Source organism: Ischnura elegans, unplaced genomic scaffold (assembly GCF_921293095.1).
Source record: "Ischnura elegans unplaced genomic scaffold, ioIscEleg1.1, whole genome shotgun sequence".
NCBI classification, from domain to species: domain Eukaryota; kingdom Metazoa; phylum Arthropoda; class Insecta; order Odonata; family Coenagrionidae; genus Ischnura; species Ischnura elegans.
In genome coordinates this window covers 1-50,863 of record NW_025791691.1, presented here as the reverse complement: position 1 = coordinate 50,863, position 50,863 = coordinate 1, and the positions used below count along the sequence as shown (strand labels likewise).

Here is a 50,863-nt window from a genome sequence, read left to right as displayed (position 1 = left end):
CACACCGAAGGAGCAAACTTTCTGAAGCAAGTGTCGCACTCTCCAACTTTCTCGTCTAACGTCTAACGCATCTCACTGTCGTGTGCCCTTGGCCTGTGTTTAGCAAGCGAGCGCGTGTCTGATTGGTGGCTAGAATGAGTGCTGCCTGCTTGGTGTGGAATCACCACGTGCCACACACCCCGGTGGTGGTTTGGATATAGCCAGGACAAGACATAATTTCATAATGTTTGCGCTACTGTATGAGTGGTAGACGTGTTACGGTTTAAATTTGTTATTTGGTGCGGCTTATTGGTATTATCAGAGTTTCTGGAGACAGTGGAGTAGCCGTGAGTATTTTTTAGAAAAATTTCGTTCTTGATGAGGGGTTCAAATCCAGGGTGAAAATTTTGTGAAAAACAGGGCTTAAAGTAAAGGGTTAAAAACTAATTTGATCGCTTTTCATAATCGAAAAAACTTCAATTTTCAAAGAAATCTTTTGCAAATTCATGATTTTTCAATAAGTATTTTGTTTTTTTATGAAGGAAAGAAATGGTGTTTTTATGTTTCGGAGCGGGGGGTATCCTGATCCCCCGGACCTCCCCCTTTTCATACAAGCCACACTTATTACCGTCAACGCAAAGATATGCGCTAAAAATACATTGTTTACATAAACTTACTGATTGGGTGAGTCACTGACCTCACTGGTACCGCAATATCAAAAGCAACTTTGACGTCATGGAATCTTGAGTTTGTGTCGGTGGGTCTTGGTACTAAATTGTCTAGGTAGTGACGGCCATGTCCAAACTGTCCGTATGGAGTTGCATATTTTCAAAAATATATTACCTCAACCAGCTGCATGAGAAGTGATAATAGGGTAATTCTTTTATTCTTGTTTTCCCTGTGAATAACATATGAATTTAGGACTGCGGAATTCAAGTCTCCTAAATAATTTCATACACCACTTATAATGACGTTTTATTTCCATTAGGTACGAATGCAACAAAAGTTCCATGAGAGCCGCCATACCGATAAATATATTATAACCTAACAAGCAACCAGACTTCCGAGTCTCTTTTTTGACTTTCAATACTATTCTCATTTCGTAGGATCCCCAATTATAAATAAAAATAACCACACACAGGAAGTACACCCGACGAGAATTTCAACACTGTACCTGAAAGCACTTTTGTTGTTGAGTTAGACTCCTTAATCACAGCATGATGCGGAATGAGATATTTTCCAGATCCCCATAGGGAACTTGACATTTGCCCCATTTTGAGATTTATTTATTATCTACAAGATTTATTATACTCAGCTTGTAAATGGCCATCATGAGCTAATTTCCGCTCGATGTTAGAATACCTCTTTAATGCCTGGGTCCGAGAGTGACCGAGAGAACCGTGATGGAACTCTTCCTTGAATAAAATGGGTACAACATATCTCCCATTTTCTTCTCTGTGATGAAGTGATTTGAACTGCGATCCCGCCTAATCGTTGTCTCTTGAGAGCAGGTGAATTGTTCGGAATCTCTTCGACCTTCCAGAAATGCTCTAACAAATAACCCAAATCACGTTCCTCGTTCGTGATAATACATGAGGAAATGTTTGCGCACATATTCAAAGAATTATAGGCAGATTTTACAGGTCCTATTAAGATATAACAAAAATTCGAGGGCCACGCAGTAGGATTGCCCTCGCAGCGAATCGAGGGTCCGTCAACCATAATTTGTGAGTATAATTCTGCGCCAATTAAAATATCAATATCCCCAGGCTTATGGAAATCTGGATCCGCCTTCATCAAATAGCGGGAACTGTCACGTATACCATCTGGAATTAGAGGTTGCTTTGAGGTAATTTTTTAATTACTATAGCGTTTGTGACTAACTCCTCGCCTCATTGATGAGGCCGAACGACCAAAGACGTAATTCCCTTAGTGGTGGTGACGGGATTTTCAGCAAGGCCTTTGCATGCGATCATGGATTGCTTTCGCGGGAGACCCAGCCTTTGTTGACAAGCCGTGGTAATGAAACTAGCTTATGGGCGCGGATCAATCGGAGCTCGCCAGATGCCGACTCCACAGCAACAATGGATGTTCTCAATAACATAATTGAGTTTTGAGAAATAATGTGATTCGTTGGACAGGCTAATTCGTTTGGAATGCTGCTTTCACTGCTATGCGATGTAATTTCACTCATGTCGTTGGTGTTATATTTTCCCCTCCTTTACGATCGTTTCTTGCCGTGCTTGCGCCATACTAGGTTATTCGCGAATTGGATTCCGAAACTTTGGTTTTGCACAGCAATTTATGATGCCCCTTAGCACAGTTACGGCAAGACATACGTGATTGGCAAGCACTTGCTTTGTTTTCCACCTAAAAAATTGAAACAAATGCTATTAGACTTGACGTAGAGTCTCCTTTCATCCACCGACATCGAAATAAATGTTTTGCATAAATATAAACGAAGTTGTTCCTTGCATAGAGGACATGCGAGCAACTTTATATTTTCACTGGCTGCCAAGACCAAAGTTCTTGGGCTAGTAAGACTCCTCTTTGCTTGAGCCAACCTAGGATTTGAAGAAACATTTGACCTCGATCCTACTGATTGGAGTAATTTGATGTGATTTTGGCCAAATTTCATTAGATCCTCAATAAGTGGAAACTCCATTTCATGGTGCTCCATCTCAAATTGTTTCCGCGAATTTTTATCTAGCTTTCTTACTGCCAGAACAAATAAGAACAAATCAGCTAAATTTTGGATAGGTATTCATTGCCTTCAAAGCAGTAACGTTTTCAGACAAATTTACAATTAATGACTGGAAACATTCAACCTGGTCATTGGTCAAATTAGGGATATTTATTATTGTTTCTAGATAATTTAAAGCTAATATTCGCTTATTGTTGTGCCAAAGTTTTCCACGCGATCGGGTAATTTTCGGAGACTTGTGAAATACCCGTTACTATTTTCCGCGCATTTCCCTTAACACTACTTATCAAGCAATGGAACTTCTTGATATCGGTCAATTGAGTGCTATCGTGTATTAAGCTACGGTAAACATCATGAAATTGTTTGAAATTAGCCAATCTCCCCTTCAAACGTAGGAATATTCATCTTTGGTAATCTGGCCGTTTGAGAAACATTAGACGGCTCCGTGTTCGCATTACTAATTTCCGTTGGTGGCAACCGATTTGCAACCGCCCTGATCTCGTAATAGAGTTCTTCAACGCGATTGGTAATCCTGAATTCCTCACCGAATTCCGTAATACTCAACTAGGTTTTCTCGAATTTCATCGCAAGGTGTCAAAAAAGAGCTATATTTTTCTTTGAGATATTCGCACCTTGCTTTAAACATCGGTATATCAATCGCGTGTCCTAGTGTGAGGGCATAAAGTCTTCCAATCAAATGAATTAACATGTCCCTACGAACTTTCTTAAGCTTCAGGAAGCGTTGACCACGCGTTTCATCCATAAATTCACCTGCTGTTCCCTTCCCCTTTGTCATTATCCCACAATTATGAAATTGATATAGCACTTTTGGAGAACAGATCCAACCATGAGATATGCCAGATTCGTATCAGGCCCGAAGGACCAACAAATAGTTGGGGCAATATATTTGCACCTTTGAAAATTAATACTTCGCCCCAAAATGGGAGTGCCCGATGAAAAAGGAATCTATATAAACATTAGAAGAATAGGAGAGAGAGAGAACGCCCACATGTCCAACCTGCCTTCAGCTGCGCAGCCGTCTCTCCTCTCACCCCCGATGCTTTGGCTCGGAGCCCCTGGTCTCTTTACACAAAGTACAAACTGAAACTCACCACTCCGGCCACATAAATACACTAAAAACCGTGAGTCGGTTGGCCTGCCTCGCTCCTCTAAACCATGGGAGCGATTATGCCATTTGTAGAGTGGTAGGCGGACACCTAGCGGCCTCTCTCTCTCTCTCTCAAACATTACCAAACACGGGTTTAACTCCAGAAATTTTACTGGTTCTGACTTAAGGGTGTTCTATACCTCCGCGAAAAACGGCTCTGCAGGCTTCAGGTTGCTCGCCATTTGCTCGCTTATTATACACTCTGGAGAAAAATTGTTTTGGAAATGGTTTAAGCTAAGATTATTGTTCTCGGCGAGCGAATAAAAATTATTTGTAAAGCATTTGTTAATTAGCTATTGGCGCTCAAAAACACCATAAAACGCCTGTTTTCTCGATGTAATTCTGCCACGTAGAAAACGCGATTTGAATTTTTTTTTCGGGAAATGAGAACATTCGTCCTTCTTCTTGGAAATAAAATACGTTTCATCAATGTAATCTTTGTAATAACCACGCTGTAGCTGAATTTCCCGAGCGTGTTTTCTCAACGTCAAGCGCTTACGATCTTTTCTTCCATGGCGCTGCTGTATGATCCCCCACTCTCGGAGAAAGAGCTTCTCACCCCACAGCAGTCTCTCTTACTACCTCCCCTCCATCGTCTCTTGTGTCCCCTACATCTGTTTTTATTCCTCTATGCTTTCCTCGACCTAAGAAGCCCGTCTGACCCGTGGTCGGGCCCCAGACGGGCAACAGTTTTTTTTTCGTTATTATCCGAAGCCCTGTGTTCTTGTGTTGCGAGCGGCATGTTTGAAACGGGGCTAGCGCGAGTTTTCAAGTTTTCTGTTCTTATGCATGGAAAGTGAAAGGAAATCAAAGAGGAAGCATATCTTTTGTGGGAAGGTGGAAAAGAAGTACTAGAAATAATGGTGAATATATAAATCCTTTTTAAGTGTGCTACATTATTAACAGTTAGTATATCTTTAGACACGTATTTTCATCCACGTAAAATCTGTAAAAACGTGATGCAGCTAAGAAATAGACTATCAAATTATTTTAACGATTTTAGTCTTTACAAACCTGCAACAATAGATGTTATTTACACTGCAGAAGGAGAAACTGCTTTAAAGTAAGTACCTCTCGATAATGTATTGGCTATGACTATCATATATTAATTTTTTGTAACCAAGCATTGAAAATAAGATGAATATAGAGAATATACTGCACATTATCAATTAGATTTTAGGTTACACCATTGCCTTTTAAGTTCTTGCTGACGCTAACCAAGAATAAATATTTCACCGAGTAGGTAATATAACGTGCATATCTTCATTTCGTGTCTAAATATTTTCAAAAGTAACCGTTATGTCATCAAAACACGATATGAAAAGCATCACGTTGGTTTATTTGTCTCGCATTTCCGACATGTATGTTTCTCGATAACTTGCAACCGAGGGAGAAAACTTCGAAAAGTTATTTTCTTATAAAAATATTCTTATTTATTAAAATTACTACTATTAATCATTACGTGAGTCACGCAAAAGAAAGAATTTGAACTTGAACCACCGTATCACTAAGCAGGGGTTGATGTTTGGTCGATGTAATACAGCGATGACGTCTAGATGACCGAATTTAATCGTTAACTATCTCCTATTTGCGTAAATATGCTTGTTGTAAGCAAAAAATAGATACACGAGATCCAATGAACCTGCGAACCAGTTTTACAAGTATAAGACAAGAATTTTACTTGTGCAGCAGGAGTGACGAGAAAACAAACAATACACGCGGATAAAACTCGAATGTGGGATATTTATTCCGCTCGAGTGAAGTTATGCAAACTAACTTCGCGTTATATCTCTCACCAACAACCTGTTTCACGTGCTGCTTACACTCTTCTGAGCGATTGATTCTCTCAATTAATGGTTCTCACTACAGGTTGTAATGAACCGAAACTCTGATGATGAATGCAACTTTTCTCAGAAGTGGGCGGCAACTTCCGCGATTTTTCAATGCTAATTTTAGTGAGAATGACTGAACGAGGTAGTTAGTAATTTTTACCCATCCATCCACCGAATTATTAACTAAAATTACGATTTCGTGCCAGAGTTAACGACCACATTGCGATATAAATATGTGAGACTTCATGTAAAATACTAGTGCGTAGGATCAGGTAGACTCATTATATTTAACTGTTGAAATTAATCGGCATAATAATACGTCTAGAAATTTATGACAACTAAATGTAATTTCATTAAAAGTTCTTCAGTTTAGAATGACACTAACATCACCGCAGAGCGGTTGTAGTCATTGGGAAGAAACTAAAATTTCTCAGGAGCATTACCCGATCAATTTTTCTCTACCCCTCAGTACACTGTATGACCCTTCCGGGATGGAATCCTACATTGAAGTCAGGTCTTGTACTTGATATGTTTCCCATTTTTTAATTGCGAAGGGAATTTTAGTTGTTATACCCCACTATTATTAAATATGAATGAGAATACATATATACCAAGACTGTTATTTGCCACGAAAAAAAAAACATTTCGCTTATGTTAGCCGCGATTTAAACCCAGATCCTCCCGATTGCCGGTCAGTAACATTACCAAGTAATTATTTTCTAGGCGAATCTTAGACACAAGTTAAAAGAGTCATTGAAGAGTCAGTAAATTTCATATTCAAGGAAAAAGGTTGCTTCGTGGTTTAAGTGGTAGCATATTTGACCGGCCATCGGGGATATCCGGGTTCGAATCCCAGGTTAGTCAAATGATTTTTTCATGTCGATTATCATACTTATTTAACTATGCACTAGTGTATTTAACTATGCACTCGTGCGCGTGACTGCGTACAAATTTGCTTGTTCGATTCAGTACTTTGTATGAGTGAGAGCACAAAACCTTTTGCATGCGACGAAGGAATATCCTCTTTTACGAATAACTCTAACCACTACACGGTAGATAATTTTTAGTTGCCGTTCCATGCTTAACAACTTTATTTGGTAGAATGATTAATGATTTTCAAAACGCTCTACATAAAAACATATACTTAATTCAACTTACAAATAAAATCCGAAGATTCAAACGTGATGGAGCGGAATTTTTCCATATTGAAAGAAACACTTGCAATTTTCCACGATTATAAGAAAAGTTAATGTGACCTAGATTTCAATGCTATAACACCATCTTCAACGTACAAATTGTGTGTAATTCATTCAATGTATCTTCTTGGGACTAAGCTATGTCTGATTACTAACTAATGGATTCGACTTTGCCAACATTTGGCCCGCTTTAATTTCGTAGGGGATAAATTATTTCTAATGCCTTTACTAATTTACTTTGAAAAACTGCGAGAAATATTCCTCCTTCCGTTAATTGTGTAAAAGATAAGGAGCATACGATCGAAATTCATCGAAAAAGGTTCCGCGCTAAATAAAAGGATAATTATGGTAAAGCTAGAGACTAAGCCGGTAGATAGTAGTGGTACATGTTAACATACCTACGACGGACTACTAGGATGAAGAAGTTTAAGGCGTCTATGAAGATATCACAGCAGTAATCAAACAGGTAAGAGGTGAAGAAAACCTTATAATTTTAGGTGATTGTAAGGAGAAGGCTTTGGGTGTCAATATTAACGGATAGAAAATAGTATGCTAGGATTCGTTGACAACATAGCAGTCATAGCCGAGACAGAGAAGAATTTTAAGAAGACTTTGACAAATATATAAAGGAATATGGCCAGATATCAGTTGAAAATCAACAAAAGAAAGACTAAGATATTAGTATGGAGCAAAAGAGAGGAGGCTAGGACAAACATTAAGCTAAGAAATCAAAAGTTAGAAGAGGTGAAAGCGTTTTCTTACCAGGGAAGCTGAATTACCAACTATGGACGAAGCAAGAAAGAAATAGTCAGTAGAATAGCGCTGGCGAAGAGGGCTTACTACAAAAAGATGAATCTTCTTACATCTGAGAATAAAAGCATAGAAGTAAGGAAACAATTCATCATATGCTACATATGGAGTATGATTCTCAAAGGAAGTGAAGCTTAGACGTTGATAGCAGCAGAGAAGTCAAATAGTGGAAGCATTCAAAATGTGTTGCTGCCGAAGAATGATGAATATAAAATTGATCGAACGTGTAAATAATGAATGAGTGCAAAGAAAGTGGGATAAAAAATAAGTCTTCTAAAAACCTTAAGCAGAAGAAGTTTACTTACTTGTCCACATTATGAGACATGATGGCCCGATCAAAAAAATCATAGAAGGACAGGTGGAAGGGAAGAATGGCAAGGGACGCTCCCGAATGAGTTACATTGGACAGGTTTTAAAGGATGCAAAAGGGAAGACATATGTCGCTTTAAAGAGGCTAGCGGATAGGAGGGAAGAATGGAGAGCTGCGACAAATCAATCTTAGGATTGTTGACTAATAATTATGATTTCATACCTATAATCCCTTGGTACCTAGAAGAGAAGAAATATTCAGAAGCATACTAGTCCAACAAAGTTTACTATTGCCCAAACGTAGCAGGATGAATTTTGTCAACACATCGGCATTAATATCTACTATTGGAGTAAGAGAGAGATTCTTCTGTAGGACAATATTGGATGTAATTTTTTTTATTTTAAACTGCATTTTGATAGCATTAAAATTAAAATTCTCTCTCATTTCACAGGCCCGTATTGTCGGCTTTCGAACTCAGAAGGTCTTGTTTATTGAAGTGAGGAACAGATACTGCTGTATTTGTGCGAGAAGTAGGGATACAAAATTGGAGGTGAAAGAGCAATGCTACAAAAATTGGAGCGAATCCTCGACAGCAATGGAAGCTGACATATTAGTCGAAGGGTTCAAAACAGGTATAAAGATGCGCGAATTAAAATATCATTGAATAATTGGTACGATAATATAAGGCACGGAATAATTCAGTGTTATTGCTCTGGAAGATACTATATTACTGTAATTTCATTCGTAGGTGATGGCGAGGGCAGCGTTACGAAGAAATTGATTGAAGTACCACCCTACGGTATCAACTGCCCAGTATAGTATAGTATAGAGTGCATAAATCATTTATTGAGCAACTACTGCAACAGGTGGAGGGAAATCGCAAAGAAATTAAACATAATACGGGAAGGGTACCAGTCGCTTTGCGTCAGAAAAGGGAGACAATATCCTCGAGCCCTGATACCATTCCTGCTGATTCTAATATAAAATGACCACATGAATCCGAATATGACATCCGTTTTCTTCCATCACCCACCATTTTTGGGGGGAAGGCTCCCCTTCAAGTTTCATCAATTTTGCAATAATTTGGAGAAATGAAAAGGATTATTTTAGAATTTATATTTTTTATTTGGCTTTTGAGAGTAGAAAAGTTCTAAAACGCGATGATTAATGGTAAGGATTTACATTTAGGGGGATTAGTTTCTGTTAATGAGTAAAAAAAAAACACTTTGAAAATCATCAACCTTTCCTTTTTTCGCTTTTTTTGACTTATTTTCTTCATATTTCAGCTCCCATTTCATCTTACTCTACCCAAAATATCCCAAAATGATGGAAAAGTATATAAACAGCTTGTATCAGCAATGATAAAAATATTTATGAACACGACATGGTAAAAATAATAAAAATGTGTGCCAATATTTCAGAAGGTACGCTACCACGCTTGCGCCCTCAATGTCACATGCGCATCAACAAAGAGAAAAATAACAAATGTGAAGAACGATAAATAACATAAGTAATTTGGTATTTGATTTCCTTTTATACACTGAGGTAGAAGTTTCTCTTACATAAACCAGCAGTAGGCCTAATGTACATACCAACATGCCCGCATTCAACTTCTCTTAAAATCTCCTCTCCTATGGTGATATCTTCATGGAACCGTTCCCAATGTTAACTTTAAATTGCTCCAAAATATTGGTAGGTGTGAATGTAGGAAATGCATTTTTAGTGATATGTTACTCTCCATGGCCTAATACGCTGGCAGCAATTCCTCGACATGGGCGACATAATCATCACTTCTTTGTCACCCAAACATTTCTAAAACTTTTCAGAATCCAAGCCAAGCTCGACTTTCTTCATGATTCAGGTGTTTCATAAACGTTGAATCTTGGAAAAGTTTCCAATGATTGGGGCCCACGAATTTCTTCCTTGGTTTTAGCCTCACTAAGACAAGGAATTTTAGTTAAAAATTCAAATTCAGCTACTGTCTTGTCGATTGCTTTCACAAAATATTTCATCTGTCCTAGTTTGATGTGCAATGGTGGCAAGTGAATATTTTCTGTCGAAACCAGAGAAACACGAGCAACATTTTTACAACCATGGGTGAGACTTTCTCGCAGAGGCCATTTCCGTAAGATGCAATGTTTTTCTCGGGCGCGGCTGTTGTATTCACTAAGGGAGCAGCAGTATTTCGTGAAGCCTGGTTGCAGTCCCGTGAGTAGAGCGACAACTTTCAGATTAGCGCAAACTTACAAATTATAATCACGATAATTAGTATTTTCAAGGATTCGGCTGATATTTCCGGACGTATCCTTCATAAAAGCAGAGTATGCAGATAGGACAGAAGGTAACTCATTCCCATTGGCCAACAGGACCACTTCAAAGCTTGTCTTTGATGAATCCATAAACAGTCTCCATTTTTCTGGGTCACATGGCATCATCATTTCTATCAACAATGCATTTAATTACAGTAAAAAAACCAAGCCTTCATCTAACGTAAAAAGTAATTTCAGTGTTGGCGCTCTTGTCCTACAGGAAAAGATTTTTATGCCCCTTCGTTAGAGATTGGCATCCATATAGGCGCAACTTCGTGCCACATGTTACATTAGTTTGACCAAGTATTTTACTGTTTTGCACTATTTAAATTACTTGGAAAAAAATATCCTTGTCCAGAACACCGAAAGAGTTGACTCTGCGATCACAAGAGGTATACCGAGGGAAGATGATGCCAACTTCAATATGCATAATTGATTTGAGAGGCTGATACTTTGTGGAATTCCATGATTAAGGAGAAAGAATACTTTTTTAATCCAATGAAAATATAAAATCTCAGTTTTATATTCTGCGTGGAACTAGAAAGTATTACATTTCTTTTTTTTAGCTGCGAAATCAAGAGAATTGCCGTCCAAGCCTGAGCGGGAGAGGCACTGCGAGGGCCAGTGTAGTAAAGTGAATCTTCCGAGCTATTGCTACATATTTTAATTATTGTTGCTATGCTATACAGCAAAATATTTTTATTAATACTGCTGTTCCTTGCTGTTATGTGTTATTATCTTTCGGGGGGATGATGTGAAATAGAAGCTGGAAATGTTTTAAAATACTTGAAAATTTGCGAAAAAATGGCAAAACTGGTCATTTTAATGCGTTATTACACAATTTACGGAGATTAATTCCCTTCAAATCTACATCTTTACCATTAATATTATTTTTTCAGAATTTTGCACCCCTCAAAACCCATAGAAAAAATTTAAATGCTAAAATAATCCTTTCAATTTCTCCAAATGACCGAAAAGTGATGAAAATTGGAGGGGGGGAGCTCCCCCGAAAATGGTGGGTGATGGAGTAAAACAGAGTTCATATTCGGATTTAGGAGGTCATTTTACACGTGAATTCGAAGGAATTATAATTTGAGCAAAGCTGATCATTTGAATCCACACCCCCTTGATAGTATTGTAAAATGATATAATGTCAGGAAGCATTTTGTTACCACTTGAGGCAGTAATACTTGCGTCATGGATAATGGCAGAAGTAAGTATTGCATGGATTTTATTGAAACGTAGGTATTACAACGCGGAAATGTCGGGAGTAAAGCCAAAAAGGGAAGGATGTAAGACATGGACATACCCAGGGTCATAACTAGGGAGGGTGGGCAAGCCATAGTCTTTAGTAGAAGGGGGCGCAAGACAAGTTGTGACATTTTAGCATGGAAAAGGTGAATGAGACAAATATTTTAAGAAAATTATAACAGCGCATTATTAGTTTATGATATCATTTCCTAGAAAAAATATTTTTATTTTAGTTACACATATTATACCTACTAATGCATATCATTTTTCGTGGGTTTAAAGAAAATTTGTTGAATACTTTCGTTTCAATTCAGTACTGATTTTGCTTAAAGACTTTTGCGATTTTTGCTTCTGGAGAGGGGGCAGCTGCCCGCCCCCCCTTGCCTCTCGCCTATGATGTAAGGTTCTATTTTTTCTTGGGGGAAATTCAGGAGGAACGTCTGCTTTGTTCTTAATTATCGTCCTTACTGTAGCCAATCTTTTTTTGATTAAGTTCTTCTGTTAAAGGCAGGCTGGTACACCATTTGTCACTGGTAATATTTCTTCCTCTGCATTCAATGTGCTCTGCTATGCGTTAGACAATTTCATGAGGTGAATTGGATTCTTTGAAAGGGCATCTGGCTACGTGCCCATATAAATTTCAATTTTTAGGTAAAATTTCCTAGCATCCACCACAGCAATGACTTCAATACCATATTTCTTTGGCTTTTGGATAGATTCTGCGTTACAGGGCATCGGCCTCGAATTGGTATAAGTTGATCAAGGATCGTGATGTACTCTGATTGTGTATTAGTAAATTCAAGTTTTTTGGATATTTTATTAATGAACTCAGTAACTGCGGGTTACTAGTCACTTTTCTTACTTTCTAGTCTAGTGCTAAGGTCATAAAAACTAATGCACCGTAGAAAAAAAAAATAGCCCAGTGTACGGGAAAATTTCTTATAGACTTCTTTGCTCCAAATCTCCCTAATATCAACATTGGAAATTTTATACGCACCTAAGAGAAAAAGGAGACTAATAAGAGCTAGTTATTCATCTTCACTCAACTGCCTAGTATCACGATCTCTTGTATAATTTCCAGAAACATAATTAAAGTAGAGATTTGTGATTTTCACAATTATATCTAATACTTCTGCGCAAAAAGAGGCGAAATGCTGATTATTCATCACACACACTTTTTGCACATGGGTGTATTCCAGGAAGATGAGTAATCGGCGATTTCATCAAGCCAAATGCGAGCGAATGAATTTTAATCGTCTTCACGATGGATCGGAAGCGAGAATAAATTGTCATACTTTCGATCGCATCGGGTCAAAACTTCGGTTGCAGCAAAACTAGGGAACACTTTGAATATTAAACGTTACTTAGAGTTAGAATTACAAGAAATTAGAGACCAGATAAACTCTAGTTCGAACGGCATCATTTAAAAAAAAAACATCGAAGAAAAAGTAAATATGACTCGATGCGATCTATTCAGGGTTATTGGCCTTATTAAAGCTGTATGTGATGTCTGATGCAATATGGAATTTATGATGTTCTTACCATATAAATCAATAAATATTAAAGATGATAGAACATCAATTTTCGTTCATTCATTATTTGTCATATGTCTCATTAGTGTTCTCCCTGCAGCGCTATGATTACTGAATAAACATGTTTCGGAAAGTAACTGTATTGAATATACGTTTTCAAATGGACGTGGGTGATTACAATTTCATTCATACTGAGGAATAACGTAAAAATGTAAAGTTGTACTTTTAAAAAAATTTCACGAAGTACGGGCATTTTGGTTAGCGTAGTTGACTTTTACGATGCTTTGAATAGCGCTTAAAAATTTTGTAATATGAACGTTGACCAGCTCTCCCCTTCGAGGAGAGTGCATAAGGAGAGAACAATGCAAGTAATCGCCTTTCTTAATAGAAGCCGGCCGTACTTCCCAGCCTCTTCGAGAGCGTGCGTATTTGGATTCTTCCAAGAAACGGCAACCGAGTGGCTGAGGTGGGACAAATGCCGCCAGAGAGCAAAAATCAACCTCCGAATCCTGACCACTCTCAATATCGCCCTCCGCAGTGAAACTTGATACAGCGTCGGGTGTTTTTTTCGTTCGGAGCGAAGCTCGACCCCTCCTCCTTTCCTTTTTTTTCCTTCGATCAGCGACAACTCCCCTCCACCCAAGGAGGCTTCCCATTCCACTGGCCGTAGCGGCCGACTTCGCAACTAAAATCCGGCGACGGTTGAATTTGGATTTTTGAATTAGGATAGAACACCCATAAGTTTAGTTTCGCTTGCCATGCCTGCCCAGGGCGGTGATTCTCGTTCTCCCTTCGCTCGGGTCCTCGCTTCGCTACGGCAACTCGAAGCGTAGCGAAAATTTTCTCCGCGATTATTCTCGTTCTTTTCGCTCCTCCTATCGCTACAGTTCGGGTAACTTCGTTCTCTTAGCGAAATACTGTGACGTAGGTAATAAAGAATACCCGTAAGTCGATAATTCTCATACCAACAATTGAACGCGAAAAGTGAAACAAACGAAAGTCGGAATTGGAAAATCGAGTGTGGAGTATGGTGAAAGGTTTGTTTACGTTTGTTATGAAGTGATGGTTAGCCTTAAAAATGAAGATGAAGCCAATATTTTCGGTTTTAATCGTTGACGATTAATATGGTCAATCATCTGTGTGTCGTTAAATAAAAGTACTCGCGTCGATTTGTGAATATTTAGTAAGTAAAAGTGTTAATTTTATGAGTGCTGCGATACGAGTAAGCCATAAATTACACGGAGATAATGAATGACTATTTGTGGATCGGATGAAATTGGAGTTCCTTTGCAAGAAATAGTGGTAAATTAACCCTGTTTGTGCTTATTACACGGGAACGAAGATTCTCATTTGTATTGTGAAACCAATTGAAATGGCTTTCTATTGAGTAGACCACCAGAGCGATTTTAGGAACATTTTGTGGCTACAATGTAATCAATGACGATAAATTTTAATCATACTTTTGCAGTAAGATATATCTTCTTAGCGTTAGTTTGGCCCCTACGCTATCATATCATCATCTCTGCGTTCCTTACGGAATTAAGAACACCTTGCAAGTTGTGAATAATCAAAGCCTTTCCTGTTTTCAAAGTACTCACCATGGCCATAATTTCAATAACAGAATTTATAACCAACCACCGTCTAATAGACAAATTAATCTGTGTTCATTATAAATGATAACGTGCAGAATGACTTCTGTCACACTGAAGATGTCATTGTTATGAATAATTAATTCATAAATAATTCATTGTAATTCCTTTGATTATTTTTGTGATTTTATAGAAGCATTTTCAGTTTTATTAAAATGTTCACAATAAGGAGGTATCTTCAGGCATATGCCACTCATGTAACAGACACAAAAAGAATTGAGCCATATAATTGTCAGCTAGCAGCAGATATTTCATAACTTTAAATTATCTCATCTTATTTATTACTGTTGATATACTGTTGAGAAGCAATATGTTTCATGAAATCCATAATCTCTGGCAAATAAAATTTCAATAAGGGACAGAACTAAGTTTAAATTTATTCATTAGAGATACAAAAACCTATTGCATGACACCAATTAGCCCTTACCATCGAAATATAAGGTGAAACATATTGTGATACTGGCTGTCAATAGTGTAGTTGATATTGTAATAGGGAGGACTGTGAGTCTTAAAGGTAATGCCGTTGAGAATGTATTCATTGACATCATAAAATTGAATTGATGTTCAGAAATCACTTATTATGAACATAACTTCACTGTCTAAAATTAAAATTAGAGAAGATTGAATATAGTTTGAATACTTATGCATAACCCTACAGCAGTTACTTCAAGGGCTCATGGCCTAGTAAACTTGCCATCCAATTATTAAATAAATGTAAATTTTGCAGCAAACCTTTCATACTTTACAAGTAGGCTGCATGTTGTTACAACAATATGCTTCTGTAACAAAATATTGCTACTCTTTTTGGCTCATAGCTTGGGATGGGGGATCTATTGTTTATGTAAAGACTATTTTTGCAAACCTTGTGTTAGAATATGTTTTAAGTGCTATCGTAACTAGACTTCATATCTTATCAACAGCGAAGGCTTGTATTCTATTAAAGATTTAAGGAAAAGAGATGGGGTGCAAAGATATTAAATATAAGACACGGTCTCTGGTGTTATTTTGTGGAATTGCTTCATTGCAGAATAAATTAAATAACTTTGTTTTATTCCACACTTTATTTTAAATAGCATGACCCCGGTTCCAGCATCTAATGTTATCATCAGGTGAAAGTACCTGCTTTCATCTGATGATAGCATGAGATGCTGGAACCCGGGTGGTGCTATTTAAAATAAAGTGTGGAATAAAACAAAGTTATTTAATTTATTCTATAAGATATTAAAGTTGCTGGGTTCAATTTATTATAAAATCTGTTGAAAAACATATCTAATCAGAATGAAAGCATGAAATTTCAACTCTCAGTGGTGTTTATGGATACTATACTATACATGTGATCCATATTTTCTTTTATTCTCAGCACAAATATATGAAGCTTTCATTGAGCATGTTTGAAATATTTAGCTGAGTACTAAATTATACAGAGACAGTAGTGGATCCAGGATAGGGACAACAGGGGGAGGGTCTAGGTGAGGTTAAAATCCAGCTGTAGCGGGGGTCAGAAAAAATCACCATTCCCTCTAGTGCAAATTGGATACCCAAGTGGAGTAAATTGGATAGCCCCCCCCCCTCCCCCCATAGATCCGCCTCTGTACAAAGATACAGTTATTTATACAGCATTTGAAGAATTTATTCGTATCAAATGTAAAGCATAAGGATTCCATCATGATGACTCCTTCATTGCACCTGTCCTTTTGGGATGTGGGTTTTCAAAGGAATTATGTTGTTACCTGGTGTTACAGTAAATAATTTTTTTTACTACCCTTCCCTTCTGGGGTCATTCTTTCAAATGCTGCACCAAGTAATCTCTGAATGCATCACATTGACATCACTCACTTATAATTAATGTATGTGCCTCCATTATCATAAATGCGATAATATGAATTCCTCAAACAATTTTATCGCAACATGTTCTATTTATGAAGTGATTATAGAAGCAATTTCCCTCACATCCACTCCACTTTCATAAATCTATTAAGAAAATTTGCCTTTTATGTGACATGATCATAGACTGATTCTCATTACATGCATTGCAGCTATGCATGTTAAAATATATCTCTAGCAATGCAGATCAGAGCGAGACAGATAGGGAATAAATAAAAAGAGGAGAATCACAGGGAAAATAACAGCACCAAAGTGCAAAAAGAAGTTGATTAAGAGATATGGAATACGGTTTAGTATGAAACTGGTACTTTTGACCCAGAAGAAGGATAAGAATAGAGGTATACAGGAATGTATAGATAACATTGACATAGGAAAAGAAAGTAGGAAGTGATAGTAGGAAACCTGATAAGTGAGGAAAGGGAATAATTGCAGGAGATAAATTAGATATAAATGATGTAGATGAAGTGTGCATCAAGCTTGAAATGCAGACAAAAGTGATTAAGGTAAGGATTTTGAGTAACAAGCAAGGGCAGGGAGACAATAGTTCTGGAATTAATGGAAGAACTATGTATGTTACAAAGAACTATGTCAACCTTAATGAGTAGATCAGTATGTAATGGAATGAGATATCTTGTCATACATTGTTATAAGTGTTGAAGATATTATACCTAATGGATTTTTGAAATTTTTCACTCATTAGTGATAGTCCAATGGATAGAAAATGAAAAAAATTAATAAAAGCTATGTATGGGATTGAAATCCCAAGAAACTAACATGTGTACCAGATATGTGATGTAAAATGACTTATAGGAATATGTCTTCACTTATCCTTTTGAAACTTATTAAACATATTAATTAGTAAAATGTCGACAAGTAGTAGTAAAGGTTAATATTTTAGGAAAAAACCACGCCAAGAATTCCATTCAAGACTTTGAAATAGTTATTAGTAAAATTTGAAATTGCAATATTTCCACTGACAATGAGTTTATTATGCTAAAACTCAGTAGAAATATTGCAAACTCTAATTTTACTAATATGAAGAACTTCCACCATATCTTGCCCAACGCCATACAACATACTTTGAAAGAGCTTATCGATGAAAAATTTTCAGTGGTCACTGATGAGCATGGAAAATAATGGGTGGTGAATGCAGTCATTTCCTGTAAATTCAGCCTCATTAGCAAATACATAGGTATACGGACAACAGCTTCCCCCAATAGCCCAGCTGGCTCAATATTATAAGAAATACAACTGACTCTGATTGTTTCAAACATTCCATTAGCAGACAAGGATTGAGAGCCTTAATATAGTATTTCTTTGATTAATCTGGCTTTGATGTTCTATGATTCTTCTGGTGTAAGGGTCCACATTCTCTCCTTGAATTAAGGCTCAATTATGTGGAATAAAATCAAACTTTTTCAGGATAAAGTATCAATTTGTTTACTTTCACTATATTAAAATATTCAAACCTGAAATAAGATAACTAAGTATTGGTAACCAAACTGGCACTCTTATGTATTAACCTGAGGTATCTAGATAGGCACCACTGATTCTATGACTCGGAAGCTACTTTTCATGGTAGATAATTTGCTAGGAGATTTTAACAGTAGTAAATAACCTGTGTTTGGCTACGAACAACACTTAGGTTATGAATTTACTATTTTTTCCGTAGAAGGCAATGCATTGGAACAGAAAATTTGCATAGAAGGGAAGACTTCTTTTGCTTAAGGTTCATCAAAAGGATGAGAGGTCATTACTTAGTCACAAAAATTACAATAATTAGTAAACTTCCACACTCTAAATGCTCATTTGCCAAACGAGTTCATTTATAATTAATATGTCAAACCATCTTGTGAGCAAATCAGTCATTCTTACTTTTTTTACCCACACGAGCTGTATTGACTGCATCAATTTGCATTTCTCAACTTCCAAGGAAAACTCAAACAGTATCTACTATAAACTACGTAGGAAATGTGCAAATTCCTTTCTTTTTCACGCAATCTTTCACTAGCCCCACTCATTCCCATATATTTATCACCAAGAAATACCAAGCCGTACGCCACATATTGCTATTGGATTATTGTTATGGACCTGTAATTTTTATTTTAGTACTTTGACAAACATATCCTTCGGAAAAGGCATAACGAAAACATTCAACATCTTACCCCCTTTCACTTCATAATATATATACTCACAATTAATTATGAATTCTATAGTTACATCTCATGCTAGTAAATCAGAATGCAAATAGTGGGTACGATCTTTTTCTCACTTTCGATTGCCAATACGAAACTTGGCTGTTCTTCTAATTCAAACTGTCTTCGTAAACACCGTCACATTTTGAATTCATTGATGAAGTCAGCAAAACCAAGTAATAATAGATTTATAAACCTACACTCCTGTTTCACCTCCTAGCTTTCCTCTCGGCTGGCACAAATCATAACAAACGCCTCCTTCGGCACAAATATTGCATAACTTCAACATTTTCAGGGGTTGAGCACACGATCTCCGACTGCAGTCCACAAAATAGGCAATTATTTATTGGATGGTGATTATTATCAAAGTTGAGAGGCTTGTAAGGATCTAGTAGCGTATAACCGTAGCCACCGATACGGTATAACCCACTTAATATCCCATTTATTGAATTACGTAGAACGACAAGACGGGTTAAACAACACACAGGCTGTATGCCGAGCATTTGAATAACAATTAAACTAATTGGGATCAAAAATATTACATAATAATGGTGTATGGCTGAAATTAAATCACGAGTCGTTCTCTCACCAATTCCTTCGCCGAGTCGCTAGAGCGAGTTCATTGTCGTCGCTAGCAAAATTCGCTCTTGGCGAATGTTTACATTCGATAATTGCTCGCCAGACAGAACGAGAATAACTTTTTCGTCGCTAGAGGAACTAAGCGAAGCTTATCTGGCGAAATAGCTAACGAATGCAAACGAGAATATGAGTTCAGTCACCGTACGCCAATTTTTTCGACAAATCGCTGTTGCTATAGCCAGAAAGAACCAGAATAGACCCCCAGAAGGCCGCAATCTTGCCCGCTGATATTGAGGATTCCACTGCTCGTCATGAACGCTGTGGCGGCAAGAAGTAAATTTCCGGCACCACTCCCGAAAAATGTATGCAATTCGGCCATGATACTTCTTCCAATTGGCGATGAATTTAAATTGAAGCAACCTTCTCGGCATGCAAAACCTATTGACGGACCGCAGTTTGACCTTGGCCGGAGCAGCAATCGGGACGCCCATCGCGAATAGGTGTGGCGATGATTATTTCAGGGCATAAATTTAAACCCCTAAAATCCCCTTGTCAAATAACATTTTCAAAAAGCAACAGTAGAGATGCAATATATTACGAAAGCACATTTTGAGGTGGATAAAGACTTTTGGTTCTTATGAATTAACTATGCGAAATTTTTTTGCATGGGATATATAGTCAAAAGCATGTAGCTTCTATCCATACTCGTTGGTTATTGTTTTAAAAGTGCAGATAAAGACTTGTGCAAAAATAGAGATACTTACTGATTTTCAGAGAAATTTAAACCTGAATTTAATAAAACATAGCCCAAACAATTTTTAAGGATAATTTTTAACAATTTTTTTGCCCATTTAAATCAGTTGGTCTATTAAAACTGTCGAGTAGAGAAGAAAATAACAGGTAAAATATTAGGATATAGTTTTAATTTTTTTAAAGAATGATCGTAGGCTTTCCCGGCGTGTAGAATTGTGGAAGGTTACACGGGATTTCCACCGGGTCAGGTTCTCCAACTCCATCTCGGACGACGTTTCGATGGGCGAGTTGTCCATCGTCTTCAGGGTCCTAATTATTTTTTTATTAATCTTCGTGTTAGAGAATCTGTAGTGAAAAAAAGTATTTTTTATCAGTACTTAACTGTCAAATATTAATGAACCCAATCAATACTTCAAACATTTTATGTGCTTTACTTCTAAGTGATTATGTGTTCGGGGACTCATGAAAATACTCGTAATAAAGAAATATCAGTGTGAGTTTACGTAATGGGAATAAGGAATGGAAGTAGGACAAAGTATTATAATGTACGAAAATATGGCGAGATAATTATCCACAGAAATTGCACAACACCGACCGGTATCTAGAAATTCAGTAACCTAGAGATCGAAGGTTATATTTCGGTGGAGGTATTTCAAGAATTAGTTACCTTTAAGTAAACTTATCATCTGCTTTCAATGAATCCCATTGTAATTGAGATATAGCTAAAACACCAATTCATTTTTCATCATGATAATGATAATAATCCAATTCCACATTTGGTAAAAAATATGGTCCTCGTCGCAGAGGCTTAAGATAGCCGAATGAATTTTATTGTTTTCCATTTATCAATTCAGCTTTTCTTGAGAGCTTCGTATTTGCAAATTTTAAGTATGAAAATTGCGAAAGACCCAACTGTATCTTGAAACTCTGTATTCAGGACATCGAAGATTAGATTTAACTGAACATATTTCGGGGATGACTTACTTGGAATTAAAATATCTATCTGGTATCAACGGTTGCCATTGTAATTGAGAACATAGCTGATTAATCAGTTTCCTTTAAGAAAATAATTGCAATACAATATATTATTTGGTTAATATATAAACGCACTCGCAGTGAATTATAAGATTTTTCTTGCTACACATAGAAAATTTATACATATTTATGCTTAAAGTTAAATTTAGCCAACTATTAACGTTTTAGGCATAATCTATGACGGTTTCTATTCTCAGTTCATTTGTTTAACAGTAAATATAACGCACTATGTTTGTAGAAAATTTTTGTCTGCTTGGAAGAAAAATACTTTGTGTTATAGCATATTCGATATATTTTAAGAAAAAGTAGAATCGATATATATCGAACGTGAGACTATATACAAAACATATTTCCATTGAGCATTGTGAGGAATACCAAGATGAACCCCTTCACCAAATTTCTTTTGTCCAACATATATACCAATCAAGTTATTCCAATTCGCGTATTTGCTTTAATAATGGAATCGATCTTTCGATTAAACTGCCACCTGTGCTGTAAAATCCGCAATGCTGTAGATTTTAATTCAAGTTAATGGTCATCTACTTAATAATTTGGTCAAAAATGCCCGTGGATGTAAAATCCTAAATGTTATGGCAAATCGATATAATTTAGGAAAATGAAGATTCATATATATCGAATATGAGACTACATACAAAATATATTTCTATTGGGCATTGTGAGGAATACCAAGATGTACCCATTCACAAAATTTCATTGGTCCAACTTATAAAGTAATCAAGTTATGGCAATTTGTGTATTTACTATAATTATCGAATCTATCTTTCGATTATACTGACATCTGTACTGTAAAATCCGCAACGATATTGATTTTATTTCCAGTCTATGGTCATCTACTATATAATTCCTGGTCAACTATGCCCTTGGATGTAAAATCCCACATGTTATAGCAATTCGATATATTTGAAGAAAAAGCATATTCGATATATATCGAACGTGACACTACATACAAAACATATTCCCACTGGGAATTGTGAGGAATACCAAGATGTACCCATTCACCAAATTTCATTGGTCCATCGGATATACTATTTAAGTTAGGCCAATTTGCGCATTTACTACAATAATCGATTCGATCTTTCGATTATACTGACATCTGTACTGTAAAATCCGCAATGACATTGATTTTATTTCCAGTCTATGGTCATCTACTATATAATTCCTGGTCATCTATGTCCTTGGATGTAAAATCCTATATGTTATAGCCAAGGCCCTTATATACTGGTTACTAATCTTCGGCTCAATGTTGTTGCCTTGACTGACGCTCCCACCCCTCAAACCCCTTCAGAGAAACTCTGGCGCGCGGTGGCGCTACCACTAGGGGAAATATGGAACTAACTGCGGTCTCGGCGGCGGTTCGAAAGCAAATCGGGACGAGATGGAGTGATAAGAGTCGGATGTGGACGAATTATAGGAGGAACGATTAGATTAATTGAATAATTTCACCATTAAAATGCGCTATGGGCTGTAAATCACTAGTTTCTTAGTTTCGGCGGGTAAATAGGACCTAGTGAGGCCAAAGTAACAATAAATTTATCTGCATTAGGGTTTTACCCAACTCTCGGAATTTTCTGATTAAATGCTATGATCGAAGGCGGCGGCAGTTGGAAAAAAACATATAGGTACATTAAAAGGCATTTCTCCCGTTAACGGCCATTTTACACCGTGCACATAATTGCACAAACTGATGAATTTACTAAGGCGCTGTCAAAATAACATCGTGCAAAGCGATAAAGTGCTAGAACGAATACATGCAAGATGGTGAAATAGCCCCTATTCTAATTTCATTGAAATATCCGTGCAATTGCACGCCAGATGGAGATAGAATAAGATCTCATGATTTCCACTGCTAGTCTTCTTTACAGAGTGAGTCAACACTTCCAATGGTCATTTTAACAAAACACAACAAAGAGTCACTCTCTCGTCGCCTAGGGTCCGGTCTCCCAGATGCCAACGTATGGTGAGGATATGATTGATCAGTTCACCTTACGCATGCTTATATAGGGTTATGTTATGCAAGCAGTTACATAACATACAGGGTGAATTCTGAAAGTGATGCAATTGAATAACCCATTGCCACCCCAATTGGTTGGAGTGGGATCAAACTACTTGGAGTAGGAGGAATGGACTCTAATCATTGTTGCAAGACCAATCTGATCGCTTTCTAAGCTATGGAAGGACCTAAGTTATTATAAACCCCCCCTTGGCCGACCTTGTCAAGGAAATAATGGAATCAACAGTCGAGCAAAGTTTAAGTTTTATGCTAAATATCTTTAGGAAACGAAATAAGTTGTGAGGCTTCTAGCGACTCTGTTCTGCCCTACTCACAAGTTTTGAGGGAGTTAAAAGCCTTTACAATAATAATAATATGCCTTTATTCAGGCGAGGTTGAGACTATGAAGTCCCCTCTTCCACCTATTGAAGGGCTCCTTGCCACAACATGCTACGAATCCACACCCTGGTTCCTGGCCAAACACCAGATTCGTATGCTGCCTCACCTGTAGTCCGGAGGTCACCCCATCAGATATTTTTGTGCAAGTTAGGATTAAGGCAGCCCTGAAATGAACCCATTCTTCATCCATAGAAGAGATACAAACAGCCATGAAAAAGACCTTACGAGAAGCCTCCGAAGAAACCTCCTTGGGCATGTACTCAGTCACAGCACAGTCGCTGGAAAAAAATGTGCAGAGGCCTAAAGACAGTACTTAATCAATTTCTTATTACTCTAAATTAATGACACAATATCCAGATCACAAAGGAAATATAGTTAATTATTAACCTATGCTATTTAATGTCTCTTTAGAAGTGCACCCTATAACATTTATTGAATTAGAAATATAGAGCGGCTGTAAAATATACAAGACCATTTCAATGCACTACTCTCCAGTGTTAGGAAAAATCTGAGAGAGTGAAAAGTTCTCTCTTATCTTTTGGAAATAATCACTAGGATTACCTCTATCAGGAAAAAAAAACACCTTTTGAAGCTTACCAACATTTATTTCCGAGAAAAATTGATAAGCAAACATTTTCAGGTATACATTCTATCAAAAGGAAGTAAATTTCCACATCAATTCGTCAAACAACATCTCTCTATAATGTCATGAAACAGACAGCCATAAAAAGCATCAATTATTCTCCTGAAAACGGATTAAATAAAAGCTGACTGTAAGTTCTTCATTTGAATTCTAGTATGAAACAGCCACCATAGGTCTTGAATATTGAAGTCCACTGATGAATCATCTTAAGGAACAGCCTTCAAGGAGTTTCACAGACATCATATTAGCTGATAGAACAAATAATAAAAAAGGATTAGTACAAGTATAAGGGCTAATAACAAAACCATAAGAAATTTAAAATAAAAAATGTCCAAAATTTAAGAAATTAGACCAAGGCATTTAAAACATATTAAGTCACAAAGAACACAAATATTAGTAATGTGAGTGAGAGTAAATTATTGAATAAACTGAATAAGAATAGGAAAAAAATAAATATTCAGGCTTACAATTAGATAATGATCAATAAACAAAATTAGTTCACAAATTTGGCATTTAAAGTAATGATTTCTTAATGATTTTATAAATAATTAAATAGTCATCCATGAATTCCTAAAAGTCAAAATGTAAAATTCATAGCATGAGCTAAAAAAATTGAGTCATCAGCAGTAAACACTATCCCACTGAAAGCGCAAGTTTTATTAGAACACATTTCCCAAAACTACATCACATCAAATTATTTTCACAAGTTCATGGTTCACTGGTTTCATATACCAGTTTATCATGTGGAAATATGAACAATAATGAGTCCTTCTCTAGACTGTGAGAATGGAATTGAGAAGCAGGATAGATGCAGGTGAAATGTATCTCATGATCCAATATATAATAGATTTGCCAGTGATCATTTTAAAAACCTGGAATTTGCTAGAGATGAGAACATGGCCCATAAGGACATTGCCCCATCTCAATTCAATGCTAAGGTAAGCCCTCCTCTGGGGCAAATGTGCAGAAAACTCGGTTAAATAAATCAAGCCGGTGTCCCACAGTCAAATTTGCATCCAAATATTTGCCTCAATATGTTTGGAATAAAAATTTTGTTGCAAAAATTTGCATTCAATGGGACAGGGGTTCCCCACGATGGACCAAAAACAAACGAAAGACAATGTTTATGTATACAAATTTGGAAGCTTGTGGAAGTGAAGTATTCTGTCTTTTTAGCAGTTGAAATCATCTGAACAGGCCTCTTGAACATTAAAGAGAAAGAAAACAGAAGGAATGCTGAACTTGGCGTTGGCTGGAAAGCGTTGGAGTAAGCGTGCTTAACATATTGGAGAAGGAGTTGCTCACTGATGTTCCTGTATATTACTGATATTAATTGACGATAAGTGAGGATATTTTCATGTCCCTTATAAGCAAGGTTGAGGGCAGAATAAAATGCCAGGATACAAACGTGAGGCAGTTTATTCCCGCAAGGAAAATGTTATTAATAAGTGATGGACATGGTCATTGAAATGTTATGAATTAATAGTGCTTTAATACCTAAAGTAAATCTTTTATTCTTTCCAAAACACCCCCTCCTTGTATTGTGAGTCTAAAAGAAAGCTTCCTTCTCATTAAACATGAACTCATTTACACATTACAGATTTCCTAGTTGAGAGTTTCCATCGTGTATTCCATACAGTATTTATGAAAAATACTCCACCGGTTTCGACCTTTTCAGGTCTTATCAAGAGGTGAACGATAATGAACATGACCTGAAAAGGTAGAAACCGGTTGGGTTTTTGATGCATACTGTATGGAACACAACAAATTTTATTTTTGTGTCCATTATATATATTTATTAATTAATATGCTCATGCAAACGATAAATAACCTATGTGGCCTGTGTGTCAGCGTTTGGCGCTTCTCTTTTGTCAAAGGTCCAGTGATTGTTTGGTTTCATCCAATTGGATGAAAATTTAGAACCTGTCCTACCCATTTGGACAAAACCGTGTTTTGTACAAACCAAAGGACCAAAAGCCAGTTGGATGAAATTTTGACCGTGTGATAGGGTGAACGTCAGTTGTATCAAATTTTGATGCAAATTTGACCCTTGGACATCGGCTTCAAATAACTGTGGTGCCCTACTGTATATTCAGAGTGTATACGCTCACATTTATAAACTTTGATGGTAACTTTACTATGAACTGTGGATAGTGATGTGCTTGGTAGAGGCATCAATTCCGAATGGCTTAACAATAAATTCAAAAGGCTTCTGAGCAGGACAGTGAATAAAAAGTGATAAAAAATTGTCTTCATAGTGACAATTGGCCAAAAGAGTTAAGATTTTATGAGCTTATCCAACATGAATTGGGTGAAATTAATTAATTGCTAATTTAGAGGGGCAAGAATAGTACGTATTACCAAAAGTTCTCCAGGAGTGTAAGTCAAGTCGTAGTTCACAAAGGTCATATGGAGGTTGTTAGTATGAAGAAAATTTTAAGAACCAAGGTTTGGAGGAAAAGTATGCAAAAAGATGTTGAACAGTGGTGTAGATCCTGCCATGAATGTCAGTTAGTGGCTAGGAGTGACCCACTAGAACCAATAGTACGATCTGAATTGCCATGTCAACCATTGTAAGTTTGTATTTCCTTGGCCCCTAACCATCAGGTGGCAATTTGTTGATAGTGTTAGATTTGCACAGTCCTTATTTGTCTAAAGGCTTGTTCGCACGGTATGGTTTGCTAAAATCTATTTCATCAGATAATGGACCACCATTTAAAGATGCAGGATTTCAGAGGTTTCTGAAAGATTTAAATATTATCCATCATTTTTCTACACCATATTGGCCCCGTGCAAATGGAGCGGTAGGATGCCAAAACAGGAAAATTATGAAAAGATTAAGGATTGCTGGTGCATAAAAGATAAGTTGGATAGAGGAACTTCTGATATACCTATCCTCATATTAATCCACTCCCCACTTGGTAACAGGTTGCCCACCAGCAGCGTTGTTTTTAGGATGCAAGATTTGGTAAAAAAATTCCTGATTTACAGTTATGTATGCAGGTGAACCTGATATTAGCTGTAATAATTAGAGACAGGGAGTTAATGTTGAAAGATGATGGTAAATTGTATGCTCATTTAAACTGTCTTGCAAAGCCTAGTCTTGTGGAACCAGGGGATGTGGTGTTAATGAAACAAGCTTGGGAAAACAAACTATCCACTCCCTTTAGACAAGATCCTGTGACCATTATAGAATCTAATGGAAATTCGGAGTTGATTTATGATAATCAAGGGAAACCTCATAGAAGGAATACTTCTCATGCTAAACCATATCTTCAGAGGGAACAAGAGAATGGGAATAAGGAAGAGAACTACATTGAGCTAACACCAAGGGAGGATATAGTACAGTTGAGGACCAAAAATACGGAATCCAGAAACCCAAAAAAAAAACCAGAAATCTAAAATGTTTGAAAATTCTTCTGCATAGGGTTTCGACTAGACACCTCGTGGCACCGGCCTCTGAGCCTTGTTCTGGGACGAGTAGGATGTTAGCACACTCTGTAAACATACACTAACAACCTGGGCACTTAGGGATCTCAAATATCAAGCACAAGAGCCTGAACACATTTATAAATTAATTAATTAACAAAACATACCATGAAGACCAGAAATCCAGAAACCCTTTGGTCCCAAGCTTTCCGGATTTGAGGTCCTCAACTGTAGATGGAGGAAAGAATTTGCAACCTAATCCTGTGATGGCAGGAAACAATTACAGGAAAACAGGAGACTCTCCAGGAGAGATGAGGTCAATGAGAGAATGTAATAAATCTAGTTCTTTGCAGTATTATAAAATGTAGATCACTGAATAACTAGTATTTATTTATTTATTATTTATTTACTGAACACTCAGTATTTAACATGCGCTGATTATTTAACATATGCCAAGCTTGTAAAAAGACTTTTGATTTATCTGGAATGAAGAATGTTATTTTGGTTTATAAGTGAATTGGTGTAGTAAGTATCAGGATTTGCATTTGTTTTTGTTCAAGACTTTACGTTTATGTAAGGGTAAGAATGTCTCTTAAAGGAGAAAAGGGATGTTGAGTCCTAAGGTTTGCCACCATGCTCAGAAGTTGGGAATGAGAGTTCCGGTGTAAGAGTGATGAACAATAAAGATGGCGAGATGTAAGGTGTGCTTACACATCGTTGATACATACTCTAATAGGTGATTGATCACCCAAGCTTGGTAGTACATATACCAACTTTTATGTTATGCTTAATGGTCTAAACTACCTAAACCTCTCACAGATGTTGGACATTGAAGTTGTAAAAATTATCCATAAAATAAAACTTGGGCTCATGTCACCTTACTTAAATTAATAAACAATAATAGTGATATTCATAAATATGAGAGCAAAATTTTCATATTACTTCTCTGAGTAAATCGGGACACAAATGTTCAAAAGAACAAGCTCAGATCAGACATCAATATACATTTACATATTTTCAAATTTACTCACATTGCTGGAAGGCGGCTGTATTTCTCTTGAGGACATACAGTATATTTGGATCTGAGGGTCTACATCATTCTTTGTATCTAAATGTTCGACTCCTCCAGACGGTATTATTAGGTTTCATCTCCAAAAATTACTTCACATTAAATTACATTCACAAAGTTTCATGCTTCATCACTGGTTTTATATATCAGTTAATCCTGGGGAAAAATAAAGAATAATTAGTTCTCAAAGCCACTTACAGATCCAACATCAATATGCATTCATGTATTTTCAAATAGTAGTACGGTTAGACAGAAATTGTTCATGAAACATGCAGGATGTGTAAGGCTTGTCAGCAACTGGCTAGTTAGTAGGCCATTTATGACTTGGCAGGGAAAGATGGCCAATTTCTCTTGATTATCCAGATAATTTGCACTGAACCGAATCGATAAATCTCAGCAATTGTAGAAGCAGATCAAATTGATAAACCTCGACATCCAATTATTTCCAGAAAATTTATTGCAAGGCATTTATTAAATAACTATTTCAATTTGTTAATTCACGCATCTGGTCTTTAAAAGCTCCCGAGTAAAACAGTCATTGGTTCCGGTCATTGATTATAATTAATTGTAATTCCCAAAATATCACATCATAGTAGAACGTAGAACACTTCGAAATGGCAGAGCAAAAATGAAGTTAATTACATTAAACGCAAAATCAACCAAAGGAAATTCTTGTGCGCGACATTGCGAGATACCTGTTACGCTTTATCTATGAATCCTACATAAAAAGTTAATGTTTGCCTGTGTCTGTCATACAAAAATCATCATATAAATGTGGTTTTTATCCGATCGAGCTAAAATAACGTAAAAGAATATTTATCGGTTGTTTAAATTGCAATGCATTTAAATTCTTCAAGACTATTAACCCTGCAAGGCACTAATATACGCTAAAAATAGAGGCCAAGATAGAGAAAAAATACACTTAATTGCTGTGTGTAGTAGGATACGATCGAGGAGTACTCCTCTCTGCAGCCATGAACAAAACTTATAAACCTTGTGACGAAGAGAAATAAACAATAGCATTTTCACGCACAACGGCCAACTTCAATGCACAAAGAATTAGGCAAATTCTCTAACTCATCTCCGAGCTGCTCAAAATCAAAGGGCTTCTCAGCTAGTAATGTATATAAACAAGAAACCCAAACCAAAACATCAGGTCCATTCCAGATAAAAAAAAACTTAAAAATAACTTTTCAAGAGTTTGATTCTACTTCCGATAGAGCAAAACAATGTTTAAAAAATATCAACTTTAAATGCGAATACTCACTGTGCCATGCGATGGACAGTAGGCGGCACACATTACTTACAAAATTAAAATTAACGTGCCCACCACATTCTGCCATCTTGGAATAAGGTCGGCTAAAAATGTTGAGCGGGATAGGTGTTTCATTTTCGACAAATGCTGTAATATGGACACGCAGTTGAAACATTTGCATTGTTATTAAACTTAATTGCTAAGATTAGTGACACTTCGGGCCTTCACCGTTATCATAACTTAGGTACCATGCACAAGAAACAACTTATTCAAAAATGCAACATGTAAACATTCAGTGTACTTACCGCCGCCTTCCACAAATGGGAGTTTATAATGCCCAGTTTGGAATTTTATTTCTTCTTAGCATTATATACCGACTTAAAACCACGCACAAAAACGATCCCTTGTCGTAAGCCATGGTGTTCACAGTTAAGCAAACGGGATCCCACTACGAGCGAGGGCACGGGATTTGTTTCAAGTCACTACTCCTGAACCATCGCTGACTTTTCTGAGCTAATAGCACCACTTTCTAGCCACTACACTCAGTTTCGTACTGTCAAAAAATGAAACCTCCAGAAGGCCTCCTTACCACTGAAAAAATGGAAAAAAACACCACAAGTCAGCGTTTAGCCTATACTCGCCATGTTAATTTTCCTACAACTAGAAACCATGGGCACCCTCGCGCTGCCACTCGTTCAAAAGAGGAACTATTTGGTGTCGGAAGATTGAGGCAACAGCGCCCCCTACCGATTTCAATGAGAACCTTTTGGAAGATTAGTAACCAGTATATAAGGGCCATGGTTATAGCAATTCGATATATTTTAAGAAAAAGTATATTCGATATATATTGTAACGGTTAGCCACCAACCATTTTATTTTATGTTGTATGCTTTGTTTTGAACTCGCGGGCTATCGAATCGGATGATTCGATAGCATGGCTGGTTTTCGCACGCCGCCATCCCTAGGGACGGCATAAAAAGGTGCGGCGTGTGAGGACTGAGGACAGAAAAACGAGTGCAATGATGTTGTAGTGAGTGGTGAGTGAAACCAAGGAAAGGAAGTTCGACACCGCGGAGCCATACGGACGCAGTAACGTCAAGGACAGAACGTAAAGTATCTGCACTCCATCCCCCCCCCACAGTGAAGACCCCCCCTCCTCGTATACGGTGAACACTGTTCGTGTGTGGGAAAAGGGATTTTTTTTATTTATCTTTCGTTGTTATAACTTGGTCCTTTCATTGTTCAACCATTTTTTTGATTTCCCTTTGGTTGTTATAACTTGGTCCTTTCATTGTTCAACAATTCTTTTTTGATGCTATAATAAATTGTTATTTCTGTATTGTAAGGTGGCTAACCGTCATTTCCATCCGAATCATCAGCGTATTTTACTCGTGGGCGAACCCCAACACCCATCTGGGATTTCAAAATTTTCCAATTTTTTTTTATTTCTTGCAAATAACCACTTCCTTGGGACGTAGGCATCAGGGGAAGGGAGGACCCATTGAACGGGCTGGTTACAATATCGAACGTGAGACTACATACAAAACATGTTTCCATTGGGCATTTTGAGAAATACTAAGATGTACTTATTCGCCAAATTTCATTGTTCCAACGGATATACTATTCAAGTTATGCCAATTAGTGCATTTGCCTTAATAATCGAATCAATTTTTCGATCATACTGTCATCTGTGCGGTAAAGTCCGCAATCCTATTGGTTTAACTTCCAGTCTATGGGTATCTACTATATAATTCCTAGTCAACTATGTCCTTGGATGTAAAATCCTATATGCTATATTATTGAAATATATTTGCTTACTACGCTCCCATTCGACACATTTCGAATCTGCGTTTTCGTAAAATATGCCGAACTGCTATTATCAATAGAGTTTAACATATACGGGGATAGTTGAGCATTCTTTGGTTCTTTCTCCAATTCAAGTTTCTTAACCGTATTCGTATATTTATTGTGATCAATTCCGTTTGTTGTTTAAACCTTCCTCAGATATAAAAATGTGGCAGCATTAATAGACATACGTCGTCAGTGACATCCGAACATTACTTCATTATTCGAGACATATTAATGCCGATAGTCATTTCCGAATTAGTCTCTGTGCGTTTATTTTCTAAAAATGATGTTTTTAATTTAATTCAGTTTGGTGCGTTCAAACGCTCATATCAAAAAATGGAGGTGCTACAATCCTAGGGTAAGGGCTATAATACGAAAATTGGCTATATTTCACAAGTACATCCGTCATTAAATATAAATTTCTCTCCATTACGTAAATATTAAGTTCAAATCGTTCTCCTAACGTTCACATCATCATGGTAACTAAGACGACCTTAAGTATTGTTGAGGGCGAATAAGCGAGTTGTTCGCCCATTCGGCCCATTTCAATGACATTTTGAGTGTTTTTTTTCGCTTTTTTTAGCAACTTATGGACCCAATACTTGAACACAGGTGACACAAATATGTTCCCACCCCCCTAACTACCCGCTTGATGAATTCAAGCGCCCATCGACTCGTTCTTCTATATACCTCGTCATTTCTCCACCATTCTATCTTCCGCATCCTCCTCCAGCACTAGATCTCGTTGGCCTCCATTCTTTCCTGATCACCTTTTCCAATGGTCCAATCTCATGAACCAAAGAGTGCCATTCCAACCACACACCAACGTCTTCACGTACTCTTTCCTGTTCCATATTTTTATGCCTAACGAACATATTTGTGGCTTCTATGCCATGAACGCCGCCTTAGCTTGGACTACTCGATGTTTGATGATTGTCGTGATTATACCGTCATAGGTAAGGGGGCATCCATTAATTACGTGAGGCGTTTAGTGGGTCAAGGCGTCAAGCTGATTCTCATCCAATCTCACGTGCGGTAAAATTGCTGAATTGCTGAAGGGTGCTGAATTGGCGTAAGTAATAATCCTCTTTGCAATTTTTAATAGCATTATCTAGCCTCCTTTGATAGGGTTTATAATAACGAGCCAATTCTACATTGTTCAGCTGTTTTTTCATTTTTTATGCAATATATTTCGCCGAGTAATTTTTATAGACAAGGCTCCAGTCATCCATGGCTGAATTAAGTGGTGTTTTTGGCTACTCATCTCAAGGTAACTTGCTAGATTAACATAGTATTTCAAACTGTCAATGAATATTCCATTTGCTGCAGTTACATTAACCTCTGAGTAGGCATCTTTCCAATCACATTTCAAAATAAGATCTTTCAGAAGATAAAAATCAACTTTGTACACAGGTTTTTCTGTCCATTTCGGAGTTTTCTCTGCTATATGTGATTGAACTACACATGAAATCATGTGATGGTCGGTCAGACCTATATCAATCGATTTCCCCATACAACTAAAATTATCTCTACTTCTACCAAAAATGTGGTCAATGCACGTCCTGCTGTTCATAGTAATTCTAGTAGGCGTGTTTATGGGTTGATCGAATCCGTGACTCGCCATAATGGCTTTGTAGTCGCAGACAACATCATTATCTTTTCAGACGCACAGATTGATATCTCCTATTAACATCAAATTATTTTCTCGCGAGAAGTTAAGAACGATTTCCAATTCAGTCAAAAATAGTTCTGTATGTAGAAAATTGTATCGATACGCTCCAATCACCGAGATTGATGACGTAGAGGTAAGATATATTGTTACCTTGATCATGTCAGCGGATTTTAAGTCATAAATTTTGTCAGTCGAACAAGAATACATTTCATTGACATAAATTATTACGCCTGCAGCCCTTTTCTCATTGTTACATTCTGCGAAAACATTATAATTCATAATTTTATAGGCCGTATTTTCATAATCAGATATACAAATTTCAGATAAGACAATTATGTGAGGTTTTTCTAACATATTATTTAGGTATAACACAAATTTATCAAAAATGGATCTCAAACTTCTTAATATATGTACATACACATTGATTACAAATTGCGCCTTTGCTGTCAGCATTCTAATATGTGGATTGTCATATTTCTGGGTACGAATCAGCCCGGCCAAAGGTAACTGGTGGTTTGACAGCTACACCGGGACAGATTCCATTCCAGGTTTATACGATCTCTGATGAAAGTTATTTCTGTGCAGGCGTAATCATTCATCCGTCATATGTGATAACATCGGCCACATGTGCATCAGAGTGAGTCGAATTTCGTGAATATTTAAGGTGGAGAATGGTTGATTCCCGTACTCTCCTTCTCGCTGGTCGCTCTCTCCTTCTCAAAACCTTCACTTTTTTATCCTCAATCCTCTATCTCTCCTCTTCTATCCTCTGAGAAAGCCTTACATAAGTCGCATTGCCTCCCATATTGCACCACACACACTGTCGTCTGCACTTTCGATACTCATTTTTTTCAGCGGGTATTTCGAACGCAGGCGACCAACATCACTGCACTGATTTTGCACTTCATAACACAAAACAAAAATAAACCCAGTGATTTTACATGTAAAAAATAATGTACAATTTTTGACAAAGATCAGAAAAAAAATAAACCCTTGTAAAAATCGCGAACATCTCCCACGATCGGCTCTCAAGAGTACATATCAAAAATTAAAAAGACTGTGATGGCGTCGGACCATTGCAATATATTAAACAAGGTTGGGGATAGTCTACAACCCGGTCAAACTCCTTAGTTTATGACAATTTCTTGCATTATCAAAATCTATGAATGCAAGATGCGTTTCTAAATTAAACTCTCTTCGTTTTTTAATGATTTGTTTTTAAGTGAAAACATCGTCATCGTCAAAACATCGTCAGATAAAAAGGTATCAGAGATATTTTGTATCCTAGCATTGATTATTCTACTGTACATTTTATATGCAGCATTTAGCAGACTTATACCTCTGTAATTCTATGGGTTTTTTCTTTCCATTTTTAAACAGTAAAACAACCTTAGCCACATTCCAATCCTTCGGGATTACAAGTTTTATCCAACACATGTTGTATAAATGCAAGATTCTTCTCTTAAGGGATGTACCTCCATATTTTATTACCTCTGATTCAATTGCATCTATGCCTACATCCTTCTATTTTATTGTCTTATTCAGAGCATATTCGAGTTCTTTCAAGTCAATATGGTCCACTCCTATTGTTTCCTCTGGAGTTTTGAACGTATCATCTAATGTCGGATCATGTCATAACCTCTAATAGTGTTCCATCAATAGTGTAGTTTCTTTCATTAAAGATAACGAAATGCATTGATTGCGATTCCTTACCCACCATTCGTCTATACATAATATAAAAATTATTTGGTTTTACAAATCCCAGTATAGACGAATGGCAACGGTCAATTTTAACCTCATTTGAAAAAGGCCAGATTGGCGCCAATGCGATTCCACTCCACGTGACATCACAGGGACCTAGTTTCTATACGAGTGGATAGGAGTTTTACATTGTCTGAGATTAATAATGCATGCATGAGGCACAGAGCTCAGGGAAACATCTCTTAATAATCACACATTATAAATACCTAAGTTCGGAAAGTTTCCTTCGTTTGATAGGGAAATAACAACCCTTAATTAAGCCAAGCGCCACCTGCTAGCTGGGTACTCTGCTACCTGCTAGCAGCCTGCGTCGTATCAGCGCTCAAGCCTCGCCCCAAGGTCAACTCACACGCCGACAGCTGGAACCAGAATTACGTCACACGGACTTTTCCCATCATTCCTACTTAGCCGTCGCATTTTCGCGCGCTTGAAATATTTCGCTTTTCGTTTAATCGCGAAAAATATATATCGTCATTCGAAAAAGCGCACTCCAGGAGTAATAATCTTTCGATTTCGGCAATAAAAAATAATAGGAAACCACCCTATTCTTTCTTCGGTATACCATTTAGTTAAGCAGTATCTGTCTCCGCTTTGATGAGATTTTACATTAGTTTATATGCTATTTCTTGTCTACCATGAATATCATCCTCTATACCAGTGGCGTAGCTATGGGGGGATGAGGGTTGATTTCCTCCCCCCCCCCCCCCCCAATGTCTCAGAGAAATTAAAAAAATATTTAATACAATCCTCTAGTTGTGTTGCAGCATGAACTTATGGATGAGGAAGAGAATGGTGAACTGCTACGTGTGGAGTTCTAGGTTATATCGATGCGAAACATTGACCTTGGGAAAAAAGAGGAACAATGCTTTTGAAATGAAGGCTGGGGCGAGTGAGGTGGGTGCATGGAGAAAGGAATGAGGAGGTGCTTGTATGATTTGTAAAAGGAAATAACAATATTGAGAACTGTAATACAGAGAAAGGGAATTGAATCTAGAATATTTTAAAAGGGAAGGGGATTTTGAATGCAGCAGTCGGGGGAACAGTGGAAGGAGAGAAGGGAAGAGGAAGAAGAAGAAGACTGAGGATGACAGACGCAGTGAGGTTAGGAAGAAGCAACACGGAAACTAAAAGGGAGACCTTCGACCAGTGGCGAATCCAGGATAGGGACAAGGGGGGGGCTAAGTAGGGGTAACTTCCCAGCAGTATTGCGGGTCCGAACAATATTACCATTCTATCTAGCGTAAATTGGAAATTCAATGGGGAGGCTACAGTCCCCTTAGCCCCACCCCCTTCCCATAGATCCGCCAATGCCTTGGACTGAGTGAGGTGGAAACGATTTTGGTGTTTGGGACATGCCAATGAAAGGCAGAAAACCAGCTGATGATGATATTTTAAAATTATCAAATCAGAAAATTGCTTTGCTTTGCCTTTTACAAGAAATATAGGAGACAATGTTTATGTTTTAATGGCATGTAATGATACTTTCTTTATAATATAAGGACATTGTAATGATACTCACTTTTGATATATTTTCTTTTTTTCCTTTCTATTTTTTTTCCTTTCTACTTTAGGGTGATTCTGGTGGACCACTTTATACAGATTTTAACAGAGGTGGTCCAAATCTTTTGATTGGAATAATATTATTTTCGAACGAGGAGGGATGTGGCATTGGACCAGATGGTTACACGAGAGTAAGTTACCACAGAGATTGGATACTTAGTCATGTGAACTGAATAATCTCAAGATTTTCAGAAACTACACGTTTACACGTTGAAACTGTATGATTAAGTGAAATAAACAATCTAAGTAAATTCCATAGACTTATTACACTCGGTATTTTTCAACCCTACCATGTGATTTCACATCTAATGCCTCTGCAAAAACTTTCCCTTGAGCGAGAATCGATCCACAGACCGGATTTTATAGTTCGTCTAAGCTTAGCATGGTTCGGAACCAAGTTTTGGCTTTCCTGGCCACAGCGCATACCACTGCGCTATCCAGGTTCCCAAATTCGTGGAGCAATTTTACCGAGGTATACGATGCTGGATACCAAGTTCTTTGGGCTCGTCATGGACGGCAACGCAGAGGGTAACAAATTTAACGAATGGAAACCCCCCCAGACCGTAAAATATGCAAGATTTTTAATACGGTTCCATTATCATTACGTTCGTTTTATATGACGAGGTACCCTTGTGCCCCCCCCCCCCCCAGAACAAAATCCTGGATACTGCCTTGCTTGTGCCCCCCCCCCCCCCCTAAGTTAAGCCTATACTTCGATCTACGCTCCTGAAAAGATTCCCATCCTAACTCGTGTAACATACTGGGAACGCTGCACTTTTTGTCGTAACAACTCATCACAAATTTGGCTGCCTTGCGCTGTACTCGATTGATTTCAGCTATTATTCCTACTTCATAAGGGTCCCCTACGCTAGCAGCATATTCCAAGTGAGACCTCACTAGAGTCAGGTAGCTTATTTCTTTCACCTTTTTTGGGCATTTACCAAGAATTCTTTTTACAAATCCAAGTTTACGGTTAGCTTTCCCGCATACTTCACGTATGTGCTTACCCCACGAAAGATCCCGGGTAATGGTGACCCCCAAGTATTTAACGAATTCAGCATTTGGTAGTGGAATCCCGTTAGCGGTGTAGCTCCTTCTTGAAGATATATCCTTTTCCCAAAAATTCATCATCATACTCTTTTCAAGATTTAATTCTAACTCCCAAGGACTGCACCAGTCATTTACGGCAACAAGGTGCTTTTGTAATGCTAATCTATTGCTAAGGTCGTAAATTTTACGGTATACCACTACATCATCAGCAAAGAGGCGGATTTTGCTCGTGACCACGGTGGTTATATCATTATGTAAAGAAGGAACAAAAGAGGGCCGATAACACTTCCTTGGGTACGCCTGAGGTAACTTGAATTGTATCCGAGCTAACTCCATCCAAAACAACTCTCTGTTCGCGATCCTTTAGGAAATCTTTGATCCAACCAATAACGTGTGTATCTATGCCGTATGCTTCCAACTTTTGAATCAGCTTTAAATGCGGAACCTTATCGAATGCTTTTCTGAAGTCTAAAAATATGGCGTCGACTTGAACATATCTGTCACCCGCGGATAAGATATCGTGAACGAAGAGAGCAAGTTGAGTTTCACAAGATCTCCCTTTTATAAACCCGTGCTGCTCTTTTGCTAACAGATTTTGGCTATCAAGATGAGCCATTATCGAACTGAAAATAATATGTTCCAATATTTTGCAAGAAATGGAAGTAAGTGAAATTGGACGGTAGTTACTAGGCTTTTTCCTATCCCCACCTTTAAATATAGGCGTGACGTTCGCTGTTTTCCAATCTTTAGGGACTGTGTGTTCTGCTTGGGATTTTTCGAACACTATCTTCAAGTAAGGCGCTATCTCTGACGCTGATTCCTTATACACTCGAGCTGGAATGAGATCAGTGCCTGTCGATTTCTTTGAATCAATAGAGCTGAGTTGTTTTTCTAAACCACTGCTTGAAATACAGATAGACGGCATCTGCTCTTGGTAGAGTCGAGGTAGAGGTGTTGATATATTGGATTATCGGATTATCTCTGAGACCCCGAGAAAGGGTTCGAAAAAGGGTCGCCCTTCCGTCCAGTATACCTGACCATTTCTTGGCCCCAGAAAACTACCACTAACCGGAATGGTTGTTCCGCCTATCTAATGTCAGATTTATTCAAGGAAAACATATGAATTTGTTACCCAAACACGTACTTGTAAAAGCATAATGAAACTTTCTATGATGTAGAACGAACAAGTACTGAAGGACTCACTGCAACCGCGGAGGGTTAGCTGAACCGCGGAGGGTAAGCTGAACCGCGTGTAGGACGGCTGCGACCTTCCGAAGATAATAACTTGTTTTTACGCTCAATTTAATAAACAAAGGTCCCTAATTATAGTATTTTTGAACGGAGTATTTATTTACGATTCAAAAAAATGCAATGACTACCCTATGAAGTCCTAAGTACAAAATGAAATTTAAGAGGATACGCTGAACATCGCATTACATCAGTCAATTTATTTCGAGCGCTACGTTTTTTAATTGGGTGAATGGGATGTGAACGAGAGAATAACTGCAAGACATGCTGTAAAATGAAGGTACTTGGGAAGAATGACGGGGCAGTAAGGCTTATCATCACATTTATCTTTACAAATATTCACATTTGTATTGTGAATGGAGACGAAGTATACGGCTGAACGCTCAAAATTGGAATCTTATTAGATAAATTGCAACCTTAAAGGCCATACCGTAAATTACTCCACGCGCTACAGCATTAAATCGACATGTCGGAACTACTTATTTTATAAAAAATATTGAATGAACCTAAAGAAAAAAGGCAATGTACAATTAAGTTATTACAGTACATAATCAGATCAGAATCGTTCGGTATTCGAGTCGCGGTACAAAATGTGTAAAATAGTTCAATGTGTGCATTAAAATAATGTATAGAGAATTAGAAAGTGTGATGCGATTTTCCCATCGTTTTCATCATTACATAAATGTTGAAATATGACATGAATTATCATTGGCATGAAAAGAGGTTATTCACTATTTAAGATTTTTTAAAGTATTTTTTCAGGCTTATTGGACCCTTTCGAATGCTAATGTCATCCGTGAAATTATGATTGTTATTACCAAAAGTGGTTGAATGTTCAGCTGTGAGCAGATGTAGTGAGGCCTCACTTAGAGTATGCTGCTAGCGTAGGGGACCCTTATGAAGTAGGAATAATAGCTGAAATCAATCTAGTACAGCGCAAGGCAGCCAAATTTGTGATGAGTTTTTACGACAAAAAGTGCAGCGTTCCCAGTATGTTACACGAGTTATGATGGGAATCTTTACAAGAGCGTAGATCGAAGTATAGGCTTAACTTACTTAGAAAATTGGAAGAAGATATTTTCTAAAACGACGTGAATCATATCATTCGTTTACCATCGTACTATAGTAGACGTGATCATAGAATAAAATAAAAGAAATAGACTGCAAAACAGAGATTTAAAATGTCATTCTTCCCTCGTAACTATTGAGGATATCTCAATTGATCAAAGGTTGTCTCAATTGATAGGATTAATGGCGTCGCTCGCTAGGGTCACTCATTGCGTGTTTTTCTTCATAGTTCTAATCTTGCATGTATTTGCTCTAGGAATTACTAACCATTAGCAAGTTTTTTTAATGAATAAGCACTCATATTTTGCTAGTATGCGTAATATTTCTATGACTGTGCGGTGTGCATGTGGCGGTCCTGTTTCATGCTGCATGTTGGTGATTTGTCACCCCCTGCCAAACACCCTAGAGGTGGCTCTAAGGGTATTATGTAGATGGCGATTACATGCTTTCATTTTTCCATGCGCTTGTGGTGATCTTGGTGATTTGTCACCCCCTGCCAGGCACCCTTGGCTCGCATGGAGCTATGTAGATATAGAAGAATAAATGAAGTAGTGAGGGTCAGCGAAAGCTCACACCCTGCCAAACACCTTTGCGAAACTTAGTCACAAGAATTCGGGATACACTCATACACGTGGACAAGCTTAAAGTTGGAGTGGGGGGAGAAAAAGGAGCTTTTTGCGTTCCCCCCTCCACTCACAAAATTTCGGCGTTGCCAATTCAGCGGAGGCAATGGGCGTAAATTTGATGCCTTTTCGTAAAATCCTTATTTATCATCGTAGAACCTCGATCAAAAGACGCATTTAATCACCCAACGACAATGAGTATGATGGGTATATTTCTTTACCTCCAAGTATTGACATTAGTAAAGTTTTCGTTTACGTTTTCTAAAGGGGCGCCCCTATGCACCTACTCAATCACTGCAGTTGTGCGCCCCCTGTAAACACCTGCCGCTCGCATTGTGTTTGGTTTTGAGTGTAAGTTGAGGTGCGGTCGCCCGGGTGGGGGGGGGGGCACTTGACAGAATCTCGCCCCGGGCGCGGCCACACCACGCGGCGGCCCTGGGTATACATACCCAACAATCAAGGGCATGGTGGAAGGGTTAAGGATGAGAAAGCTAAAACATGATGAATCCATGATAAAATATTTTGGCATTCATGGCTGCAAACAGCTCATACGGGGTGAACCTATAAGTTTCGGCTTTAAAATATAGTGCTTGAATGCTCCTCAAGATTACTTGGTGGAATTCAGCATATAGCAGGGACTGAGTGCTGAAGAAAAAAATAACTACCATAAATTCGTAGGTAAATGCTATTCGTATTTGCTTATCATGTTGGACAATTTACTAGAGCGAGCGATATATCTTTTCCATTTATTTTGACAATTGGTTTACAAGCTTTCCTCTTATAAGTCAGTTAAAATCTCAAGGATGTGAGGGTACTGGAACAGTTCTGAGAAAAAGGATACTCAAAGGTCGAAAAATCAGCTAGCTAAGCTACCCCGGTGCTCCCATGCTTTCGCACGGGAGAAAAAAGGGAATATTGTTGTTGTTAGATAGAATGACTTTTCGGTAGTGACTGTCAAGTCACCTTGCCAATGTGTACACCCACTCAAAAAGGTCACGAGATTCCCGCGTTTTACCTCAAAAATGGTACAAGTTAGGCAGCCAGCAGTGGTCTCTAGCTACAATGTTTAGATAGGCGGAACTGATCTCACGGATCAAAATATCAACAGGTGCAGGAATGTTATCAGAGGAAAAAATGGTGATGGTCCACATGAAGCTATTTCCTTGATGCCGTCATTGTAAATGCCTGGATCTATATGGAAAATTCTGGTTCAAATATACCGCAGTAAACCTTTAGGCGAGAGATTGCACAAGTGTTTTTGTAACGAAGATGTACCTTTCCCAGACCTGGTGGTCGTATTTAATATTCCCTATCAAGTGCAACTAATCATAGAAAGTCTGATGACATAAGGTATGATGGCAGGGATAACCAATTTGTCCCGTTTCATTAGACGCCGATGTTCTTATGAAGAATATTCTTCCCGCGCGCGCTCAGACTCAGGCTAAGTGCCCAGGTCTTTGCCTTCAATGAAATTCTAACTATCATACTCGGCAATTGAAAACCTAATATATAGTATTCAAAGACTCTACCAGCAAAATAGGACTAATTTTGTAAATAAACTCAACGATAACGTGTTTTTTTATTCAATAACTGTTTTCAAATCTGAGTTTTATACTGTTAAGATCTTTGGACAGCCAAAAAATGTTTAAACCAAAAAATATAGTATAATGATTTGAAATTACTTCAAATTGCCAAATAAAAGAAGTATTATAGGTAAATGCGAAAATATATGGCGTATCACGCAGTAAAAATAAGAATTATGATGGTTCGAGAGATTCTTCTGCAGAATGCAGACCGGTGGCCGGAACAGCTAGCGAGCCCATATGGGCACACCCCCTCTAGCAAGAACGAATCGACAGAATTTTAAAACTAAGTGTTTATCTGAATCCTTCCGGGGGTAATTAAGCAGTTTTTAATGGAAAAACAAAATAAAACTCCGAAAAAAAAACTACGCTGTTTAAGGGTTAATTTTTTCTATAAAATTAGTAAGTACCTCTATTTTTGAACAAGTTTATATCTGCATTTTTAAAAACATACACTTAAATTAAAAACTTTAATGCAGACATGTGTTTGAAGAATATTTGTGAATTTTTTATCCGTCTACTTTGCTAAATTCCTAATTATGTTATGCTATTTTATTTATAAATATTTTAAAATTATTTTGTATAATTTATTCATACACGTTATTTCTACTATTTTTAATGAATCAATAACATCATTCCTAACAAAGTTTAAATTTTTCTAATATGAAGATCAAAATCAAAACAAATAAAAATATTAAAAAGGTATCCTAATATTTTACCTGTTATTTTCTTATACTAGTGCATATGTAACACGTAAACATAACTTCTAAGGCATTACTATTACCAAAGCATTCAACCAATTAAGGTAGGTTTTCATGGAGCATTCACGAAGCATTCCGAACCCGTCCCTTCATGGACTTCCCACCTCAATTCATACTAGGGCCTACTCCCTTTCATTCTATCTAAGAATCATATTCTCATCCTTCCTCTCCCTCGTTTACCCAACATTCTACTTTAACTCATTTTTTAACATCCCCTGCCCGCGAAGTACTATCTCCATCCATAACATCTGTCTCCTCCGTATACCATCAAAAAGCTGCCTATCCTCACCCACCATATCCAGCACTTCATGTTCCTTCTCTCAGTCCACTTCACCTTCTCCATTCTTCTCCACACCCACAATCTCGAACGACAGGAGGCCTCCTATCCTCCTCATTCCTAAGTATTCATGTTTCCGTACCGAAAAGCGCTACACTTCAGATCTGCTTCTTCACTAACCTTTCCTTAAAACTCTTACATGACGATGCTCTGATAAGCTCCTCCATGTTCATGAACGCCATCTTTGCTAACCCAATTCTCTTCCCGATGTCTTTACTCCTACATCCGTTTTCCTGTTATGGTCTGCCTAAATAGTTAAAAAACTCTACAGGTATATTAATTTGTATACATATTTTATCTTTTTCAAAATACTGTAAATGTTGTTCACTATGTAATTTGTTATTATGATACCTTCTAGTGTCGCTTAAATGTTACTGTCATATCGATGCTAGTTTAAAATTAGCTAAAATTGCGGTGCGGAACACACGATCTCGGTGGGGGAACCTTGAGCAGGTCTGCTCAAGGTTCACCCACCTACTTTTACCTTGATTCTCGAATTCCTAGCTCACTAATTTAAGCATCATTACCCCAACTTTTACCCCAGCTTCAAATTCATCCCACGCCTCTCTTACTATTCCTCCGTTGCATATACTTAAGAAAGTAACTTTATGGACAGCCATACGTCACTACTCATCATAGCCGAGACAGAGAAGGATTTGAAGAAGACTGATAAATACGGGAAGAGCAATGGCCAGTTATCAGCTGAAAATCAACTAAAAGAAGACTAAAATATTAGTATGCAGCAAAATATAGGAGTCTTAGATGAACATCAATCAAGGAAGCATAAGCTTGAAGAGGAAAAAGAGTTTGCTCACCTGATAAGCTGAATTACCGACGATGGACGAAGCAAGAAAGAAATAGTCAGTAGAGTACCGCAAGCGAAGAGGGCTGTCTACAAAAAAAAGAATCATCTACATCTAATACAAGAGAACAGGCATAGAAGTAAATAAACAATTCATCAGATGCTACATATGGAGCATTTTCATCTGTGGAAGCGAAGCTTGGACGTTGACAGCAGCAGAAACGTCAAGGGTTGACGCGTTCGAAATATGGTGCAACTGAAGAATGATTAGGATAAAATGTATGGACCATGAAAGTAATGAGGAATTGCTGAGAAAAAAGGGAGAAAGGAAAAGCCTTCTAAAACCCATAAGCAGAAGAGGGGATAACTGAATTGGCCCCATTAGGAGACATAATGGCCATACGAAAAAATTGCAGAAGGACATGTGGAAGGGAAGAAGGGCAAGGGACGGCCCCGAATGAGTTATATGGGACTCGTTATAAAGGATGTAAAAGAGAAGAAATACGTCGCTCTGAGGAGGCTAGCGGATAAGAGAGAGGAGTTCCAAAAATTATAAAGCATCAGGGATTTCATCAAATAAATATTGTTTTTCGATTATAAAAATGTTACATGGGAAATTATAGATGTAGGGGACTCGTCTAAATCAGCCGTGTGGATTAGTAAATACCACTTCAGTGCAAGAAAAAATTCCCATTGTTTAATGCCAGTTACTATAGTTTACTTTTTTAGTGATTCCCTTTCTCTATAACACTGCAATACGGAGTGTTGACATAGATGTTGGAGACAAAAGTTAGATTTTGTTTACACATTTCCTGGATATAAATTATCATACAGCTCTTTCTTAAAGTCATCGATTATTTCTTTCAAGATGGATATCATTTTGTTTTTTCCAAATAATCACGCATTATTTTATTTTCTTGACAAGTGGATATCAGTAGGGTAGGAAGGCGATATTGTTTCTTAAACGATTCCTTAAAATGTAACATCATTACTACCCTTCCCTCTCATTTATTTGCTTCCTTCGCATATCCTTTTTTTCTAACTTAATGCTGAGAGCACATACGAGCCTGATCAATACCCTTATGTAATCTAATACCCAATTACACTTGACTTGCACACCAAAAATGGCGCTATTTTCATATTTTTCTCGTCCTACCCTAAAAAAATAATATAAGCAGGCACTATTGAACCACAATTGAAGGGAATATATAATTGGTCGTTTCAAAACACGGAGACATTATTTCCTAGCCACCTTCACTCTTTGATTTTTGCTAGTACGTACGTAGTTGCTGCGTAGGAGAATATCTCCACTGATTGAAACACCTCAAAAACTTCAGCCTTTACATTGTTTATAAATAATGTGGACACAGCATGACTGTACTCATCTCCAATAAAAATTCTTTTTCCGCCACAAAATCTTTCAATATCACACGCGCGAAATAGTCACTCATACGGACTTTGAATTTGCGTGTCTCCGCATTGTATGCCGTGACGACACTCTTCGATGAGCCAGTGCTAATACGTTTCCGAGGAATAATTTGTTGAATTGCTAATTAATATAATTAGTTTTAAATTTAATGTGGAAACCTTCAGCGACCATGTTTGGCTCTTTGGAAACTTTGATGGCACACATGACCTACTTCTGCTTTTGAGGTGGATTATGATTCTTAAAATACGAAATGAATTCACTAGCAGCCGCATATTTGAGAAGAAATGATCCTTACATTATGTTTGAATTGTGCTTATTTTTCTCATGAATCTTCTACTGAGGAATCATCCAAAGTCATTGTTTACAGTTGAGTATACCTGAAAGCTTGACTCTTTCCGTGGATTTGTTTTGAATCGTATGTAGAAGAATTTACTAAATCTTTGGTTAATTTTTGGGTCTACCTAAAACGTTCACGATTTCTATCGATTTGTTTAGATTAACTACGAAGGTATTAAAGGAATTTGTGGAATTATAGTTTAATCTCCTACGAAGGAATATAATTAATTCGTTCTTCATAGCCTATTCTACATAAAAGGTTGACTCTCTCTTTCGATTTGTTTTGAATCTAATGTGGAGGAATTAACCAAATCTAAAGTTCATATTGAGTCTACCTGAAAGGTTGACTGTTTCGGTTGATTTTTTAAGGACCTACTGCGGAATTGTTAACGGGATTCGTTATTCAAAGTTGAGTATGCCTATAAGGTGGACTCTTTCTGCCATTTTTTTACATGTACTTCTAAAGAATTGCAACGCACACACGTCGCGAGAATGAATTGACGAGAAATAGGCGGTTAGGAGTGAAAAATTAACAAACAATATGGTTGATTTCCAACAGTAATAATACATTTAATAACCAAAGTAAGCTTTAGGAGCACAATACATAAAATACTAAATTGCCTGAGGATAATGTACTCTTGCCGTTGGGAAGAAGCCGGGCACGAGGGAGAGTTCCTTCCTTGTCTGCGGTCAGTAGCAGAGAGAGCCAGCCAGGCGGCTTACAAGATCGCGGCCGCGCTCGAAGCAGGCGTGAGAGGGGAGGTGTAGGCAGAGGAGGGGAAACAGGTTTCACGCTAACGATTCACCTTACAATTGGGTAAACGGTGGCGGAAAGTAATTGAAGTTCACACATGCCGTAAGGAGGCCGACACCGTTGGTGAATTCACTATAAATTGTGAGCAGTTCACAGGACGCGAGGATCAGCGGCACGCGTGGATCAGGCAGGCACGACGTACTCTGGAGCTTCGCGAGATTGGTACTCAGGAGCTCGCAAATCGTCTCCTCGTGGTGAAGTCTCAGAGGGGTCAAGTCTCAGAGGGATTGAGATCTCGGAGGGATTGAGAAAGTGCCCATTATGGCACAGAATTTAATTACCTATTTGTATACAGTTGAGCAATACTACAATGTTCGGCCTTTGCTCAGATATTTATTTTAGCGTTCATCGTTGCTCTAAATATTAGAACATAATTTATATTCCTCAAAGGTTGCTCCTTGGTTATCTTTCTGCTTTACCCGCCTGTGGTTTATATTTGTTTGTGTGGTGGTCCTGAGTATTTTCACGTAGTTGTTTATTTTTCCATTTTAGCGTCGCTGTCGGGTATACCGGACGGTCACTCTTTCTCCATTCGGAGCGACTTCATCGAGAATCCAGACAGGCAATACGCCAACTATCGGCCGAATTCGGAAGTAAAGCTCCGAGGATACCAAGCTGTTACACAAGGAAAACACGTTGACAAATCATTGCGATTGTTTGGTATTTTCTAATTTTTCTAATTATATTTGTGGTTTGGACTTTTCTTTTCTACCTTGCTAATGATAGTGCTTTTTTTAATCGGAGTCACGCATTTATTGCCATTATGAAGTCTTTGAGTAATTTCCGTAAGTTATTAGACGATATTTCAGACATAAGTTATGAATTCCTGAATCTTTACTGCTATTTGTCGTTCCGCCCAGGTATCTAAATACCTCCTCAAAATCAATAAAAACCTTCCTTAATATTTTTTATTTTAATTTTCGCAGTGGCTCGACGATTCATCCCATTACACCAATGTTGTCATCGCAGCACTATCCTCGATACGTCGGCCATATTGGCTGATGACGTCATTCAGATCGGAGATTTTAGTCTAGAAATACTTCCCGAACCTCGAAGTATGCTCGATGCGGGGCCGCATCAATGCTCTGTGATGCTCGATTAGGAACGGCCTAATGTTCATCGACGAGCATGATGCGTAATTCGGAACGCACCCCTTTTTAGGGATAATACTGAATCTTGTTTCGTTTTTTTTTCGTGCCTTTACATTTTGACCAAATGATATAATGGAGTAATATTAATCTACGAAAATTGATTGATGAGTTATAATCTCTAATACAATGGAATCCACTGTAATCAGTTAGGCAATTTAACTGAAGGGAACTCTTACCCGAGACGCTATTCCCAAAATTCAATCTTGATTTCAAAAATAAAAAATTAATAAATCAACATTTAACAAACTAATTAAAGATAACGAATTCCAGAATTTTTTTCCAAATTAAAATCTTAGACCTCCTGATTTCAAGAAACCCTTAGGAGTTTTTCGTTTTCTGTACCTGCAATTTGATAATAGGAAACCCTCAAGAAAAACTGAATATATTAATACCAGACATAAAAAATTATCTTCAACAAAATAAAGGGTTATTGTTAGGGCTACCAAAATTCATAGCGAGTATCACTATACTTTTTTACCAAATGTGCCATTGGATTGATATTATCATCTTGACGACAGTTTTGATCGATGAGCTATAAACCTTATAACAATGGGAACCATGAAAAGCAGATATGCAGTTTGCTAAAAAAAAAGGATGAATACGTGAAACTGTTCTAGGAAAATATAATCTTCGATCGCTAGATTACTGAGTTTCAAGATATCGGTTGGCATTTTGCGATTTCTGCCGATGATTATCTCTGGATATTTTCGATAGATATATATGCTTTCTCTTACACACCATTCCTTACTCGCACTTCATGGACTCACACTGATACTTAAACTTCGGATATGAATACCTTTTTAGTAGCTGTTGTCTTGATCATCTGTGCCCATGTACAGGTATGTACCACATTTCCGACTTCTTATAATAGCGTTTATTACATTGCCGTCAAAATATTATCTATAGAAACGGATGATTTTTATTTTTGTATCTTAATCCCAGTTAAACCCTTACCTGACACTTCAAAGGAAAATATATTTCCATAAACTTATTTGTTAGCAACGAAAGTACATCGGTATATTTTATCCGATTTCTGATGTATTGAGTTTACTCCCGTTTTTGCCAGCAAATCGTCAATGTTGATCATTTGCAGCTAGATACAGGGCAATATTATATATTTCCATTTATTTACTGTATCTATGTGGTGAAGTAATAGGAGGTGATCGATTTGCACATAGCAGAAGACTCAATAGTACCGAAAAAAATCCGACATAATATTTATTCAAATGGATCACTAGCATTCTTTTCCAATGAATTTCCTTTAGTCACTATTTATTGTCTTATTTAGCATATTCCAATATTTGAATGATAAAACTTTTCGTGTACAGCGTTAAATAAATGCAGTGGAAAAAATCCTCTACGTCTCATTAAGACAATTATACAATACACGGTCCATTTTAGAAGTAACGCGCATTTTCTAAGAAAAATATACCTATTGATCGTAATTATACCAATGCTTAAAATTCTTCAAAATACTCTCTCCCAGCATCAATGCACTTGCGGAGACGTGTCTGTCATCCTTGAAAGGCACCCTGAAACACCTCTACGGGAATGTCTGTTGGGAACGTTGTAACATGCTTTTGGATGTTTTCCACGGACTCCCAATGCTTTCATTTTAGCTCACTCTTCAGTCGAGAAACGAAAAAAAAGTCGTACGGAGCCAAGTTAGACTGAAAGGGAGGACCACCGGGGTTTGTTCCGGGTGTTTCTCCGGGTCAAGAAGTTGGTAACGATGGTGGCCGTGTGGCTGGATGCATAGTCATGGTGGAGCCTGAGCGTGTCTTTGATATCATCACTCACACGCGCGTCCCGGCATTTCAATCTCTAGAGCTCCTGCAGTTAAACACTTGAGTTAACAGTTTCTACCTGCGGCACAGACTCAAAATGGACGATTCCTCGGGCGTCAAAAATTACAAGGAGCATCGTTTTCATACAAGACTTGCTCATTCCCGCTTTCTTGGTGCTGGGGGATGATTGTGCGTGCCACTCGCTGCTCTGCCTTTCCGATTCTGGTTTGTATTCGAACATCCAGGATTCGTCTCCGGTTACGACAGAGCTCAGGTAGACCGGCCAATTTTGAATCAAATCCAACAATTCTTGACAGCGCAAAGTCCATACCGTCCTTTTAAGTGCCGTATTACAAATTCGTAAAACAAACTTCACGCGGAGGCACGACATTCCACTCAGATTCCTCGGAGCACAATGACGACCAAATGCATTGGAAGAGCAGATTTCCCTCCACATTTACCAACCAGTTTTAGCCCACTGTGTTGGATTGTCGCATGACAATAAAATCATGCGCATTAGCAAGGGGATCGCATAGAGGAGGCCCAATTCTCCTTCCCAAAGTGGGCTGATTTCTGTTGCCACTTCGATCGCAATTTTATCGGTTTTCAAAAATCTCCGCGGAGCGGTTATGAGTGCAATTCGATCGACTTTTTTTTCCAATATTTTGAAGTATAATCACTATAATTGCAAGGAATACCATCGAAAAGTAATGAATTTGATAGATCGCATCATCATGTCCCTATATAAATTTCGGTTAACACCCCTAATTATACCTTATTTCCCCGTGAAACTCGGATCTATTCGTCCGCCAGCGACACGAGTGGCGATTTCTGTAAACCCATTTAAATGCGCGGTGGTTGAAAGCATTTAGAAGCCGACTTGAGTATCCTCTCCTGTAATATTCGTGCGCATTACTTTCACAATGGACCCTGTATTCACCTGATCGTGGCCCAAACCATACATTAGTAACAAAATATGATGATAATGATAATGATATGAAAAACAAGTACAAAAAAGTTCCATTCAACTTATATAAGAGT

At 37.7% G+C, this 50,863-nt stretch overlaps 1 long non-coding RNA gene across 1 annotated transcript; it reads right to left on the bottom strand.

Moving 5' to 3' along the window:
• Nucleotides 1-23,676: 23,676 nt before the first annotated feature.
• Nucleotides 23,677-28,739, bottom strand: LOC124173512. Its single transcript, XR_006868586.1, has 2 exons — nt 28,700-28,739; nt 23,677-24,487 (listed from the first exon to the last, which is right to left on the bottom strand). It is a non-coding gene; the product is annotated as an uncharacterized LOC124173512 (long non-coding RNA).
• Nucleotides 28,740-50,863: the final 22,124 nt, after the last annotated feature.